The sequence below is a fragment of the Benincasa hispida genome, chromosome 10 (assembly GCF_009727055.1).
Source record: "Benincasa hispida cultivar B227 chromosome 10, ASM972705v1, whole genome shotgun sequence".
In the NCBI taxonomy this organism is placed as follows: domain Eukaryota; kingdom Viridiplantae; phylum Streptophyta; class Magnoliopsida; order Cucurbitales; family Cucurbitaceae; genus Benincasa; species Benincasa hispida.
The window spans coordinates 15,391,472-15,463,560 of NC_052358.1; the positions used below are offsets into that span (position 1 = coordinate 15,391,472).

A 72,089-nucleotide genomic window follows, 5' to 3' on the forward strand; every position below is an offset into this window, starting at 1 on the left:
GGATGATTTAATTTGGTATTAGCATCATGTCTTATCCAAATTACTTTGATTAACCAAATCAATAATTGATGATAAAAAAGTTAGAACTTTGGCAAGAGACAAAGAATATTAGAATTTGGGACATAAATATGCTTTCTTATGCCAAAAAAAAAAATGATATTGTGATTGTTTCACAAGCAATATCTCATTGAGACATGTGACGCAGCCACGTGTCAAATGATGGTTGGAAAATCACGTGCCTGCATTTAATGTTAAAACCTTTGTAGAAATAATGATATAACTTAAATAAAAATAAATAAATAAATAAACTAAAACTTTGTTTCGTTTTTCGTTTTTTTTAAATTAAGTCTAATTTTTTTCCATTTTTTACCGTAATTTATATCTTTCTCAAATATTTTCTTAAATATTATTATTGAATTCTTAGTAAATTTTAAAAATAAAAACAAATTTTTAAAAGATTTTTTTTAGTTTTTAAATTTTAGCTTGGTTTTTTTAAACCACGTTTTATAAATAGATAACAAATAAAGAAATTTAGAGGTGAAAGTAGTGTCTATAAACTTAATTTTCAAAAGAAAAAACTCAAAAACTAAATTGTTTATCAAATGAGACAAGATTTATATCTCACTCCTTTATGTACATTTTAATAGTAGATTTTGTTGTATAATCCTTTGATTTTTTTTATTTAAATTAATTCTATAAATATTACTATATCTATTAATTATTGAGTAATATCTAGTATAATTTCCATGATTGATTGTACAAAGATGGATGTATCTCAAGATGACACTCATGTAACTTTTTTAATTATTTCTTTATTTTGTTGTCTATATTTTAATAGTATTTTCAAATATGTGTGTAAGTTTTGAAAAACTAAAATCTCGTTTAGTAACCATTTTGTTTTTTGTTTTATTTTTCAAAATTGAACCTATGGACACTACTTTCATATCCAAAATTCTTCTTTTTTTTATCTACTTTTCACCAATAACTTAAAAACCCAAGCCAAACTTTGATAACTAAAAAAAGTAGCTTTCAAAACTTGTTTTTGTTTTTGAAATTTGATTAAGAATTCAAGAACTGTACTTAATAAAAATGCAAATCATTGTAGAAAAAAAAATATAGATGAAATAGGTTTAATTTTCAAAACAAAAATAAAAAAACCAAATTATTACCAAACAAAACCTAAAAAATCAGTTTCAAATACTTATTTTTTTTTTTAAGAAAAGTTAAAATTCAAATGTTTACTTAGAAGAGATAAAAGTCATAATTAAGAAATATTTAAATAAAAATAAATGACGATTGAAAATTTAAATGGTTATTAAATGGAATAAAAAACATTATTGGTTGAACATAAGTGTTGTTCTATCTTTAACGTTTAATTTTGAATAAGATAGAATAATACGTGGATGTAACTCTAACTATACGTAACTCCCTGCACCTCATTTAATTAAAAAATAAAAGAAGTATTACGATAATAATTTGTGATTGATTATCTAAACAAGCTACATAAAGATAAGCTTAATTCGAGATGATATACATAGAACTTTTATAAACACACAAACCGCATGACATATGTGACCTAAGACTAGATATAGCATTATTGATTAACTTTTACCCCAAACAAGGAAACAGAAAAGTAGATATGTATGTACCAAACAAAAACTAAGGCTTCAAGTACCAAAGCACAATCAATAAACCTAAGATTGTAATTTGACCTAAATAATCCTGGCAGGGGTAATATTTTTATAATTATATACTTTTTCTTAAGATCACAGCTAGAATTATGTATGGAAATTAGTCAGTTTTAGGGTTATGTCAGCAGAGTTAGGGCAGTCAAAAAAGGCTATGAAATATAGGCTATCAGCTGTTACTCTATATTTACACAACAACAGTAAACAGCTGGGTCTTTTTTTTTTTTTTTTCTTTATTTTCAAAACTCCTACTATAAATTATTCAAAAAGTCCGATACAATCTAATCGATAACTTTTCACAATACAAAAAGAGAATTACTTTAAATTTTTTCACAATATAAAAAGATAACTTTTATTATAAAACAACTAACCACCCTCAAACTGACTATGGTCGGTTTGGTGAATGTTGAAACCAACCATCCAAGAGAATTACATTTTGGTTTTAACATTGTTGGACAATATCTCATTTTTGTTTTTGGATTAAATGCTCATTTTTGCTTTATGAGTTACAATATCGCATCAGATAACATGTGTTCTCTATCTTAAAACTATCTAGAGGTTAGAAGAGAAATTGATCTATTTTAAAGACATTTTGTAATGTCCTTGAATTTTTTCAATGTGGGTCTTCAACGGTGCTTATTATTCTTATTCATAATTTGATACGTAAATAATGATACATGATTCTAAAATTATACTTTTTGTGGGAATTATAGTACTAGAAATTTTCTGGTAGTTAGAGGGGGCTGTAGTAAAATTTGTCATGAAAATGCATGCAAATTAAATATAAAAGAAAAAACGGAGAGGGAGAGGGAGAATTAGAAGGAGAAAGGAATATATATTATATTAATTCTAAGAAGGTTGGGATGAGGAGGGGTCTCGAACTTGAAAGAAATGGCGATTTTTGACAACAATGTCGTACATATGCATGAGCTTGAATTTAGCAAAGTTTTTGGGGAGGGAAATCAAGTGAGCGGAGTCATGAGAGCGGTGGAATTGGATGAGCTCCGGTTCGGCTAAATTTCGGTACCGGCTCCACCCGAGTTCGCCCAGTCGCTGCTCCAGTTCAGCGTAGGACCGGATCACTTGGTTGGTTGGAAGATAGACCAGGACTCTTGGGCGAGCCCCTGGTGCCGTGGCGGTCCCTGGATGGGGCGGGTCCTTGCACTCGAACGACTCCCTGGTTGGGTTCGATATTAAACGAGCCACTCCATTTTTGTCGAACACCCAAACGCCGGACATCGTATGTGCGGGAGAGACCGGAGAGATGAAGAAATGATCAAAAGAAGGTGTTACATTTATAGAAAATTAATGTGGGACCCACTATTAAAGCTGAAACCCCGTACGAATGACGAGAGTTAATCTCTTGTCCAATCAAAATTTTATCTCATAATACTTTGATTTGATGCCTGCAGATTTAAATTTTTGCTAATTCTTATTTTATTTTATATGGATTTAAAATAATCATATTTATATTCGTACATCCTACTAAATTGTTCGCTTACATCAAGAGGATACTACTCAAAATGCACCCAAGTATTACCCTTAATTTTTCCGCTGCATTAGAATTTAGACCATACAAAACTTTTCGAGTTAGCCACACTGCCGTAGTTAGCTTTTGATAATTTCTCCTCGATAAAAATATTAGTACTCTAACCTTTTTATTTGTTTAGGCAATACGGTTACTTTTTAAAATATATATATAATATTATCTTTAAACTTTTATAAATATTTCCAAACTACATTTGGAGTAAAAATTGTTTAAAATTTAGTACAAGAATCGAAATCTAGAATGATGTAGTGGTAGTTGTAGTGATCTGTATTTTCATTCTACATCACCATTACATCTTTTTAGTTCTTTTTGAAATTCTAAATAGTATTTTATCTAAGGACAACTCCCCATTTGGTCTAAGGAGTTCGTGCTAAAAATCTGAATTATGATTCAAATCAAACGCCTCTTTAAATAATTTTTACTCTAAAAGTAATTTTGAAATGTTTATGATAGGTAAAGAATAATATTACAACTTTTAAAATAATATAATTTTTTTAATTAAAAATTAAAAAAATAAATAGAAGGACAAAGTTATGAGGTATTTTTTATAAATTAACCTAACAATATACATGTACTATCAACTTTTTGAAGACTTGGCCTCAAAACATTCAACATACTAGTAAGAAAAAAATGTTTATGCTAAAAAAAACACATATCGTTTTTAGTTTCCATATTTCAAAGAATTGGTACATTTGATTTATGAGTTTTCAAAATATTAATGTATATTTGGTCATTGAATTTTCAAAATATATATTTTTTATCTCCAAATTTTTAAAAATAAATTAAAAAAGTCTCTAAAATATTTATTTATAATTATTTTAAAAAAAATATGACATTATGAATTAAGGAAACAAGTTATAAAAATATAATTTTAGAAAGAAGAGATAATTATTTTAAACTATGTTGTAATTTAAAATAAAATATAATTACTATGGAGATCTTTTAAACCTATTTTAAAAAATTAAAGACTAAAAATGTAGATTTGAAAGTTTAAAATTTTAAAAATCATAAACCAAAGAGAAGGAAAGTGAGAGTGAAAAAAAAAAGTTTTATTATATAGAAAAAAAAATGTATGAATTATGATATTGAACTAACCATGTGGAGGTAAGTATAGTTGTGGGTGGGGTGGATTTAGAAATTAATTCTATTTATTTATTTTTGGTATAATAATAAATGGGAGAGGAACAATCTGCAAGTACTTAGGATACTATACCTAGTTGGTTTTTCCAGGCCCAGTTCTTGTACTTGCCTTTGAAATTCAAGTCCTTTTCTGTGAAAGAAAATAACTCTGGTTTTTATAATTTACACCCTCATTAATTACATGTCAGGACAAAACTATTCCTTATTTGCTTCTTTTTTGTTTTTTTGGAAATGTTTCGAATTTTTGTGGTGGCTATTATAAATTTGAATATGAAAATAATATCTATAAACTTAATTTTTAAAAATAAAATAATTATCTAAAAGGATTTTTTTTTAGTTTTCTGTTTTTTAAATTTTTGTCCTTTTTTTTTTTTTACTTTTCTTCAACTCAATTTTTTAAAATAATGTTTTTATTTTTTATTTTTAATTTACAAAACCTAACTTGATTATTAAAACATTAAGGGAATAATATAACATAAAAATTTGGAGGTAAAAGAAGAGTTTAAAAGCTCAATTTTCAAAATTCGAATAGAATCTGATAGAATCTAAATTTTTAATTTTCTGTCTAATAAGTACAGCAAATTAAAATTATTAATATTTTCTATACATGGCCGTCTTAGCTCAGCCGGTAGAGCGCATGGCTTTTAACCATGTGGTCGTGGGTTCGATTCCCACAGACGGCGGGGTTTACTTTGGGTTTTTGGGTTTTGGTTATCCAATTTCTGAGTTTGGAATCATGGGTTGATGAAGAATGATATTAGGCCCACACCATCAATATTGGGCTTGATTAGGCCCTATGAAAACGTTCTTAATCTTTTAATCTAAAATTATTAATAACTTTTTTGGGTAGACTATCTTCAATATAGGAACAATAATCGAACTCCTAATTTCGAGGATGATAGTAAAGATATTATACAAATTATCTATTACATTATAAATATGGATAGGTATTATGATACTAAAAGAGATTGAAGTCATCTCCTAGGAACACTAATCTTTGGATAATTTACTTAAAAGAGAGTGAACTTTTTTTTACCGGCACAACAATTACAAGGATGAGCAAATTGAATCTTTAACCTCAAGGAAAGAGGCATGTCAACTAATGTTGAGCTAAACTCACTTTAGCATTAGAGTGATAATTGTTGTATATAGTGAAGATAAAATAAAATTATTAATTTGGTCAAAACAAATTTTTTTTTTAAAAAAAAAAACTTGAACTACAAATTTGGTCTCAAGGCTTTCGTGTTTGTAAATTATAGACTACTAAACTTTAAAAAGTATCTAATAGATCCATGAATTTCAATTATGTTTCAAATAGGCTCCTAACATATTTAATATTCTTTTAATTAACAATATGCAACTTTCAATGTCATATCTAATAGATTCATGATTCTTAAGAAATACTATATAAGTCAAAAAAAACTCATTAGATGCAAAATCTAAAGTTTAAAGATTTGTTAATCCATGTTTGTGAATGATTTTAAAATTCTTAAAACCACTTTTGTCATGTTCAAAATAAATTCGAAACATGCTTTTAATCACTCGAAATTAATTTGATTTTTATCTTTCACTTTAAAATGTAATTTTCAATCCATAAAATGGGGTTCAAACCATTAAAAGCATAATTCAAAGTGATTTTAAAATGACAAAAGTAAATTTTAACTATTTTAGAATCACTTCTAAACATGCTTTTAGATAACTTTTTAAAGTTGAGGAACCCGTTTGACACAAATAAAAAAAGTAAATATTTCAATTAAATATTATAAAATACGTTTAAGATTAATCAAGATGTACATAAGTTGAATATGACGAATATTTATAGGCTCTTGTTTTGCATTACTCTTTTTAGTTTTATTGTAGGGGGAGTTGGGGTTAGTGGGTATCCAATGTCCAATTTGAAAGTGGTGTGAAAAGGAAATTGAAATAAAAGAGGAAGTTGAAAATACATTATAAAGGGACTCAAAATCAACCCCACCCATGTGCCAACCTTAGGCAACTGTAATTGCAACAACACCAAATTCTTCTTTTATTGGCCCTTCTCATAATTTACAACTTCATAAAGAATAACAAAAATAATAAATTTGTCTTCTTTTGTTCTTCTTTCACACCATGATTTGCCAAACTCTGTTGCTTTCCATTTCCTATTTTACTTCTTTATATTTATTTTTCTGGACCAACCTTTTCACTACTGATTTCTTTTTAAATATTAAATTAATTTTTAAGAAATATCTTTATTATTTCTTTGCCTGTAATTTGTTAACAATGTTTAACTTCACTTTTATACTTGTTTTTGGTTTATTGAGTCATCTCTTCTCTTTTCTATTCTTTTCTTTCTTTTTTTCCTTTTTACAAATCCACCACCAACCTTTTCTTTTTATTTTTTTTTAATGAATTCCAAACCTTTGACATTGAAGTAAAATTATAATTTAACAAAAGGTAGAAACTCACTAGTTAAAAAATTCATTGAATTATTTATTGAAGTATTTAAATTTTTATCATAACACATAAAATTTGGTCCTTAAATTTTGAATTTAGTTTTTATTTAGTTCTTAAATTTTAAAATCCTACAATTTTGAAATTAATTTCTATTTGATCCTTGAATTTTAAAATATTACATTTTTATCTTTGAATTTTTCACTTTTTAACCTTTATTATTTAATTAAATACTCACTTGCAATTTTTGGTTCACTTATTTTTATTACTCTGTTAAAATTGATTAGTAATTTACGTCATAAAAATTTGTCAATGAAAAGTTAAATGTCAAATACAAAAGTGAACCTAATAAAAAAAAACAAAAACAAAAATAAATAAACTAAAGTACTCACTAATAAAAATAGAGGATAAGAAAGTAATTACTGAAACTTAATGATCATATGAAAATGAAACTCAAAATAGTAAATGAAAATTAAACTCAAAACCATAAAAACAAACATATAACATTTTAATACATATGAAAACTAAACTGTCCAAAAATTGAGTTGAATTAGATTGAAAGATTTTTTAAACTCAACTCAATTGTTTGATTTGTTAATTTCTTCAATCCAAATAATTATTATTAAAAGATGAACCCAATCATGAAACCTTCTGGTTGGACGGGTTCAAGTTAATCGAGATATTTATTTAAATTTATTTTCTAAAAAACGTAGGTAAATTGATCCAAACAATAATATAATTCATTTAAAATGTAAAACAATTAATACAAGAAAAACGGAATACACAAATTACACTCATAATAATTTTAGTAGTAGAAATTAATACAAATAAATCTGTGACACTCAAATGGTCTATAAAACAAAGACTGCGGGCTTACAATCTTCATTCAGCCGCTTCAGCCTTTACACTTTTCACTTAACCATAACCCAACCCCAGTCAAAATACTTTTCCAATAATACCCCCAATCCTTGCTTTAAATTACGCTCAGATCAGATTAGTCTCATAAGAAAAAAGAAAAACCAACACTTCCACAAAGGTTAAAACTGTAAATTCCAAGAAAAAAAGCACAGTAAAAATGTTAACTTGCGGTTAAACACGGAAGTTCTTGCCAGTGAAAGTTTGGCCGAACTGCCAATGGGCTGGGACTATGTTCCATGACGTTGAGGTTCGTCGGTCACTGCCGGTAACTCTAAAAGAAAGAGCCTGGCCCACTAAAACCGCATTGGATTGCCAATTTTGCCCCCAGTTTCTAGTTAAGCTCATCCATCCGGTTCTTGTTCCTTTAACGCTAACCCTCACGATATCCCCTGCACCTGCCACGTTGGTGATTAGAACCAAATTGAAGTAACGGAAGCCGTTTATTGTGAACCTGATTCCTCCTTGCTTCCGGCATGGCACTCTGCATAAATATCCTCAACGTTAGAGGCTAAAACGGGAAAACAGGCAATACTACATATAAATATTAAGTTGCGAGAACCTCGTCATTGTTTGGATATAATTAGTTAAATTATTTGGAGTTGAAAAATATTTGGAGGCACCAGTCTACATATTTAATCCATCAATATTTGTCATATAGCAAATTTTTATTTTACTTATAAAAAATATTTTGTACTATTGGTGTGGACAAAAAATCATACTTGAATCCAATTAGGCTATACACATATTCACGAATCATTTAGATTATAAAATAAATAATATCGTGAAAATGTATTTTTTCAAAAAATAAATTAAGGCATGTCAAATTGTAATTAAATACTTGACTGTATATGCATCTAATTATTTTTCATTATATAAAACATAATGTACAAATCCAATTTTCCAGAGTTTAAGGCTTCGTTACTCATATAATTAGGAGAGGGGCAAAACGGGAATTTAAAGAGATTTAAATCTACTTAATTAATTAAGTTCAAATACTATTAGGACGGTTCACTTTGGTCTTCATACTTTTAAAAAAATCATTTTGTTCTCTATTCAATTTTTAATTTTAGTTCATTTTTATCCTTATATTTTCAAAATATTCATCTTAGTCTTTATACTTTTGAGTTTGGTTTATTTGTCTTTATACTGTTAAAAAATGATTATTTTGATACCATCATTTTCATTTTAATCTCATTTTGAAGGAATCAAAATGAACCAAAATTAAAAATACAATAACTAAAAAAATTAAAATAAATAAAAATTGAAAATATAAAAACTAAAATAAATATTTTAAAAATAGATAAAAGAAAAAAAACATAAACTAAAAGTATAAAGACAAAAAATTGTATTTAAACCGAATTAAATATTAATTCGCATTACTAAAGGACTCACCGGCGGTAAGACACGGGGACGATTCCGGCGCGGTACTCAGCGATTTTAAGGAACATAGGCATGGCAAGGTCAAAGTGAGTCCGTGGAGGGTTACACCAGCCGCCATTGTCGTTAGGAAGGGCGTAGTTAGGCGGGCAGAAATTAGTAGCAGTAATCAAGATCGAGGGACTACCGGAATGACACCATCTTGGGTCATTAGCACACTTAATTTCAAAGCAAGCGCCGCAGCTCTGACCCTTATTGAACAGCGCGGTACTCAGCGCCGCCGTGTTCACACCATAGCCTTGGCTGTACAGATTCCCGTACCCACAAGCTCCACCTGCAAAATTGGGGGTTCAGCACACACATTGAATGTAACAATTAGAGTTTGAAGAAGTTGAAGTTAATTACAACATACCCATGGTGCCGGAAGCGTCGGCGCCTCCGTAGAAAGTGGCGTGGGCGCTCTGCCAAGGGCCGCCGGAGTAAACTCCGGGGATTCTAGCATCGACAAGTAGGGAAAATGAGAGAAGAGAGGCAATGCAGAGAGAAATTATGGTGGCCATTTTGTTTTTTTAATGAAAAAGATTAGAGGAGAAACGCGTTTATGGGAAGAGGGAGAGAAATGGGGATGATGGGTGAAGGATTGGGATGGTGGAGTACTTATGCAGGAGAAAGAGGGGGAAGAGTGCTCCGGTGGAGTTGTAATTTAACAAATAAAATATTTTAAATTATACCATTTCTTTTCTTTGTTTTCTGTTTTTTAAATTTATGTTTATTTTTGTTTTCCTAAGAAAATGTTTAAATACTTAATTTGATTTCAAATTAAGAAATAGAACAAGAGCGCAGTTTAACTGACATAGTTCATACTATCAACCTTTAGAATTTTAAATAGTGTTGACTATAGTTAATTGGAAATGTAGAATAGTACTTAATGTAGTAAGAAGTGGTTACCATAGTCTTAAGATAATATTTGTCTCAAACACACCCTTAAAGACATATTTGGTTTAAGGAATAAGAATGGGGGAGTGAAATTACATTCACATATTGAACCTCACCACTAAAACAACATTAATTATATGCCTTATTAATTTGGTCACATGACTAAACAACACTTAAACGGTTTATGAAATATAGTAAAATGTCGTTATCTATTGCTGATAGACGATAACATTTTATTATATCTCTCAATAAATTGACTCATTTTTTTTATATTTGAAAACAATCCTTAAAAATGTCATGATAGATGTGAAATCGTTACAAATAGCCGAATTTGTCAAGTTTACCTGATGTAAAAAAAAAAAGTCAAAGACCTAGAAAATTAGAAAATTGAAAGTTAGAGATCTTTTAGATAATTATTTAAGTTGATAGACCTATTAAATATAAAATTTGAAACTCTACCAACACAAAACTTAACTAAACCTGTAATTTAATCTAAAAAATTGATTTTTATTTTTTATTTTTTCAAAATAGAGAATAAAAGGCTAAAAATGTGGAAATTTTATAAGTAAATATTCTCGTCGGAAATAGAGTACGAGCTCGTACAAGAAAGTGGAGGACGAAAAGAAAAATAATATAATTTAATAGGAATAAAGTAACATGATAATAATAATAATAATGGTGTGTATGCTTATAAGCTTTGCGTCAATCCGAAGATGAGGCGTGATAAGCGGCTGTGATTGGATTTTAATTTAAATCTCAAAAAATATGAATGAGAAATTGTATTTTAAAAAGAAAAAGGGAGGAGATAAAGGTTTTTTTTTTTTTTTTCAAATTGGTGGTGGGGCCCAAGGGGATTCGGATTTTGTAACTGTATTGGTTAATGAGGCAACCAACTAGAAACCACTGAGAATCTGACGTGGATGGAAGTGGGCCACGGGGAGCTCCGCAATCGACGCTGCATTTAATTTGGGTGGGAAGTGGTTCGAAGTTTGACCGGGTGGTTTGGAGTGGACTAGACTAAGGTAGGGCACTGCACCGTCTCGAGCCACGAGCCATTTGCGGCCAAATCAAAGCTTTGGGTGGTCTCCAACACAACATCTCTTGCCAGCTTTTTACCTTTTTTTTGTTACTGTTTACTGTTGTTTACCATTCATTTCTTTATGCTGCTGATTCCTGCACTGAATTATTCCTTTCTTCTTTTTCACACGTCCAAATAAAAGGTTAAGGCCGTAATTTTCTTTTAAATATTAATGATTATAATAATAACTATACTTTCTTTCCATTTATTACCATAGTTTTTTTTTTTTGTTGTTGTTATAATTGTTATGGAGAATTATAGATAAAAGTAAAACCAAAAGAGTTAATTTAGAAAATATATTAAGACAGGCAGTAAACGGATCTCAGAGAGATCCTACAAATTGGAAAAAAAGACAATTGGCCCTCGTGACCATTTGGCCCGCATCGATCTCGTTTAGGGTTTGAAGTTTAAGGCCAATTCTTCGAGAGTGGTTAATCCAGATTGACCTTCTATTATGGAACATCTTTAGTGACCCAAGTCCAATCTATGAGTGTCCGATTTTCAAATAGTTAAAGGAAGTAAATTCCTAACCCTAAAAGAATAAGGAAGACTCTTAAACTCCATTATATAGAGTATGACGGTCTTGCAAAAGGTAAACTCAACTCCATAAAAACTACAGTTGTGTTGAGATATAACTTGAGCATTGGAGTGTCTGCGACAAGCACCCATAATATTATTTTTTTTGTTGGCACGTCGATATTTCCACGTTTCCATTGGTTCGATTTCAACATGAATGATTAATTGATATTTCCATTATATCCTAGAAAAATCCATGAAACATAATAATTAAGCAACAAAATATCCCTATTGTAAATAAAATATAAATAATAGACATATTAACTTGTTTAAAAAATCATAAAATCGTTATTTGCTAATTGAAATTTATTTTTTGAATTTTTTATTTTTATAATTTTATCAAAAATATCCATTGAAATCGAAATTGTATCGATATTTCCATAAAAAATCCGTACAATTAAGATTTCAATATTTTCATTGACAGTTAAACATTGCAAGTACCACACTAGTGTGTTTTTTTTTAAAAAAAAAATGATTTTACAGTAACCTCTTCTCTAAGTTATAAATTTACCATTGGCGGTATGTGACAATCAAGTGAGTTCACTTGGTTGGATTTTCCATCAACAATAATAATAATTAAAAAAAAAATCTATATTTTAAGTTGTTAAATATTTGCATAGGTTTGGAAATTTTGTATAAAGTAAATAACAAACTAAGAAATTTAGAGGTAAAATTAGGATTTTTTTAAAAAAATAATGTTTTTTTAATAAATGATGACAAAAATAGAGTTGGGGGAGAAGTAATTTCAAAAATAGGTGTTTTGGGAAAGTATTAACAGATTTAGAGTAGTGAAATCGTGTACCCGGTACACGATTTCCATGTGGCATACTCGTGTACTCGGTACACGAGTACCATTTAAACCAGTCAGCTGACTAGTTGACCGGTCAATGTACACGAGTTCGCTTATAATTTTTTTTTTTTTTTAAGTTCATTGTTAAAACTTAATTCCTTCATTGTTGCTTATATTTTTTTTTAATTGTCAAACTTAATTCTTTCATTATTAAACTTAATTATATATTTAATCTACAATGAAAACATCTTGCACTCATATTAAAAAAAATACCATGATATTAAATAATATTTAAAATTAGTTATTTTGAGATTTGTAATTTGAAAATGATACAATATGATATTTAAAAACGACCGCCCCTGACCCTTACTCCTCATGGGGGGGTGTCTTCGTGTCCTTCTAAATTAGGTTCACCCCGTTGTTGCTGTCGTCTACGACGTCTTCGATCGGTGTCAGCAACATTGGGTTGTCTTGTTTATTGAATAATATTTTCTGCGTTCATCAATGTTTGCTGACACATTGAACCCAATTCTGGAAGGTTGTTCTACACTGAATATTGTTGAACATCGCTGATAAAATTATTCTGTAGGATAAAAAAAATATTAAACAATATTCATATTATATATATGGAAAATATCTGATTTGAAATATCTTATCATGCAGTAATAATAAGCGTTGTCTGGTGAGATAAATCGCCTTGTGATCGAATTGTACCAGGGAAAGTAGTCGTCTGATACAGCTGGTCCATCTGTTAATTCTCCATGTGCACAACGATCACGTCGTCCATGCCAGTAGGATAAATATTCCGCATGGATTCGACGCCAGCCTTGGTCGTGCTTACCTCTTAAATCGATCTGGTATAGTTCTGGGAGTGTATAGGGCAACGAAGGTATCGTTTGTCGCATCCCGAACTGTCTCAGCACACGATCTAGATGATGTCACTCTACTATATGGAAACATATAAGAGGGCTAACGGTCAACCAGATGTCTTCACCATCACGACAATATTCAGGTAAGGATGACCAAATCTGTGAGTATGGCGTCCAAATAACCTGACAAAAAAAAATAATAATAAGTATACATATAAATTTTTTTTTTAAAATATTCATTTATATACATATTAACTACCTGATTGGACGTCAGCATGTCGAATGTTTTCCTGTACACGAGTAACATATTTGCTGACTGTTCATAGGCAGTTAATACACCACTCCATCTAAAATTATAAAAAATACAATTAATTTATATTCTTACATAGAATGGTACGAAATAAATATATAAATAAATAATACCTGGCACTAAATGGCCGATGATTTGGGGCCTGTAGTTGAACTTGTGGTGCTACGATTGGAAATCGATTATAAGCCCACACTTGTAATAGTATCAGTGGCCGCCGCTTGTGCATTGGAAGCCCGACAAAGTTCTTTGTACAACCATGCAAGACATGCACCACCCCACGAGTACTACAAGCATGCTCGAAATCAGACAATAATGGGAGGAACATGAGATGCACCAATGTATTTGACTTGTCGGCAAATAAAAATCCTCCAATAAGTTGCAGGATGTATGCTCGTGTGTACCTACACTAGAAGAAATTCAGGCTTTAATGTCGGTTTTAACCGACATTAAAGATATTATTATTAAAGCCCTTTAATATCGGTTGCCTTTAATGTCGGTTTTAACCGACATTAAAGATAGTGTTATTAAAGCCCTTTAATGTCGGTTTTAAACCGACATTAAAGGGCTTCAATAACACCAATAACACAGCCTTCAGTATCGGTTGCAACTGACATTGAAGGTCTTTAGTGATTAAAGCCTGTCGGTTGCAACCGACATTAAAGCCTGTTTTTTTTTTTATTATTCTTAACCGACATTAAAGCCCGAATCTATCCGTTTTATCAATTATTGTTTGTTTTTTAAAGTTCCCTTGCCAAATCCATTTTTTCGGTAAAAAAGTATAACATGACACATCATCATCGAACGCTATGGCTATGACATATTATTCATGTATGAATTGTAAATCTATTACATTTAATCCACAAATTCTGCTAGAGAATTATAATTTAAAAGAAGTACAATAATTCAGGCCTTGAAAACACAAATGACAAATAATACAAAGATTATGATTTTACAAAGGCAACAGAATCTTCCGTGTAAGTTTCATTAACCAAGACTTTATCTGCTATGAGTTTCTTGTAACTAGAGCTCAAGCCACCCTACATCAGAATTCATTAAGAAAATGATAGTTATCTGTGTCTCTCAAGGACCTTCAGGACCTTCTCAGTTCCACATCAGAACCTTGTAAAAGAAATTACAACGTGATTATAATCAAAAGAGATGAGTTAAGAAAGAAGCTTTATAAGACTACTACCTTGAGCACCCCACAAAAGGTTGAAAGAGGGCAATAAATTGTGGTGGCTCTTTGCCTTTAAATATACGACCCTGCCAAAAGAAAAAAGCATATGATAAGGAAATTCCCAAAGATAGAAACTATTTATCACGTATACTTTATGTTTATGGTACCTAAACAGGCCTCCCTTTCAGCGAGTTGGACATTGTATTCGCCAACCGTGTAGTCATCTTTTGATCTTCCTGAGGTTTGAAATAATAGAAAATGGTGTAACAGTAATAAACACATATGTTTATGTAAAAATGCACTTAAATATGTCATGATATGAAAATGTAAGGAATGAGAAAACATCCCTACACTTGTTTACAAGCAATTATTCTTTTACAGGAATCAAGAGTACTTTCATTAGATCAAGAACAAGAGCACAAGAAATAATCTTCTTTCCTCTCACCAGAGTGGTAGGTGTAAAGAATGATATAGCAGTCTCCACTATAAATAGTGTTTCAGGATGGGTTTCATAGTAAGAATTCCAGCAAACAATGCATAAAGATCTTCCCCAGCACCCAATTTCTTACTGTTTTCCTTTATTCCTTCAGCATCATAAAATATTAAAGCCTAACTTTAAGGGAGAGAAATAACATCAGATGGAAAGTGAAGACAGAGACATGCTAGCAACAAGAATACATTGAGACGACACTTCAATGAATTAAGAAGGAAATACCTTCCAAAGGGCAGCATAGTTAAATCTTATGTTGAAGTCAAGATCTTTATACAGCCCATGGTCCAAAAGTACCAACTGTGGCTTCCTCTTGCCTGTGTGCTGACAGAACAAGAATTCACAAATCAACATTAACATTTTTTTTTTATCTCATAAAGAACAGGAAAGGCTAAAGATTGATATCTCAAGAAGTTATCTATAGGTTTTTTTAACAAATAAATCTATCATTTAGTAAGAGCTCACCAAAGATGTTTCTTCTATTAGAAGGTATGAGACAGACAAGCAAGTTTGCAACATGAGGGTCACAGTGCACAAATCCATGCTTATATATCATCTCAACAAATGCATGACTAACCTGTATAATAAGTTCGAGGTAATTTTATCAGCAAGTTACGTAAAACTCCTATCATTGATTCATAATATGGTCAAGCAAGCAATTTAAAAAGATTTTACAATAACATCCCAATGAATAGTCTGAATTCCTAAACTTGTAAAACATCTTCTGGCTAGTTAGATACAACTGTAAATAAATAAATAAAAGTTTACAAACCACGTGAACATATAGGACTATCAAGTGGGTAAAGAAAGGAACACTCAATGAACGAAGACAAAATATAAATAATGCTCATAAATAAACCTAATTTTCTTGAATAAACGAAATGTGTGGTCTTACTAATTTTGCAACTTTTGATGGTTGAACCCTAAGCTTCTAAATGGCCTTAACATCATTTATTTGAGCACCATCCATAAACTCCATGGTCAATAACTTTAAGGTACTTAAGTTCCAATATACCTTTGGAGCATACATATAGTTCGCAATATGGGGAGACAACTTCCAAAAATTATCCAAACATTTCTCACTGTTCCTGGCCTCGTTTAAGAAATCAAGTTCCTGAGGATGAGATAAAATTGTGTCAATAATGGTACTAACATAGATGGAAAGTAAAAGAATAGGACAAAAAATATGGAGACAATTCCAAATTCATAGGTTATACACTTATACCTATTATTCGTGGAAGATTATTAAATAAAATTTTCAATCTAGTTTCATACATCAAAGTCCAAACTAAAATATGAAGGAGTCACCAGGCATATGATTAATTGTCTAGTGAAGAGAATTTAATTCTAGTATTACAAAATTTTACCTAAGGAAAACTCACTGATGTTGTGCCAGTGCAAAACAGTGACTGAAATACCAATTTTAGGACAGAACCCCTCATTTTCTAACCAAAGTAATTTGTGTTTGTTCGAAACAATTCTAATATTCTCATAGAATCTCTGATATTCTGATATAAAATAGGAGATCACCATGAACAGAAAGCTTACAAGTGTGGAATAGAAAGGGGGGAAAATTCAATTAAGTTCCTAACCTTAAAAATAACCTTAATAACATGAGCATTGAGAAGAGGAAAATCGGATTCAATGTTGTGAAAAATAGAAAAGACATATAATTTCATATTATTTTAAGCCCAGCGAATTTGACTATCAGAGATCAGTTTATGAAATAACTTGGGAAAACACGTTGAATAAGATCTCAAGGGTTCTCAAGAATACATCTTCAGAAGGAAATCAAAGAGCTCACCTGAAATGTTCTATTAATGGAAGCTCCCCTAGATTGAACATAATCAAATCAGAGAGCTCACCTGAAATTGGACACACAACCCACGCGACCAACTTCAGACAACCAACGATAGCCCACCTGAAATCGGACAACGCCAAGTTCACCTGAAACCTAAAGGCAATAGTGAAGACAACCCCACCTTCAATAACGGAACGAACGGTTGGGCTTCGACAGAATGGATGGTGGATCTCCTAGAAGAAGATGACTAGATCTACTATGGCTACGCGTGAAGAACACCAGATCTGCTATGGCTACGCGTGAAGAATGCCAAATCTACTATGGCTATCGATTGTGTTACGATTGTGAGGGCTACGACAGATTGAAGAGGAAATCGGCGAAAGGGAGGGTTTTTCAGGAGAAGAGAGGAAAATGAAAAAAATTTGGAGGGGGGGGGGTCGACAAATTGGAAGTTTAATGTTTTTTTTTTTTTTTTTTTAAAGCGGATCTTTAATGTCGGTTTTAAACCGACATTATACATCTAGTTTCACTTTTTCTAACCAACATTACAGGCCAAAATTCTTGTAGTGCTACGTACACTGATGTCGTCAGCATCGGAAGTTAATTCGGGAAACTGGAACGCCAACCAAGGGATACTCAATCTTGATCCCTTCAGATCCTCTGGTAGAACGCCTAAGAGATCTTCACAGACGTTCTTTCAGTCATACTGTAGTGAGCCTGTCAGTGGTTGCCCGTCCACTCTTAACTCAAATTGTACGGCGACATCCTGCAGCGTAATAGTGCATTCTCCACAGGGTAGGTGAAATGTGTGGGTCTCTGGTCTCCAACGCTCAACTAGAGCAATAATCAGGTGTCAATTAAACTGGATGAAACCAATATGTGCAACCCCAAGAAAATCTGCCTCCTGAACATATAGAATGATGCGATGATCAAATGGGATAGTACTTTGTGCAGTCGCCTCCCTCCTCCGACAACTCAACACTATAGTGGACGAATTATCCCATACTGCCTGTGAACGATGCGCTGATACAATTGGATAGGATTAGAAGGACCAGGCTTCATTACCTAAAAAGTTCAAATTATATTACATAATAGAATCGATAACATAAAATATACATAAAATAAGTTTATTAAATAAATTCATTATAAATACATAAAGAATATAAATATATGAAATATACAATTAAATTCATTATAAATACATAAAGAATACAAATACATGAAATATACAATTACATGAAAATTATAAATACATAAAGAATACAAGTAAAAAAATAAAAATAAAAATCCTAATGACCCGAAGACGATGAAGCACCCAGTGTATGGTGTGGACAAGTGCGTCTGTTATGTCCTTCTCTTTTACAAATTGTACATCGCACTTTTTGGCTTGCTTCTCTCCAATCCATTTCATTATGAATTAGCGTACTTTTTGGCCGACCTTGTTCTCTGAGTAAGTCCGCATTTGGACGAATTTCTGTAAATGATAATTCTGGCCAATAATCTGGGTGTTGAATTGGATGGAAGTGGCCTTCGTAACAATGCTTGAAATTGGACAATTTGTAGCATTCATCAATAAGTGGTCGGTATGTCATACGCATGAATTACAAACTGCAATTACATGAGAGCATGGAATCTTGAATGATTGCCACTTATTATAAGAACATGTCCTTTCTTTCAAGCATAAAACTTGGGTATGTTGTCCTTTGTAGGGAAAAATCATACTTATGCCAGTTTGTACTTCGAAAGTTTGACTTTTCCTGTCAATAGATGTCACCGTATGAGCCGATGCTCGTTTTTCCCACCTTTTTAGTTTCTTTAAGGCATATTCTGTATATATATCCCCACAATCGAGTGCTTCACTGATTTCTTGTCTCCGACATTCAAAATACAATATTGTGCGATAGAATGTTAGCCCAACCAAAGAAGTAATGGGTAACATTCTAACACCTTTAAAAACGCCGTTCATGCATTCAGCTGCATTGCTGGTCGTCCACCCATAGCGGTACCCACCTTCATGTGACTGTGTCCATTTTTCTAAGTCAATGTCTGAAAAAAATTCAAGACATTCAGGGTGCAATTATTTCAATTCTTTCATGTACCGAATGAACTTACGCCTTTGGTGTTGATTTCTGGCCTTAAACACCAAATTTTTTAGTTGCTTCGATTTGTATTTTGTATTGAAATTACTGGCAACATGGCGAAGATAATATCGGTGGTACGCTCTGGGTTCACTCCAACCAATTTCTTCATTATTAATTGCAGCAATGATGCCTTTATGTCTGTCAGAAATCAAGCAAATACGCTCTCTTTGGGTAACATATTCACGCAATGCCCACAAAAACCATGACCAACGGGACGAATTCTCACCTTCTACGATAGTAAAAGCAAGGGCAAATATATGTCCGTTTGCATCAATAGATAAGGCTGTCAATAATTTCCCCTTATACTTTCCGTATAGATGAGTTCCATCAATCTGGATTAATGGCCTACAATGGTTGAACCCTTCTTTGCAGGACCAAAAGACCAAAAAACTTGTCCAAAAATAGTCGTATCTGGCATATTAGAGGAAAGGAAAAACCAGTCTGTTCGTGTTCCTGGTTTGTAATGAACAACAGCACTCAACCAATACGAAAGCTCCGAATATGATTTCTCCCAGTCGCCAAACACAGCAATTAACGCTTTTCACTTGGCTTGCCACACCTGTCTATAATTGACATTATAGCCATATTGTCTTTTAATGGCTTCTTGAAGTAGGGCCACAGGTACTCCAGGATCAGCTCTAACCAAATTATGAATTTAGATACTCATGAAATTTGAATCGAGCTGTGAATGATCCTGTGTCAACTCTGAAAACAAACATGAGTGTTCTCCTTGAAGTTTTGTGATTTCGAACATCCCATGACCTGTCTCTTATACACATCTAGATGTGTATAAGAGACAGGCTCTAACCAAATTTTGAATTTCGATACTCATGAAATTTGAATCCAGCTGTGAATGATCCTGTGTCAACTCTGAAAACAAACATGAGTGTTCTCCTTGAAGTTTTGTGATTTCGAACATCCCATGACTTTTGCACCAACATGCCCGTAGCCTCCAAGCACACTCGTCACTCCAGGATTTACATTTAACATACCAAAGGTCCTGATTTGATTCCACTACGATAATTTCGTAGTGTTCCGTCACACAATATTTTTTTACAGCAAACTGTAAATCTTTTTTGGTATTAAATAACATTCCCTTATGTATTAAACTACAGTTATCTACTCCTACATTCCTTTCTTCCAAAGTAGACCCTAGTTCAAACGTTGAATTTGTCATTTCCGAATCTATTTGGTTGAACATTTCCGACGGTACCAACTCAAGATCTTGTTCACCACTACTGTCGTTTCTAAATAATTAATCCACTTCAACGTCGATGTCATTATCTCCATCATTTTCAGGTTCAAGAATTACTAAATCTTCAGGACGCATCGGCGTATTTATTATGTTTTTTTCAACTGTTATAGTTGACAAAAAAAATATGTTAATATGTCAACCCAACAAACTCTAATTTCCAAGTTTTCTAAGCTTTCTAAGTTTTCTAAGTTTAAATCAATCATATATAAACTAAATCATACATAAGCTATACATATAAGATTTCTATATAATACACTATACAACATAAACTATATAATACACTATACATAAACTATACATAAATTATACATACATAAACTATAAGTATTTATACATACATAAATTATAAGTATTTATACATACATAAACTATACTATTTATACATATATAAACTATAACTATACATAAACTATACATACATAAACTATACAAAAATATAGGAATATACCAAGCAAAATTCAGCCAAAAAACATGCAAAAACATACATATAAATACAGATCAGCCCAACTAGAGAAAGAAATATACCAAGCAAAATTCAGCCAAAAAACATGCAAAAACATACATATAAATACAGATCAGCCCAACCAGAGAAAGAAATATACCAAGCAAAATTCGGTAGCAAAAAATGTAGGAAAATCGAGCAACACGACCGCTAGATTCGGTGAAGATCAAATGCAGGACTGAAAGTCGAGCAAAATCGAAATTTTGGAAGATTTCGGTGAAATAGAGGCTTCGGTGAGGAAAATCAACGATGGTTTCGGTGAGGAAAAATGACGGTAGAGAATAAGAATAGGCGTTTCGGTGAGGAAGAAGAAGGGTTCGAGCGGAGCTTTTAAGGCATGGAAGTCGTGTACCTGGTACACGACTTAGGGTAATCGTGTACTCGGTACACGATTCCCTCAGTCAAACCTGCATGACTGCCACATCAGACTGGGTGTGCCAGGTGGCTAGGGAATCGTGTACCCGGTACACGATTTAAACTCCTATTTTTGGGAATACTTTACCCCAACCCTATTTTTATCATTATTTTTAAAAAAAATCTAAAATTAGTGTTTACTATTTATAGGCTAAATTTTCAACAAATAAAAAATGAAAACAAAAAAAAAATCAAAGAGTTACTAAATGGGGTCTAATTTGTTAGGAATGCGACAAAGTCTATCTTTAATAGCATGAGACCTTTTGGGTGAAACCAAAAGCAAAACTATGAAGGTTTATACCAAAAGTGGAAAACTATCACATCATTCTGAAGATATTTGGAAGGTCATTGTCTCTAACATAAATTCCAAAGTTTATAATCATTTTTTTTTTTAAATTATGTGTTTATTTCATCTCAAAACTTTTAAATTTATGTATATATAGTTTATAGAAAAGTTAGAATTTAATTTTTATGGCTTTAAAAGTTAGAATTTAGTTAATTTAGTTTAATCAAATCTCATAATGGTCTATAAAATTTGGTAAAAACCCTCATAAATAATTCATAGTTTACGAATTAAATTCAAATATAAACCATTGAGTCTAAATCCTAACTTTCTCCAAACTGTAGAGATTAAAATTGTAATTAATTTAATCAAACCTTAAGAAACATTTCTTAGATTGTGGATTTTTCAATCTTGTTATTGTTGTGATTGTTTTAATACATTGTTGTGTAAGTATCACATGATTGTAGACTACGACAACGTCATTAGTTTGAGAGAGAGAAAAAAAAAAGTAAAGTGTGGGAAATAATTTGTACGAATGACCCCTATTCAGGGGTCCACTCGAAATTTGGCATCACTTTTTAAAAAACGCTCGAAATTTGACATTCTGCTTACGTCAGTCGCATGAGAAAGTATCGTTTTAACCCCAAAACGTACGCATGGCTAGGCGCAAATCGGATTTCTCGCTCTTTCCTCTAGTTCTTTCACCTCGCTTCTCCCGCTTATTCATCTCATTGCCCAATTCACATTGCAATCCTTTATTCCCCCCTCCCCTTTTGAATTATTTCTCTAGCTTCTTTCTCTTACTTCTGCCTCTTGTTTCTTCATCTTTCGTTTCTTCGTCTAGCTTTTTCTTCATCAATTTTGTAGTTTTTTTCCTTTGAGTTTTTCCTTCATTTGAATTCTCACTCTCGTTTCTTTCTCTCATTTCCTGGTCTCACTCTTGCTTCTTTTTCTGTTCTTATTTGCACTCAAACTTATATCTTTGATTTGAGAAGAAGAAGACGACGTAGAGATAAATAGAAAAAATCGTAAAAAAAAAGGGGCAACTGAAGAAAATAGGGTGGGAAAGAAATCTCGCTGAAAAAAAAAAGTGACATAAACATAAATTTTCGGAAGAAAAAATGGGGGGAGGGGGGAAGAGAGAAAGGCAGAAAAAACTACAAAAGAGAGAAGGAAGAAGGGTTAAAATAGTAAATTCAGAATGTGATGACATCTGCTGAAGGCAAAAAAATTGAACAAATTGAAAAGCGAAGTCAAATTTCAAGATGATCCCTATCGTACCAAATGTCCTACAATTGTAGTATGATTTTTCATTTATTGTTTTTTTTTTTCATAAAAGAAATCGATTGAAATGGTGTGAAACTCATAAAATAAAATAAGATATCATTTCGTGACATGTCAAATACTTAACGTTTATCTTCTAAGTGTGCAAAAGAGTATGCATTTTGTCATACCTAATACTAAGAACGGACATGAGAATCTCAGTGTATAATGAGATGTCGTCGACTTTTTCTCTCATGATGAGATGTTACTTGAACTTTATTTGTGTATCTAATAAATTTACCAATTTTTAATTTCAGTGTTTAATAGGTAATTGATTTACCTATCTTGTTTTTTCCCCCTAAATTCTACCAATTTATTGAATTGTCCAAATAAACACAAATAAATTTAATCTAACATCTAATAAATTGGTTGCTTTAAAAAAAAAAAAATCAATATGCAAGATACTTATTAAACACAAAGCTAGATGCTTATACGTTTATTAGATACTTTTTACATGCCCACTAAAATTTTAAGTCTAAACATATTATTTGATCTTTTCAATACATATTCCTAAGGTGGAGCTCTAAATTGAGCTTTGAGTTATGTTGCGTCAATGAGACATATGGTTTAAGTAAAGATAAACTCCTTTAGACTAATAATGATACAATGAAAAAAACATTAATTTTTATATAGGGTGGTCTCATGACTCATTAGTAGATAATAAATAAGAGTCCTTTGATATATCTTTGACATTAGTGGATGGAAACTGATATAGCTTATATGCTATTGACTTTTATATCATAAGTTCGAACTCGACTTGTTCTGAATTTTAAAAAATTATAAAATTAAAAACGTATTTACACTTAAAAGTTAAATGCTTAGTTATGTATTCATTTTCACACCTAATTTTAAGAACAATTAACCTAAATATAAGTATTCTTTATTGTAAAGTTTTTTTTAATCATAGATGACTTGAATATCCTATAGAAAGTGTGTGATACATATAGTTTAATTTGCATATTTGAGAGAAAGTCACGAATATTTCCCTAAGTTAATTATTTTGTAGTCTTTCAAGATAAAAACAGTTGAAGAACTATAAATAAAATAGAAATTGGAGTAAATAACTAGAAATATCACGTAAATGATTTTTGTATAATTTTAAATATTGATTAAAACAAATTAAAAGAGGCTAATTTTATTGCAGCATGCTTTTAATTTAGAATCATATAAGTTAACTTTTTAGAGGGGAAAAATCCAAGGTGGGAATGGTCAAGAACCTTTATTAGTTTTAGATCTCATATAAATTATAAAGGATTCACATTGATTTTCAATGGCCATAGCCAATCAATATAAGATCTTGTATATATATTAATGATCAATGTGAAACCTTTGAATTTATTAATTTTGTAAAGGCATTTCCTTTTCTTATTTCTTTATTATCAATTTCACAATTTAATATGATCTGTAAAAAAAAATATTGAAAAGTACACAATAATATGCGGTTTTAATCTTAAACTTACACATTTGAAAATTTGTATTTGAATTTAAATAAACTTACATTCTTTGACAGAAATAAATAAGGTTATAATATTTTTTTTAAAGAAGGTTAAATTAATGTTTTAGTTCAATACTTTAAAACTTGTTCAACTTTAGTAAGCGTACTTGTAAATAGAGATATCAATTTTCTCACGGGACGGAGATTTCCGATCAGGCAGGGAATGGGGGAGGGAGCGGGGGAAAAAAATTCCCTTGACCCCGTCCCGATTAGCTTTTACATATTTATTTAGTATAGTTATCTGTTATGTTATTATTATTATTGTATAAATATTACATTTAAATTTCAAATTTGATTATTTATTGGAAAATACAATGAATATATTTAAATTGAATGTTTAAATTTAGATTATATATGTGAATAATTTGATTTATATTTATTTCTTTCTACTAAAAAATAATTAGTTTTTTTAGGTCAAAATTTGAGTAATCTTTAAATTCAATTTGTCATATAAAACTAATCATAATAAACAATTTAGTTATAAAATTAATTATTCAATTAAAATTTGCTGATTTAAATTAATTGACATTTTACAAAAAAAAAAAAAAAGTAACAGAAAAAAAATTTCCCGCGAGAATCTCCGAAATTTCATGGAATGGAAAATGAAATGGGGAGCGGAAACGGGGATGGGGAATGACATTTATGACCCCGCCCCGTGGACATCTTACTTGTAAATATCAAAATTTGGGATTTTCAATAAATTTGGGATAATATTCCCATATAGTCTATTTTCTTCATGAAAATTATTATTCTTTCATATTATTTTAATAAAAAATAACTTTGAACAAATATCAAAATAGAAAATTTTTTAGTACAATATCTGAACTCCCTCCATTTAATGTGTGTCAACATCAACGTATTTTTTAAAGTAAAATGAAAATTAATATTTATGAAAATAAATTAATAGGGTAAAAAAAAAAAAGAAAAAGAAAAGTATGCTACTCAGAAATTTTCCCACCAAAATATTTTAAGAATCCACAGTTTCGGAAATTTGACCGTCAGTCAACGAAATTCGTAATAAAGCGCGTGAAATACACGACACGGTAGCGCAGTTGTGGGATTGCCAAGAATTAAAAGCGAGTCCTGGGTTGCCTTCACGTGGTAGACGGGTTAATTGTTTTTCGCACCGGCGGGAAACTAGACTAAAAATCCCATCTTATTTCCGTACCTGCTGACGTAAGTGAATTCGTCAATAGCCACGTCAGCGCCTGAATTACACTATTTTTTGCGACTGAGAAAAAGTCCAAATTATAAATTTAGTCTTTAATAATATATATATATATATATTATAAATATTTAATTGTGACAATTTTTATCATAAAAAGTTTCATTTTTTATTAAATTGGATCAAAGGTAATTAAAGTTTTATTTAGTAATCATTTAGATCCCATTTGATAATTATTTTGGTCTCATTTGGTAATTATTTTGGGTCCGTTTGATAATTATTTGATTTTTTTTGTTTTTATTTTTTAAAATTAAGCATATAGAAATTAGTTTCACTTCCAAATTTCTTCGGTTGTTATCTATTTTTTACTAATGATTTAAAAAACCAAATTAAAATTTGAAAACTAAAAAAATAGTTTTTAAAAAGTAACTCTTGTTTTTAATTTGGTTAAGAAAATTCAACGATTGTAATTGAGAAATATGCAAATCATTATAAGAAACATGAAAGAAATAGGGAGCAAACTATTATGAGAAAAAAAATGAGGAAATAAAATTTATTTTTCAAAAATAAAAAACAAAAAACAAAATGATAACTGAACGAGATCTTTATTTATTTTTATATTTTTTTAAAATTAAATCTATGGATACTACTTCTACTTCCAAATTTCTTCATTTGTTATCTACTTTTTACCAATGATTTAAAAAACCATGTCAAATTTTTATAGTTAAAAAAAGTGGCTTTCAAAAAGTTATTTTTGTTTTAAGAATTTGAGTAAGAATTCAACCATCGTACTCAAGAAGATGCAAATAATTGTAAGAAATGTTGATGATATAGACTAAATTTTCAAAAGTAAAAACAAAAAATAAAATGGTTGCCCAATCGGGCCTTAGTTTTTTATTTTTACACACTACTTCCACCTTCAAATTTCTTCATTTCTTATATACTTTTTATTAATAGTTTAAAAAATCAATGCAAGTTTTAAAAACTAAAAAATATACTTCTAAAAACTTGTTTAAAAAAAAATGTGTGGGCTAATTCATCATGTAACTTTTATAAGTAGTAACATAGAATTCTCTCTCTCTCTTTTTTTTTTTTTTACTAAAATTAAATTCTATACAAAATTAACCGAACCTAACTAATGGCCTTGATATATGAGTATGATTAAGATACTAGTTTGAAATCTTATCGATCTTTTATCATATATGTTTTTTTAAAATATATATATCTTTTGAGTGAGATTTTATGAGAAGAGAAAATGTTATTGTTTTTTAAAGTTCAAGATTAAAATTCTACAACTAATTTTATTTTCGAAATGCAACCAGTTCATTCACAAAGCACAACAACACTTTTGCAAATGATGATCCAATTCTTAGACTATTAACATTTGTCTCTAAATTCTCAATATAATGTTCGAAAATTTCCAACTTACAATTTTGTGTAAAATAGGTCATTGACTTATTCAACAATTTTTTAAAAAATTATACTTCTATAGCAAGAAAACAAATTATTTTATACAATAATTCCATAGATGAATCTCCAACATCAAGAAATGGATGACAATAGGCCAATTATTGATAGAGTGGAATTCACTTTGGCCTATTGTAAATTGTATGTAAAATTGAAAACTTTAAAATCTACCCTATACAAAATTTGATGTTATGTCTAATAAAACAATTAATTTCAAAAATATTTAATATGATCAATACTCACTAGTCATAAAACGAAGATCGTTTGGATCTTTAAGTTTGTTATAATAATTAATGATTATTATGAACTGTAGGTCATAAAAATTTGTATTCAGGATATAGACTATCTTGATATGGTTATAATAGTCAGTATTTAAGATGCAAATGGTTTTAGTTTTAGTTATAAATAGTAAACATGATAGATAATGATGACTTTCAAATAGTTTTCCTGTAGTTGAGCTTGAGTTAGTAATTGGGGAATTTCAACTATTATAATACGAGATCAAAACATTGAGTGAGCTATAATAGTCAACTCCACCCAAGATAAGTTAGAGGTGCAAACGTCCCCTTAGATATTTAAAAAAAAGTATATATAGTCTAAATAAATATGTCTAATTACACAATTATCTAAGACTCTGTTTGGTAACCATTTGGTTTTTTTATTTTTGCTTTTGAAAATTATTATTTCATCCACATTTCTTACCGTGATTTGCATATTTCTTAAGTACAATGGTTGAATTCTTAGCCAAATGCTTAAAACAAAAACAACTTTTTGAAAGCTATTTTTTTAGTTCTCAAAATTTGGCTTGGTTTTTTAAATCATCGGTGAAATAACAAAGGAAGCAATTTGGAGGTGGAAGTAATATTCATAAGCTTAATTTTCAAAAACAAAAACATAAAACAAAATTGTCATCAAACGAGACCTAAATTTTTCTCCTTTTTACATGAATAACTTAGTAGGTTGTTATTTTACACAAAAATCAGCCCCAATTACCTTTACAACCCTTCTTACCATTAAGTTATATTTATATATAGACCAAAAAAAGCATGTAAGAGGAGTTTCTTGCGGTTGTTATGAATTTCTCAAAATGATTTTTTTTTTCAAAACTTAAACAAGCAAGAAATTTTTTCGAAATATTAAAAAAATTTACCCATAAATGAAAGCGAAAATCAACAAGAAGCTTCAAAGGAGAAAAAAATATATATATTTGATATATACATCACACTATATATTTGGATTTTCTAGAAAACAAACAATTATATATTTGATATGCACATGAACAAGATAATTTGTAAAATATATGGTCTTATATATCGAACAATATATGCGATGTGTATTTACATTTTCCAGTGTATTCGGAAAAACACCAAAAAAACCAAATCATAGTATATGTGATGTATATTTATATTTTTCAGTATATACCAACATATTCAACATAAACTTTGAGATCTCAATGGAAAGATGATCGATTTTCTACTAGAAATATAGAAGAAAGTTGTAGACATCTCATAAAATGAATAAAACATTAATTTGAAACATCTTGAAGTAAATAAATAAGAAACAAACATAATAAATAACAGAACAAAGTCAAAATTTCAAAATCATTGTAATAAGAAAATAGTTAAATTAAAAAAAAAATTATTGATGAAAGATAATGTGATTAATGATAAAAACTAAAATCCTTATATAATTAATAGTAAATCATGTTTTTTTATTTTAAATATTACTACATTAAAATATGAGAGAAAATCTATGAAAATGTTAAAAATATTTTAAAATTTTGCTGAAATCTAGTTATGAAATATTACACGACATTTTAAAATAATTGTGAGATATTAGTTATAATTCTATATACAATCTTAAAAAAAAAAAAAAAAAAAATAGTAACATATATATAGAACTTGCATAATGAATTACCTTAGAAGAGTAATTTTCAACATACATCCAGCATGGAAATAAGCCATATTCAATGGACCTTCCCTATTGCATTGGAATACTTAACTTACAAAAACCAAACAAATGAGTTTAGAAATTTTAGAGGTTTATAATTGAAATCTCTTATATCTAATTATACTAAAAATATATATAAATAAAAAAAAAGCCAGAAAAATGTTAAATTTAGAGGGTTCGAGTTATTTTGACATAGTAAAAATTACTTTTATCATTTTTAAAATTATTTTAAAATGTACTTTTAATAATTAAAAACAAATTTGGATCAAACGATAAGTTGTTTTTAAAAATATAAAATTAAACATTAAATTAATTTCAAGTGATTAAATACGTGCTTCAAGTAATTTTAAACATAAGAAAAGATATTTTAATAATTTTAAAACACTTTGAACCATTCACAAAAAAAAATGTCTGAAATGACTTTTCAAATGTTTTAAAAACACTTGAAAGACTATGTTAAGTGTAATTTACATGTATATGTTATTTAGATTAGCTTGACTATGAACATTGAGACCAAATGTTCATTAGTCTTTGGTCCAACATTTGGCTATCAATTTACCACATCACTACCACATCATATTCATATATCAAGGTCATTAGTTAGGTTCGGTTAACTTTTTCATACTATAATAGTATGGACAATTTTTCATACTATTTCCATTTATTATGTGTCACGTCATCTCCATCTTTAAAAATAAAGTGTGTCCTATTGACAGTAATAAGAGGTTTACAAATATTTATGAAAATAAATTTATAAAATAAATAAGGAGAATGCGATACTATACTAATATAAGAAAAATTATGGATAGTTTCGAACCCACGTGGAAGGTGTGGGGTCGGTGGATGAATGGCTGCGGGGCTAATACGACAGGTGGGTGATGATTAGCACTAATTAGAAGCTCCCATTCACGCTGTAACCATGTGATCGCCAATCATAACACTTTCATCTAAAATTTCTATAATTTTCTCTAAGTCAAAACCCATCAATAATATTCTTTACATTATTTTTTCTTAAATAAAAATTCCCCATGAAATTAACAGAAAAATAATGGCGGTGGAATAATCATCATCACGTTCGTTCTCAGCATAAAAATATCTAATTTCGATCAACAAATTAATTACCAAAAATAAAACAAAACATTTCTTATACTTTAATACGAAGTAAAAAAAAAAATCAATAAATTAATAAATTCATGTCTATTTTTAGTAAATTAATTACCACGAAAGTTGAGTGGGGGCAGGGGTTTCATAGCAAATAAATTTTCACTTTTTTCCCCCTTTATGGATTAATCGGGTTTGAATTTGACAAAACTAGTTCGGTGTATTTTGTTGACTTTTTATACAAATTTAATTCTTTTTTTTTTTTAATAAGAAATAATATTTGGTTAAATATTTATTAAATAGAGTTACGTAAATTATTAATTTTTGTCATATGGACAGCAGCCATATGCCCACATGGTGGTTGAAGAAGATTACTTTGGTCATAAAGAAAAAAAAGGATGAACAACGATGGAAGTTCAAAAGGGTGTGGCGCCAATTATGGCTTGATTTTCATTATCAAAACAAAATAATAATATAAACATTATATTACGAGTTTTTTTTTTTCTTTGATAATACGAGGTGTGAATCAAATTTCTGACCTCAGATATTATAGATTGATCGTATAAATTTTATGTCATTTGAACTATAATCTTCACATGTTGGTACTACAATTTATATGTTATAGTATGAATTTTGAAATTTGTACTTATTTAGTTCATGAACTTTCAAATTGATTTCTGACTCCTAACATCCTGTTTGATAACCATTTGATTTTTTAAGTTTATAACACTATTTTCACTAAGTTTATTTGTTTTGTCATTCACTTTCCACTGATGTTTACAAAAAACGAACCTAAATTTTGAAAACTAAAAAATATTTTCTTTTTAGAATTTAACTAAGAATTTAAGTATTTTCATTTAAGAAAATGTTAGAACCATAATCTAGATTTTTAGATAAAATAATTAAAATTTCAAAAACTAAAAACTAAAAACAAAATCGTCACAAAACGGGTCCTCTACTTTCAACTTTGTATTTCTTTGAAAATTCGAAACTTTCAAAAATTAATTGAATTATTCCATTTAAATTTAAATTTTTATCAAAATTTTAATTTTGTATCTAATAGACCAATGGGTAAATATAAAAGTTTAAGCCCCCTATTTGGTTTTTGGTTTTTAAAAATTAAGCTTATATCATCTGCATTTCTTACAATGATTTGCATCTTTCTTAAGTACAATGGTTGAATTCTTAGCCAAATTTCAAAAACAAAAACAATTTTTTGAAAGCTATTTTTTTAGTCCTCAAATTTTGGCTTGATTTTTTAAACCATTGATAAAAAGTAGATAACAAAATTAAAAACTTGGAGGTGGAACTAGTGTCCATAGACTTAATTTTAAAATACAAAAATAAAAAACAACATGATTATCAAATAGGGCTTTAGTAACTAAATTTGTAATTTTGATAGTTTATAAATGAAATAGACACAAATTTTAAAGTTTATAGACTAAATTTGTCATTTAATCTAAAATAAAATTATGACTTGTTTTTGTGGGGGAAATGAATTGAGGTATCTTTTTTGTTAAGTAATAGCTTAGGCACAATCATCGTACGTTTAATCCACTATTTGATTAATCATGTTGTAACTAATTATATAAGCAACTATAATGTTATGCAAATCATTTGTACGGTAAGACTATTGGACATGCATTAGCGGATCAACCACACTAACTCATTAAAATAATAAATATTCATACTCTTTTAAATAATATTGTATATTGTTATTTTATTAAATACATGCATTCTCTAATCCCTGGATTTAGGGATCTCTTAGTGTAGAGGATTTTCTTTTAAAGTCGATTTAATATTGGAAAATTTGAAACCTATTGTGTGAACAAGACAATCATAAAGTAAGATGATAGTCAAAAGTTATATGTTGGCAAGCCTAACTAGTTTCTACAATTAGGTGTGAGGGGAATTTTACAATCAATTATATGAAATATGTCCAAATTATAATAGTTGATCCGAGCTTAGTTTAATGGATAAATGTACATAATTATCATTTCAAAGGTTGATGGTTTGATTATTTACTAATGATTGAACTACAAAAAAATCCAAATTATAATTGGTTTATTTCGAATTCCTTCTTGTCGAAATCGATTCTTTGAAAAAATTGAAATATGTTGTGTGGGTTTAATCCCTTGTATACTTGATAGAGGTCATAAGAAGAATGTTTTTTCCCTTCATTTTGCTACTTTTCACGAGTAAATGAGTTTGTAATCATGTCATTTTGACCTCCTAATGTCTCAAATCAAGCAAAACGATCCAACGTATGTTCTTAATTAATATTAAGCAAGTCTAAAGTGATTCATACCAATTTTATGAGCATGTAGTTTGCTTTAGTGTTTTTTTTATAGTATTTGATGCGACCACATCGCATGTCCTAAACTCAGAACAACAGGATTTTTGCAAATAATTTGTGTTTCCCAACCATTCTTTGTCCCCAAAACCAGTTTAAGGTTTCATTGAACATGAATTTTAGTCATTACCCAACCATATGGAACCTATATAAAGTGTCGGAATCATGAGAGAGAATCCGATCTTTGAAGAAAACCTACCAAAATCACCTATAATCTATTCAAGAACGAAAGTTGCTCTAAAGGTAGGATTCTTTAAGTCAACCCTGCTCGTGAGAATGTGTGGTAGAGTGGGATTCACCTTGAGAAAGGATTGAATTCATATTAGAGGGCATCTTAGTTTTTTTAGTTGATTCAAAGGTCTCGTTTATTGTTCTTCTGTTCTTCCATATTTATTCTTTTTGTACCTTGTTATTTTTCTTTTCATTTTATTGTTATTCCATATTTTTTCTTATTGTACTCGAGAAATTTTATTTGATGAAGTTTATCGATTCTTTTCTACTTATGAGTTAATTTTCTTAAGGATTTCAGTCATGTAGATACCCTAAAGAATAACATGGGTTAAGCTAATGCAACCACATCAAATTGCATCGCTCTCACTTTCTATTTCCTTTGTTGAAACTTATGCTATCTTATTAATTTGAATTGATAATTTAAATTAGTATGTTAGTTGAATCTTAATGTTGAGAATGTTAAGATATAAATAGATCTCATAAAAGAATATGGGATTAAGAACCTACCCATAAGATGTCATATAATCGTAAATATAAGGCACACTGTAGAACCAATGGATTGCATGAAACTATCTAAAATCAAATTAGCTATAGTCCTATGGAAATATAGGAGTAATTATTTAGGCTTCTAAGGGTACTTTGTAAGACAAGACTGAATAGGAGTTGTTCTCAGTTCATAGTTAGTTGTTGTCGATATGATGCAGGCACATAACTTAAGGCAATTTATCTATGGGTTGAAACTTGATTTGAATTCCTTGTTCCCTATATTTGCTTAACTTTATTATTTGCATACAACCTCAAAATCCTTCATTTTATTGATTACCACTTGTTTTATATATATAAAAAAAAACTCTTTATTAGAAAAATTGAATAGCATAAATAGTCTTTTGGAATACGACAGTTAGAATACTTTCCATATTATTACATATTGACAGCATATATGTGCACTTGACTCTTAATATTTTTAACTAGTTCATACACAATTTCGATTGACAATACTCTTTTAAGATAATTAAAAAAACATTCAACCAAAATTACCATTTATTGATCATCAAACAGTTTTTAAAAGTTACTAAACAAAAACTACAAACTAATAATGGATAGAAAGTTCAATATTTGTAAAAGGAAAAAAAAATCAGGGATAATGACTTCAAAATAAACTTCTCAAGATAGTGACTTTACACTTACCCTTTTACAACCATCTACTCTTGTATGTTTTATTGACATTTGTAGTTTAATCATACAATAATCGAATATATAAGTTTAAACCTCATAGTGGCGTTCAAATATTAAGACAATTCAATTTTAACCCAAATTTTTAAAAGGCTCATTTTAGTTCTTTGAAATTATATATATATATATCCAATTCCAATCCTTACATTAAATTTGATATAACAAGTGAACAACACAACTTCAAATATGTGTGTAAAATGTGTTGAGATGAACATGTAATAGGGAAAATTTTATAATATTATTGTAGTATCTGCATACTTTGACACGTCATTAAATGACATTAATTTATTTTGTAGACCTCACATTATTCTTAAATATTATTGTCATAACAAATGCTAAATTGAGGTATGGACCATTCTCCACATTATAATAGTATTGGAATTTTTCCAAAGTAAATAGTGTCACACGAGTTAATATATTGAAAGATCCGAGACCAAAATAGGGAAAAAAAAGTTGACGACTAAAAATGAAGATTAAACCTAGAATTCATTCATGAGTTAAAGTCCAACAAATACACATTAGGGGGAGATGCACTTGAAGACCACATGATGCATTTTGATGAGGAAAGTGTATGATGGTGCTTAGTGGTCTCCTCGAGAGTGGCTGAAATTGTTGTTGGGGGATTGAAGAGAGACCAAAAGACATTCATAGAGCAGCTTTTGTGCCAATTTTGGGCAAAGGAAAGAGGCAACTTGGTCAGCTTAGTGGGAATTATAGGAAACAAAGCAAGAAATGAGAAAAGGGGTATTGTTCATAATGGGATACATCTTGTCTTGTTTCTCATGCTTTTTCTTTTTCTTTTATGTTTGGTGCAATCAAAGCTTTTATGCAGATTTATAGACAGAAATCAATGGCAGAGTAGAATGTCTAGCCTTGAGAGTCATACAAAAGTTGAATTGTAAAATGCTGGTGTAGTGTAATGAGTAGAATGTGCTTTATAATACATTAATGTTCGTGTTGGGAATGCGTGCCACGAAGGTCTCTTATTGAGTAGAAAAGGAGATGGCTGTGGACATATAGGGGTCAGTCAATCTATCAATTGGTATGAACTATTTTGGATGAAATTAGAATCAAATTAGATATACTCATATCACCTTGGTATGCTTAATTTATCTTTGACAATTGGTATTAAAGTCATGTCAAATTTAGTTGTAGGTATAAGAGTGAACAAATTGATGATTAGTTGGTAAGGGAAAATTGTCCAAAATAGCACGTAAGTTATGCATGCTTTTTAAAAACTCGTAAAAATAGTTTTTCTCAGTCCACCGAGAATTAGTTAAAAAGTCAACTTTTTCGAACTTATCGATTAATTTGAGCCTTCTCAGTACATCTCGCCTGATATATTTGCTAATTTTTTTTCATGTAATCTTCCCAAATCTTATATTATTTTCAAATTTTCTCTAAATTTGGTTATATTTACTAAATATTATATCAAATTATTACATAGTTTTTTAAATATTTAGCATATCTTATATTTTCACAATTATATGAATTTCCAAAATTATAGATTTTCAAAATTGATTTAACATTTTTAAATTTTAGAAAAGATCAAATTTTTTGAAAAAGTGGGTAAGATTTAAGATATATATATATATATATATATATATATATATATATAATCTCAATGTTAATCCTATCCGAGATTCCACCGAGTATGCTCAAATATATGAATTTAAGTGTTAATCATGTCCGAGATTTCACAGAGAGCTCAAATATATAGATCTAATGATTAGAAGAGCCTATCTCATCGTGTTTTTTCAATCATAGATTTTAATTAACACTCGGTGCTTTTGTAAGAGGTACAGTAAACTTTTAAAATTTCACACGACACACAGGAGAGTGCATTGAAAAGAAAATTAAACCAATATTATAACGGGAAAATCGCTTGATTGAGAGTGATTCAAATGTTCTTAAAGATTACATGGTTTCACATCTAAGTTGGGAAACCTGGCTTTGTTTCATCTTGTTCTGCAATTTTTCCTAACATACATAAACTGCTGTCAATATTATCTTAAAATCTTTCAGTTGAATTAAAGCAAAGAAAACTATAGGCCTAGAGAAGATTCTAATAAAGAAAACTATGGAATACAAAAGGATGGGACTAACCTTTTTCCTACTGTAGACATAAAAGTGGAACTATCATCAATAACATTATTCTACAAGGCCAAATCAACCGACAAAAGTTAGTTACAAAAAACTTATTAAAGATTCGAATCTCCCACCTCCTTAGTCGAAGTATGCACCGTGTTGCATCCTTGCAGTTAGCAACCTCTTTCCCTCTTTCTAAAAAGCAGAGAAAAGCTACATTAGGAGAGAGGGGTAAGAAAATGAAGCTTCTTTTTCATTCCCTATGGTTTAGTGATTTATAATGTTAAGTTCCAATCAAGTGATATTAAAACAATCATTCACGGAGCTTATTTCAGCTGAAAAATCATTGAATCGCACCGAAAAGTAATGTTCGATACTGCAGCTCGTATCAATTTACCACATTCACATCTCCAAGGCATAAACTGCTTGCTGGTTTCTCTTAGGATGGTGCAGGAAAAAAGAAACCATTACTTAAGAACAAGTAGGTTTCACCCTAGATCATCAAATGTAAACAATATTGTTGGTGCCCAACTAGCCATTAATTGATGACAATACAAGGTGTTAATTTAACAAGGATTACATCCATAGCCCATCTCTGTGTGGCCTTTGGAGAATGTCAACAGCGAATTTGAGATAAAAAATCAGCTATCAGTACCATATATCAGATGCTAAAGTTTTCCTGCTCAGCTAAATCAATTTGTTCATTATGATGAATGTTTAAAGAATTTGTGCCACCAATTAGAAGCTATTGTAAATGAGCAGGGCATCAAGCAAGTATAACTAAGTTCATTGTTGGAACTTCACCAAGTAATTTCATGGATGCAAAATCATTCTTCGCTGTTCAAAAGTGTGCCAAGCTGTATACGAGAATCCAAGCAAGCTGAAAAACCAAGAAGAGAAGTCAGCTGTCTGAACCAGTAGATTGATCTTGATAGAAAAACAAGGCCTTCCTGAAGAAGTTTTCGGTTAATGCTGCATTGTATTTCTTAATAAACCAAAAGTAAAGCAAAAAGATGCCAAAGTACCAGAAAGAGAGTTATAGAAGCAAAAAGGCCCTCTTGGAGGAGAGCTCCATGACCTCCAAATTCTTCTTCATCGACTTTTAATATCATTGCATAGTATCCATATACAACGCTAGTTGATATCGCCAGGAAACTGAAAACGGAAACCAGCACATACATACAAAATTAAAAAGGATTATTGGATGCGCAGCATAATCCAGAGCTAACACCAGTTTCTCAATGAATACTCCTGGAATTCAAAATTAATTATCAAGGGAAAGAGATAAGGGGGAACAGGAAGAAAAGACAATTGATGTGTAGCATAATCTAGAATCAACACCACTACCTTGTGAAAGAATATTCCCACTGTTAGAAATTATCATAGTAACAACAGAATTGCAGTAAATGACTCGTCTAAAGCAAAACTTTTCAGATTTGTTGTAATTTGAAAAAGAAATTACAAATATAATCTTTTATATCCTTACATTAGTCATTTACTTCAACTACGATTTCTTTCTAATTAAAATAAGATCCAAATGTTTTTGCATCACTCGTATATATACAAAAAAAGAAATTTTTTAAAGATAAAAATGGTAAATAATAGAATTTAGGCTAATTAGTAAATAAATTGATTTTATCAAAACTAGATCAGATGTGTTTAAAACCCCGATACTAAATCAACATCACTGCTTGTCCAAAAAGTACTCCTATAAGTTATAACCATAACAACAATTATTCTTAAACACTATTAACATTGCATTCCATGGATTCGTAAGGGAGAACAACATTTAGCGGAAGGAAAAATAGAATCAGTGAAATAAAATCACACGAATGAGGAACATAATTGTATTTAGAAATAACGAACACTTCATCTGTAACGTCAAATCAGCTTATAGATAAGTTACATAAAGAGCACTGCATATATGCTTTCATAGTAATCGAGTATTCAAAAAGTTGTAATGGCAACTCACATTAGAAACCAAATGCCTCCAACCAAAGGTATGGATCCCCACAGCAGTCCAAGTACAACGGCCACTGCTTGTCGAATCCAGTGCAAAACATCTCCTAGTTGATCCTATTGACAAATTTGATAAAACAGAAACTGAGAACGATATTCAAGGATTGAAATAGAAACACCTATTGGAAAGATGGTCAAGTCACAGTAACAGTTTTCTGTTACTTTCTAAATCATGAATTAATTAATATGGCGTTTCACTAATTACAATCTCTACTTCAATTGCAACATTTCAACACTTAAATCCTAATTCCTCTTAAATACCACAGAGAATATTAGCAGCAACAGTAAAGATGTACGAGACAATTATAAACAATTTCCATTTGGATCTCCAAGACGTAAAATATCAAGTACCTTGTCCCATGAGGCCTCTGGATCGAACAATTTAGCGAGCTTGAATGGGGCCAAATGACCATTTTGGTGATCTTGATGCTGATGGAGATTGAACTTAACCGGTTTTGATTCTTTCATACCGGATAATTCAATCAATCACCCTAAACCCAAAGAATCTACAGTAAGCTTAGATCTAGATTCCGGAAAAAAGTGCAGATAAAATGCTCCAGTTGAGAATAGAATCACTGTATTCAGGAGCTCCTAGGGTTTTCAGGGAAGAAGATAAGAGAGAAATGGTTGGATCAACGAAGAAGAAACTTCAATTTGCAGGATTCATTTGCGGTCAAATCAGTGCAAAGCAAGAATGTATCGTCTCTCTCGGCTGGTTTCTTCAGTTTCGGCTTTGGACTTCGGAGCACGTGTGGAAGATGCCGGCCGCACGTTGGGCACTTGAATCTGGGTCGGCCCATTAAATAGGTTTGTGTCAAAATAGCCCAAAGCTCAATGCAGGCTGGCCCATTACTTAAAATTCCGTTTATACTGGGCGAGCATAGCCCAAAAGCTATCCCAATAATTCCTAGAGATTTTTACGGGGAAATATTTTGTATACCATATATTTCAAAAAAAAAAAAAAAAAAAATGAAAATCTCTATTATGAATGATGTTGTATACTGAGACTAAACATTTTGTGATTCGGTCTTATACATACTCCTTTGTATAAAATATCCCCGCTTGTATGTCTAATAAACGAATGATCCAAATCAGACATCACTTACCACATTTGTATCATAGTGGATTATGTTTAAGTGATAACTAAATGGTATGTAGTATATGTATAAGACCGGGTACATTATCCTTGTGACCCTACGAGTATGACCCGCTTTGTAGGCGTTACAACAATAATTTAGTTTATTGGTTAATGCAACTAAAATATCACATATTTTATAGACAAAGTGAATAATATATTATTAATCACATAAAAGTTTGTTCATATAAGGTTTACAAACTATAGGACCATACGAGATTTAGGGCATCAACCCCAATAAACTATACATGACATTTAATATAAATCAAATTTATATTAAATCCATTTATATGAATATCATCCATATAAATGATATTTGGATCATATCAAAATATTTTATTCCTCACAATATAAATCATATTTATATTTAATTACACGAATCTCATTCATATAATTGATATTTGAATTATATTCAAATTTCTCTCATAATGTATCAAATACATTATAATTAATTATATAATATATAATCAATTCCTTCAATTAATCTGAACACTTCGAATTAATCCTAAAATTAAATCCCCGTTGAGCTACGGTGGGGACCTTATGGACCGGTAGATTGAAGCTCCAACGGTACTCGAATAATTAATTAAACTCTTTGATTACTGCCGGTCACTCCACTAAAGACCGACAACTGCACTCTTCGCACTACAGATACATTTCTGTGTCAATTGGATATAACCAATCAACAGTGCAATGTCCCTTCACAAATTGCTCGTGAGTACAGCTAGGCCAAAATATCGTTTTGTCCCTATAGTTACATCTAACTCCTTAAGTACTACTGATTCCTCTAATGAACAATAAGTCCCACTATGACCAAGTCCTTTCGGGCCAAAAGAGGGTGTGGTCACTATGTTCAAGACCCAGAATCAACCTTTAAGGGAGCAATTTATCTACTTGTCCCTACATCGGGGAATGGATGAATTCTGTCTTGTGTAGCTGAGTTCCCAACTCCCCAGTCAGATAAATCCCCAAAATGGTAGGCTTATTGAGTTGGCAATCTGGCTACTCTCACCCATACAAATCAAAGGACCGCCTTCATGAGTAGGAGTTCATAACTTACTCAGGATTTAGGTCATATCACCTTGAAGGAATCGGACATGAGGATTTCCATGAGCAGCGGAAGGATCTTTCCAAATTTCATTCATATATGAACATTAACAATTATAGTAACAAACGAAAACAATACGGTTATGCATATATCGAAATTACAACATGTTTCTTAGAAGATCAAGGGAAGGAATTAACATATCTTGGAAGACTTATCTTCAAGATCCCTCGATCACGAATGCTCATTCACAGTAAGTCGACAACCACGGATGCTCGAACACTACGAACTCCACACATAGCGAACTCAAACACCGCAATCACCAAGGTCACGAACACTCTGAACACCACAAACGACCTCCACAGAACCTCGACTGTGTCGAGTTAAGTATGATACCACCAAAAAGGTTATCTTGGTATTCTTGGTGTGAGAATCCAGAGTGTGGCCTCTGTGTGGACTTAGTTAAAGGCATAAATTGGAGGAAGAGCAATCATGTAAACGATTGAGCAAGTGGGAGATGAAACAACCTATCATATAAGTCGATGCCTAATCGTTTATCAAAATCTATGCGATCGTCTAGCTAAAGCTATGCGATTGTTTAGCTAATCGTCCAACTGAGTATCTATCGTGTAGGAACACTCCACGATCGTCTAGTCTTTCCAAGCTGTCGTTTAGTAAATCTAATTTACTTTACAACCTTTCGTGAGAACTTTCCGAGATTGGAAATCTCAAATCAACATTCACTAAATTTAGGAAACTATTTTTCGTTTTAATCTCACGGTTACCATGAAACTACCGATAACCTCTTACTCAATTGGTTATTAGAGAAAAAGAGATAATTATCCAATAATTAATATTATTATAAATATAAGATACTAACTTATCATACTATATTTATAACCTATAGTTTTAATATTTCATCTCATGAAACATACAAACCATAACTCTTTTTCTATTCCATGGTATTTAATATAATCTCTTTACATTAATCCTCCACTTGATATATCTCATACATTACACGATCATATCATATATAATTGAATTACCTCTTGTCAATTTGAACAATTCAAATCAACACCAAGAACTAATTTTCAACTCGAATCCATTGAACTACCAAGGGGACCTTATGGACCTGTAGCTTGAAGCTTCAACGGTACATGAATAACTGACTAAACTCTTTAGTCACGGGATCCACCATCCGTTAACTGCCAGACACTCCACTAAATATCGACAGCTGAATTCTCCTTATTACATATATATTATGTGTCCATCTTAACCAATCAACAGTGCGACAACCGTTCACAGATCGCTCGTAAGTACAACTCGATCAATAACCGTTATGCCCCTGTAGTTACATTTAACTCCTTAAGTACCATTGATCCCTCTAATGAACATAAGTCATAGTCCTACTATGACTGAGTCCTCTCTTCCAAAGAGAACCTATGACCACTATATTCAAGCCCCGGAATTAGCCTTTAAGGGAACAATCTATCTACTTACCTCTGCTTCGGAGAATGAGTGAATTCCATCTTGTGTAACCGAGTTCTTAGCTCCCAAATCAGACCAATTCCCAGAAAGGTAGACATGTTGAGTTGGCAATTTGGCCACTCTCAACCATACTAATCAAAGGACCACCCTCAAAGATCGGAATTCCCAAAACACTCAGGATTGAGGTCATGTCACCTATGGTTGTTTAGGTGAGATGTAAGTCTCCAGTATTAATGGTGTTATATACAGAGACGAATCATCTCGTGGTTCGATCTTATACAAACTCTTTGTATAGGACACCTCCGCTCGCACGTCTCCTCATGAATAGTCAGGATCTGCCATCTTTAGTGGTTTACAACACTTGCAAACCTCTACAAAGCGGCCGTATCCGTAGTATCACCAAGATCAAGAATTCCTCCTTAATCCTTATATTACATACATATTTAGGTTATCACTTAAGGCATGATCCACTTGTATATCGCATATACATGTTTAAGTTTACATAAGATAACCATGGGACTTTGTTTATTGGATATGAGTCAATGCTAGAATGAAATAAAAATTATTTTATTCATAAACAATGTGTATAATTACAAATGACGAGACTCAAGGAGAATTAAGATACCAATCCCAACAATCTCCCACTTGTCCTAATGACTCGGGAGACTAATGTACAATATAATAAAAAATACATGTACAATATACAATAAACTAGGGTATACCCTAGTATCATCTCCTACTTACCCTAGACAAGATGTTGCATGTCCTACAGACCCAGACTCTCCAAGTGACCTTCGAACACTTTGGCCATAAGAGCCTTTGAAAAGGGATCAGCAACGTTGTGCTCTGACGCGATCTTCGTGACTATCACATCACCGTGATGCACAATCTCCCTGATCAATTTTGGATTAATTTTTTTTTTATTTTAATTAGGATTTTACGAAATATTTTATACATATTATCATCTAATAAACTGTATATTTCATTTAAATTTGATCATTTTTTGTATTTTTAATTACCTTTTATTCATTATCATCTTATTATATTATTATATCATTATTTTGTCCTTTTGACAAATAAATAAGTATTTACTTTTGCAATCTTGCTGTTTTTGCTATCCCTCTTCAATGAGTTTGACTTCTTTCATAGGTTTTTGTGATGGATGAAGTTATAAATACAGTGTAATTGTTGAAGCTTATGAAAATGGAATAATGAATACAGTGTAATTGTAAATAAACAACCTCCCTTCTTGATTTTTCTCCCTAAATTATATTTAAATTTATATTTTATTTAACTACTTATCGATTTTTTTTAATCAGAATATACAAAAACTTACTGCTTTTCTATCCAATTTATATTTGAATTTATTTTTTATTATCAAAATTGATTTTATTTTTTATTATCAAATTTTATTTTATCCAACTAACTTTTGATTTGTTTATATGTTTGTTACAAATTCAATTGTATCCAAATAGTAGGATATATATATATATATTATATATTTTATACATATTGTTTATAAAATTAATTTGATCTTTTTTTTTTCCTTTATATTTTCGATGTTTTTCAATTTTTCATATATAAACATGTAAAAATGGCTTGTTTGAACCTAAAAAGAACATATAAATGGGAATTAAATTTTAAATGTTTGAAACATGTGGGTGTGTATATATATATTTTTCAGTTTATTAATAATAATAATTAATTATTATTATTATTATTATTATTAGTATTCTTATTCTTCTTCTTATTATTATTTATCAAAAGAAGATAACAAAAAAACCCTAAATCTTATCTTCTTCATTTAGCCACCCCCAAAATCTCATTTTCTCCTTTGCAATCCCATGTCTTCGATCGTTGGTTCATCAACTCTTTCTTGAATTCCATGGTCTTGGCTATGAAGGATTTCTTATACAAGAGTACCTATGAGTGGAAGCGGATCTTTCCAATTCATTATGACATAATTTCTACACATACATTATAACAAACAAATATGCATTGAAAACAAAAATTACCGGCATGCCTCAAAAGATAAAATACAAGAGAGTGAGAGACTTACCAGTTGAAGACTTAATCTCGATCTCACCATGAACGAACTTCTCTCGCTCTTTCTCGTCCAACAAGCAATCACTGAGCAACACCACGATCGTCTATACGAACAACAACGCACGAACAACAGACAATGGGGACGACACCACCACTCGAAGCCCTTAGTATTCTCGGAATGAGAATCCAAAGAGTGGACTTCGATGGAATTGGTAGAGGGGAGGAGGAAAAGCTATCGTGTACTACGATCAAGCAAGTGGGAGAATGAAGAGACTATTGCATAGTCGAGTGCTTGATAGTCTAGGTTGGGGTACACGATCGTGTAGTAATTGCTAAGCAATCGTCTATAAAAAGGTAAGTGATCGTTTAGTTACGTAAGGCTCTAAGCGATTGTCTAGTAGAGGTAAGCGATCGTTTAAGAAACCACGGGCGATTGTTTAAGAAACGCGAGTGTGCGATCGTTTAGTAGGCGGGCGATATCATATAGGCTCTCAACACTAAGCGATACAAGGCTTTCACACCGTGAGCAATTTAGCATATCTTTTGCAAAATGAAAACTATTTTCATTTTATTCTTCAGTTACTAGAACTGAATTGAACTTCCCACTATCGCATGAATTTGGAGAAAACTTCGGCCAATTATCTCATAACAGCCCAATTATTAAATTAATAAATATAATCATATTATATTCTTAACCTATAGTTTGATATCATATATCAACTATAGTGTTTTATTTTTTACTTGATATAAATCATATTTATATCCAATTTCCTCCAAAATAATGTATCTCATACATTTAGTCAATCATATCATATATAATTAACGAGTTCAATTATCCCTCTTATCAATTTGAACATTTCAAACTGATCCAAAAACTAATTCTCAACTTATATCCAAGCTACCAAGGGGACCTTATGGACCTATGACTCGAAGCTCCAACTGTATGTGAATAGCTGACCAAACTCTTTAGCCACGAGATCCACCATCTGTTAACTACCAGACATTTTACTAAAGACCAACAGCTGAATTCTTCTTACCACAAATATATTTCTGTGTCCATCGAATATAACCAATCATGAGTACGATAATCCTTCATAGATGCTCGTAAGTACACCTGGGCCAATTTACCGTTTTGCCTCTATAGTTACATCTCACTCCTTAAGTACCACTGATCCTTCTAATGAATAATACAACATAATCCAACTATGCGTGAACACCTCTCGAGCCATGAGAAGGTGTGTGGCGCTATATCGTTCAAGTCCTAGAATCAGCCTTTAAGAGAGCTATCTATCTACTTACCCTTGCTTCCGGGAGGGAATGAATTCCATCTTGTGCAGCTGAGTTTCCAGCTCCCAAATCAGACGAATCCTCAAAGTGGTAGGTTTGAGTCGGCAAACTGGCCACTCGCACCCATGTAAATCAAAAGACCGCCCTCAATGGCAGGAGTTCCCAACTCAGTCAGGATTGAGGTCATGTTACTTATGGTCATCCTAGTGAAATGAAGACTTTATCATGAACGGTGTCATATAGTGAAACGTTAACACTTCATGGTCAGGTTTTATACAAACTCTTTGTATAGGACGCCCCTGCTCGCATGTCCCCTACACGAACGATCAGGATCAGACCATCTGTGACAAGTCACAACACTTGTAACTATTCCACAAAGCGGGCTGCATTTGTAGCATTACTAGGATAAGGTTTCCCTCCTATATCCATATACTACAGACCATTTTGGTTATCACTTAAGACATGATCCATTTGTATGTCATCACATACATGCTTAAGTTACATAAAGACAGCCAGAGATTTTAGTTTATTGGTTTGTGGTAAAGCAAATAATACATCCATATGAGCAAAAACAAGAAGTGAAGTAAATATCATATATTATACATCACAAGGTTCGTACAAACTATTTACAAACTATAGGACACGAGACTTTAGGGCATCAATCCCAACAGGCTAGCTTTTAACGACCACTCTCACCAGCTTGCCAACCTTTTTTGCTTGCACACATGTTTTATGCTTTAGTTTCTACTTTGAACATCATTTTCAATAATGACGTTTTGGGATTGATAATGTTTAAAGTTGGCTTTCAAGATCCAATAAGTAAATGATCACATGGAATGAAGATGATAAAACTCCCTACAACTGGTTTGGTGTCAAACACAATCATACTTCCAATGGTCACATCGTCATGAAGTTGAATTCCTTCACATATTCACTTGCCAACAACAACCTTACTGGTAAAATCAACTTTGTTCTTTCTCACATTGAAGGAAGTCTATTGTTGTATATATTCATCGACTGCTCGTCATCTTCCCTTGCATAAAGACCATATTGGGTGATTTTTCTGGAATGTTTAGATACTATATATTTGTGGCTCTAGAATGTCTAGGTAGAGTGTATTTGTGGTATTCGTATTGTCTTTGAAGCAGTGTATCTTTGCATTTTCATTTGTACTTAATTTTGTTGTTTTAAGGTAGTTTTGTCATTTACTAATTAGTATTTTCGTTTTGCTATTTTTATAATTTTGAAATTTTTTTGTCATTTTTTCATATGAAACTTTAAAATTTGTTGTTTCTCTTGTCAGCCCTAAAAGTAGCAGACGTTTAACTCAAGTTAAAATTTATCTATCTATCTATCTATCTATCTATATATATATATATATATACATGTATATAGAAAAATTGTACACTTAAGCAATATATGTTATTTTGGAATAGTGGTAAAGTATTCAACTTTTTCCACAGCATCTAAGTCCAAGTCCAACTCCAAAGGGTTAAGTTCAAGAATAATGTATTTTTTTTTTTTAAAGTAATGACAAAAATAGGGTACATAAAAATAAATTATAAAAGTAAAGTGGAAAAAAAAGTATTGACAAAAATAGGACAGCAAAATCGTGTATCCGGTAGATTTTTGTTAAACCTCTATGTCAATGAAGACCAAACTCATGGACGGGGTCCACGATTTCTATATTTTTGTTATTTTTTAAATTATTTTTCGATTTAGATTGACCAGGTCCATAGTTCTAAATCTAACCACTATTTTTCTCAAATTATTTTTTTGTCCTTATTTGGAAAAACAAAAAAACTTCATTTTATTTTTCACCACTTCAATCTCCATATCTGAAGAACCCAAGAAAACTTAATCATCGCCACCGTCCGATCCTCCTCCGCCACCGCCCTAAGAACTCTCCAAAGATGTAGCTAAGGAGAAAACCGTCTTTCCACCACCACCCAAACCCTCTTTTTTTTCCTCTTTGTTTTCTTTATTTTATTTTTATAATATTTTTTAGCTCAGAATTTTCTTTACGGTTTGTTTGGTTGGTGGGAAAAAGAAGGAAAAAAAAAGGAAAAAAGGAAAAAATTATATATATATATATATTTGAAGCTCTACCTTCGATTCTGATGAAATTTGATTTAATTTTGATTTTGTTGTATACATTTAAAAATTTAAATTTCACAGTAAAAGATTATCCGAAAATACAAAAAAAAAAAAACTAAAAAAATAAGAGAATAAGACAAAAGTTGGGGGAAATGAGAGAAAAAAAAGCTAGCCTTAAATTCGTGGATTCGTGGTTACGAAATAGTGGGACTCGTCCACGATTTAGCCTTAAATCGTGGAATCGTGGACGGGGTACACTATTTATCTGCTGATTTGAAATTCGTGGACCCTGTCCCCGATTTCACAACCATATTTTTGTCAATAGTTTCAAACCAATCATATTTTTTACAATAAATATTAAAATAAAATTATTTTAAAAAAAATTCCCTACTCTGAACTTTTTTTTTTTGAAAATTCCAATCTTAAACTTTTTTTTTTGGGTACAATTAAGAGTAGGAAATCTCGAACATCACACTTAGTAGTTATGCATCCATATGTTAATTGAGTTTGGCTCGTTTTGACATTTCAATCTTAAATATTAATAATCATAGCAAACTTCATAATTATTAATGTATTCATTTGCTAATTCATCTATGCTCGTTTTGGTATTTCAATCTTAAATATTAATAGTTCTATCACTTTGCTGTAAAAATATTATAATTAATGTATCGTTTTATTTCTGAATATATATGTGTATATATATTTGAAATTTTTATTTAATTTTATATTAGTTCATTTGTAATTTACTTAGCAAGATAGTTAAATTATTATTTACAAAAAATATTTCTCTTCATAGCAAAGTGATAGAATTATTAATATTTAAGATTGAAATGCAAAATGAACATAACTCAATTAGCATATGAATGCGTTAATAACTATGAACTTTGCTATAACTATTGATATTTAAGATTGAATTGTCAATATGAACATAACTCAATTAGCATATGAATGCGTTAATAACTATGAACTTCACTATAATTATTAATATTTAAGATGGAAATGCTAAAACAAGTATAACTCAATTAGCATACCGACGTGTTAATAACTACGAAGTATGTGGTTCGATTTTCCCTATATCAATTATACTAAACAAAATTTAATATCGAAATTTAGAAAAAAATGAAAAGAAAAACATTTAGATTTGGACATGAACTTAGGTGTGATGGAAAAATGTCAATGCTATACCACTATTCCAAAATGGATATATATATATATATAAACTACACATTTTTCTTAACTTGTCTCAAAAGTACCACTTTTTTCCAAATTATTTTTAAAGCTATCCTATTGTCTTAATAAACCAATTCTTTCCAACTTAATGACTAAAAATGTAATTTTACCCATAAATATCTTGAGACCACCAAGTTACTTATAAGAGTTGTTGTTTACATTGATGTTGCCTTTGCCTGAGGGTCTATGAAGTAAACGATGATGTTCTGAGTTCAACTTTGAGTGATTTCAGTCCACATAATCGTCATCTTATCGGGAACTTAATAACATTAAGTAACGTGAATCCACAAAATCAATTGGTAGTGCCACGTTGTTTCACGGTCAACTCTATCTCTTTTAAGAATATTCCCATCGCTGTTATCACATCACTCATTTTTCTTGTTTCACACTTGATGTTTTTCTCTTGTGAGTTGCGATGGGATAATATATACGACAAAAATGTGTTGTCATATGAGAGGTTCGTGTTTATTTGATTTCTAAAATTTTCAAATTATAGAAGACTTTGAGCTTTTGCTTTTTTGAGATTCACTAATCTATTACACACAAAACTGAAAATTTTGGAATTTTATTAGATATAAAATTTAAATTTACATCTAAATATATCAATTGTTTTTAAAGTTTGAAATAGTTACAGATTTGCTAACACGTATTTTGAAGTTAAAAAGAGGATGTTTGTGCAAAGAAGTTGGAATTGTTATCCCAATTTCTTGTTTGGTTGAAAGAATCGAACACATCAGTTTCATATTTTATTAAGTGCATTTTTTTGGAGTGATTTTGAAATTGTTAAAATCACTTTTCTCATTTCCAAAATTACTTTGAAATATATTTTTAATCACTCAAAATTAATTTAATATTTAAATTTAAACTTTTAAATGCAAATTTTATATCATCAAAATTAATTTTAAATGATCAACAATAGTTTTAGAGTAATTTAAAAAATTTAAAATAATTTTAACCATTTCATAATCATTCTCATACATATTTTAACTTTTTTCCATTGTGAGCTCCTGACTAAACAACCTCCATAATCAATAACTTAATTTCTTGTCCCAGAACGTTTATTAAGGAATAGGGGTGTGCATAGTTGGTTCTTTGGATAAAACTGAAGATCGAAGTGAGATGTTTGGTTTATAAGAGGGAAGAGCTGCTTTGGTTTAGGTCAGCACGGTTCAGTTTTTAACTAAAATTTCATTTTTTTTATTAAAAAAACAAAACAAGACAAAACCTTGAAGATGTTATGATTTTGAGATGGAAAAGCTGTGTGCAATTGTGCATCCATTGAAGTTCAAGTTGAAGACTGGCCCGGAGACTTGAAAAGAAGCTAAAGATGAAAATTTGAAGAGAAGTTGAAGATGAAACTTGGTCGTGGAGAGTCGAGACTACGAGAAACGAAGAGAGGAGAAGAAAGGCGACGTCAAAGATGAAGGTCGCCAGAAGTGGCAGCAAGAAGAGAAGAGAGGCGAAGAATATGTGATATCGATTGAGAGAGGAGAATTAGAAGTTAGAAAAGGCAGTGGCGTGGAGATGCCGATTGGGACTGGGGAAATCGTGGAGTCTAAAGGTGGAGGAAACGGTGGCATGCGTGAAGAATGAAGTGTTCGATTATCTTTACCAATAAATCGAAGATTCTAAAATGTTGAGAAAATTCAGAAATAAAATAAATACTAACTTTAAATTTCATATACTAAACTTATAATTTAATCTTATTTGATTTTTGCACAAACTAAATGACATCGATGTTAACTAATAACTCAATCTCAACCTTCATTTGAATTCTTATTTTTCTTTCAAGAATAAAAAATGAATTCTTATTTTTTGGAACAAATTTAATAGGGAGACACACTAGATGTCCCCTTCATTTGAAGGGATACGTAGGATTTTGACTAGCGACATTGAGATTTACACGTGGCGTGATCTCTAAGCGTTTAGTATTCGTGGGACGGTCTGGTTTGAAAAACGGGCTACCGGTTGGTTCGGTAGAGGGTCACTCAGATGTGGGGTTTAAGCGAGGTTGGAAGTTTTTCAAGAGGGTTTTGGAGATCGCCATCAGTATTTTCATAGAGGGTAGAAATGAAAATTAGACTACAAAGTGGTAAGAAAACGCATCGATTCCCACCCTCCCTACAGTCTGCAGTTTTGTGGGTTTCTTTTTTTCTTTCCAAATTTTGAATTACTGGGGAAAAGATCTAAACTTTGATATTCGTATGTCATTACTTCCTCAAGATAGATGTAGGTGAGCAAGCAATTTTCGATTCATTTTCTTTGTAAATGAAGCTTTTACTCAATAATTTGGATTGCTGATGATAATCTAGTCTGATCCCTGTATCATATTGTTAGTGATGATCATTACTTTTATGGGGTCATGGATCTCTTTGAAGATTTTGTTAGCAGTTCTGATCTTGATCACTTGTAATTTTTGGGGTTTGTTTGTGTTTTGGAATTCTGAGGCTTTTTATTTTCCAATTCAGCCACTGCAAAAGCCTTTCACTTATCCTTTTTAATTTAATAAATACTGAGGACTTAGAACTACAGTAAATTGTTTTTGGAATGGTATGAGTATCTGATCGTGTGATTTACTGTTTTGAGGTTGATGTATGTGTACAAAATTTATTTATTGTTGTCATCTTCAGGGAGGATTAAGAGTGTATGTTACATTTAATTCCTTGCAGCTGATCATGTTTTGTAGAATGGTTTTACCTTTACAATTGTTCTCCCACCAATTTTCCCTCTGAGCCTTTTATATTAATCAATTACATTTATATGTATGTGTGTTTGGACCTTGTTAATTGGCCTAGAACCAGATTGATTTGGTTTGTGGAGCTTGCAAAGATTTGGATTAAGTTTTGATGTTTCTGTCACTGAGCTTTGGCTCTTCCCAGTAGTCTAGAATATGGTTTCGATGGGTATCAGGTGCTACCAGATCAGCTTGGTTGCATATCTTTCACTGTTTCATTGCATCCGTGTCTTATGTCAGGTCTCTGTTTCTTGGACTCTAAATATTTTTTATGGCTGCTGTCTCTACTCTTACTATTTTTTAAAAATGGTTCTTGTCTGTACTCTTTTTAATTTTTTTTTTTATGGTTCTTGTCTCTTCTCTGGGGATAGAGCAAGGGTACTACTAGAAGTAGAGTTGATGACAAACAGATGCATGCATTTGACTTACTGGCCTCTGTAGCTGGAAATTTTTCGTTCAAGAGGGACCCACCAACATCTTTTGATTAGGTAATGATCTAAAATTATGTATGGAAAAGTTGTTTGAAAGCGTCACATTGGCAGGAAATGTTCTTTTTCTTATTTTTGCTTTACTGGTCAAGATCAAGATTGTAGTTCGAAGGAACATTTTTCTTTGCATGAAGAATGTCCTTTAGGATTTGCTTCCGATGTTGTGATTTCTTGTGCTACAATGAACACCTCAAATTCTAAGGTGTTGCTGAAAATTTGAAAAAACAGAAAGCCATTGAAATGGAAAATCCTGTTCACGAAGTTGGCTTTGATAGTCACATCAAGTCATGTGGTCGCAGTTTAGATGGTGGATATGAGACTATGGTTGAAGATAAGTCTGAGAAGGTGATGAGTGGTGTTGATATTGCGGCGAGCAGGTCTCTAGATCCGGTAGTATGTGGCTGGAATCCACAAATGTGGATTGGTTCAGAAAAGGGTTTCAAGGTTCCCCCATGCAAGGACCACGGTCCTCAGCATCCTTGCCCCACAAGCCAAGAGGTAGTTGTAAGAGATGATGACAACAACTCCTTTGGGTGCATTTACCCAACTACCTCAAGAAATTCCTTCAGGACATCTCCTTGTAATAAAGGCCACAGAATAAGAAAAATATTGGCTTCAAAGAACAGGAAGGTTGCTGCAAATTATGGAGCTAAGAAGAAACCTAAAGCAGGTAATGTGCCTGTACCATTGGATAATTCAGTTAATACCTGGTCATGTTGGCTTGTTTTTAACAACTATTCATTATGTCCTATTTCATATGTAGGTGGGTATAAAAGGAAATTTAATTTCAATAAGAGAAACCCCTACAAGAACCAAAGATCTCAAATGAATATCCCTTTCAAAAAGAGGAAACTCTTTGATGGTTGTTTGTCTGATTGCAATGGCAGACGAATGGTTGATAGAATTTCTGATTCAAATGCAAGTGCAAGGGAATCTTCTGGTTAGTATCTGGAGATAATGGAGCATTTCAAATATGAATTCCTGCTTTTATTACTTAGATTTCTTTTACTCCTTATGGCTTACTCATAACAATTTCAAAATGATCTTGCAGCCCATGGGAAATCATCTTTGGTTGCAGGAAATCAGGGGGATTCTCGTGGTATATAATCTCTAGGATACACAATACTTTGACGTGATCAGTGTCTAAACATTTAAACGAGAATCTTATGAAGATGTTTTTCTTTGTTCTTAGTGAAACTGAGGATAAAATCTTTCAGGGTACCTGAACTTTTCATTGAGATTCCTGAAACCGCAACCGTCAGTTCACTGAAGGTATGGTTGGGAAACTACACTTCCTGCTTCAGCATGTGTTCTTGGAGATGATAAATACATCATTTGTACAAGTCCTATATTATAATTTATAGTCTTGCTCATGGAGGAAATATATTTTCCCTTGGTATTGAACGCTCTAGCATAAAGGAATACTTCTTACAATATTTCTCTCTAGTTTACCTCATTCTGATAAATGACTTGCTAGAACTTCACTACTTTTTACAAGGTGTTGAACATTCTATGAGGAAAAAGTATATATCAATTTTCGGGAAACACTTCTTCTACCATGCACGTTCACCCTGATGTATCAATTTTGCTGTTGTCCTGTGTTCTATGATGAGATGATTTAAAAGACTTTGGGCTGTCATTGAATTATTAGTGTCTGCCTAATGTTTCTTTTTGTCCCCTTTCCATTCCTGACCCAGGACTGCTTCAAGTTGACTGAATAAATGATTACTAGTTTCTCTTTTTCTGGTATTTGGTCTTCATCTTTCTTCTTACTATGCCATTGTTCTGCAGAGGACGGTAATGGAGGCAGTGGGCACTATTATTGGTCATGGTATACATGTTGGCGTAATCTTACGGGGGAAGAAGGTCAGGGATGATAATAAAACCTTAATTCAGACTGGAATTTCTTGTGATAACCAGGATGGGTGCCTGGGATTTACACTAGAGCCTCACTCTTCACAAACCTGTTCATCTTTCTGCCATGGACAGCCTCCCTCTTCGCTTCCTTGTAGTAGTACTCTTGAGACTATAAATGGGTATTCCATTTTCTTCATAAAATTTAATGAAGAGTCAACATTAATGACCATGTGAACCATTCATGCTAATGGTCTTAATATGCACATGCTCATCCTTTACTCTTTCCTCCATATATTACCTATCATGCCTCTAGTGCACACTTCGTTCTTGTCATCCTATAGTGCGGTGTGTGCATAGGCAGAACTTTTTTCATTTAACTTCGCATACTGTTAAGGATACAGTGTTTTCAGTAATCAGTTATATTGTCAAAAAACATGTCGGTAAGAGGTTTGAATTTCCGCCTCCACATATTGTTGAACTCGAGAAGAAACACTTTCATGATATTTGGCTTAGCTCTGAAAGTAATATTTTAATTCATTCTCTTTTACTAGATGCCCTCCCAAACCAACTGTGAATTATTCAGGCAATAATTCTACATTATTGCTTGAGACTCATGCAGCCAAGGCGAGTAATTCAACAGAGAGTGTTCGTGAGCCGGTGCCCTTTCTTGCTGATACCCGAGTTGAGGAAAGATCATCAGATTCTAAATCACTAGTGACTGTACCAGCCATGGCTGTGGACGCCCCAACTGTGGTTCCGATTTGTCAAAAATCTCATCAATTTGAGGTTGGCCATCGTAGAATGCGTAGACCCTTTTCTGTTGATGAAGTGGAAGCCCTTGTTCATGCAGTTGAAACACTTGGTCCTGGAAGGTACGTTGTTAATACCTCAACTATGAGTTAAAAAAAAAAAAAAAGACAACTCTAAGTTTCCTTATAATCACAGAAGCAAAAATTGGACCAAATTGTGCAACTTTTGCAAGTACACGTAGATTAAAAGTAAAAAGGATCCTCATATGCTTCATTTACCTGTAGGTGGCGTGATGTTAAACTACGAGCATTTGACAATGTGAAGCATCGTACTTATGTTGATTTGAAGGTATCGTACCTGATCTATCTATACTTATATTAACATCCCTTAAACCCCCTTTTGTAAATTCACTCATCCTGATAATAAAATCTTAGAAATGGGTTCTCGAAGGCTTATAACGACTTTTTCACCAAAATAAGCACACCAACAGTGATGTGCATGTATTTCTTTTCTTGACATTGGAGGTTCAGATATACATATCGTACAATTCTTTTTTACAGATTTTATTTTCCAGAAGACAACAAGTTTTTGTAACATTTGTAGGACAAGTGGAAAACATTAGTGCACACAGCAAAAATATCCCCTCACCAAAGGAGAGGAGAACAAGTTCCTCAACAACTTCTGGACAGAGTCCTCACAGCCCTTGCTTATTGGTCTCAACAACACCAACAAATCAAACATCATCCCCCAAAAACTTGCCTTCTTCAACAAAACCTTCCTACTACTAAATCCATGTAAATCTTCCTTACCCTTTTTTCTAAGAAAGCAATTCTGTACAAAAAGAAAAAAAATGTAATTACTAGGAAAAAAAAGTTGTAAATTTGCTTTGTTCTGGCTTAAAACTAGGCTCGTTTGTACACTTTATTGCATGCAGTGGCTGGCTCGTCGTGTAAATTACTATGATCCAATAAGAGTGTGTCAATAGAAATTGATCTATTCCTCAGTATTTTGTTGTTTTCTTATTTTAGATTTCCAATTGGATTTTAATTTGGAGCAGGTGTAGATATAGTAAAATGTATTACAGTAAAATTTAGTTTATAGATTTTGTTATATTTACAATTTTTTAAAAATGTTACTATATACTTAATTAGTTTTAAAAGTGCCACACATTACAATTATCCTTTTAATTTTGATCTTTTGAACGTTTACTGTGCATTGGAACTTTTGATTTTCATCCTAATAAATTTTTGACACATCACTTTCAATGTTGACTTAACAAATAACAATTGATATTTGGCCCAACAGATTGTCTACAATTTATAATCTTGAATTTTAAGAATTTTATCAATTTAAACTCTAAATTAATAATTGCATTAATTTAAATCTTGAATTTCTTTATTTAAACTAATTTTCTATTATGTTTTATTTGGATACATTTATGAAAGTTTAGAGTTTAAGTTGATACACTTATTAAAACTTGATATTTAAATTGATGTAATTACGAAAGTTCATATTTAAATTAATACGTTTATTAATTTGAAATTTAAATTAATACAACTTCTGGGGAATTGAAGGAAATGGATGTGATAATTTAATGATATTATTTCATGGGTTTGTGTGGGCCATTGTTTTAAGGCATTCAGCTTTGGCACTTGTGAGTTGTGACGGCCACAGCGGTTGTCACTTTCACCAAAAGCATTTGCTTTTTAATCCCTACTTAATGGAAGGGCGGTGGAAATTGATAGCGACTACACTATCCTAATGAAAGATTAACATCTTTTTCTTGGTTAATTAAATTGTTAATTATTATTACTATTATTTCTTTTCTCTCTCTCTCTCTCTCTCTCTTTAATTTCATTTTCATGTATTATTCATTGACTACATCCAAAACAGAAAAAAAACGTTCAATTGTTTTGAATATATATATATTAGTAGATAACACGTCAATCGATATGATAAGTAATAAAGAAAGGTGGTATAAAAATTTCCCATACTACTTTAGTATTTAATTTTTTTCCTAGTAGACTACCTTTTAATTGATATTATGAATATGCTTTTGTCAACTTGAGCATACTATCAAGAATACATTTATTTTGAAAAAGAAAAAGAAAAGTCAATATATGTAGTATGTTTTTTGAAAAATATTTGTATTATTATTATTATTATTATTATGATAATTGCAGTGTAACGATGGATAGTATTTTTAGGATCAATTAAGTATAGAGCAACATATTTTTAAAGAATGTAAATATAGCAAAAATTACCGGTCAATAAATTCTTATAAATGATAGACTCTATTGTTAATATATTCATGCCAATGATATAGCCTATTACTAATAGATTTTCAAAAGTTGAATATAAATTTTACTATATCTATAAATTCTTTTGCATCGTGTTATATCCGTTAATATTTTAGATCTATTTACTATATTTGTCACTACCATTTATTTTTTTAATTTAAAGTTTAAATTATGAAAGTGAAATAGACAAGCTTCCAAATGCATGAGATGACAGAATATTGTACATTCTAACCTAATGTTAGAAAAATATTCATAAAAATCAAAGAAAAAAAAATCATGATAATTACAAATCTTGTCTAGATTTTGATTTTCCTACCCCACATCCCTATGAAGATTACATTTGTGTTCTCATAGAATCTTAGAACACGACAACATTTTTTTTCCCCATCTCGAAGCTCCAATTAAATTTAATTTGAAACCAAAATTGGTGAAAAAGACACAAGGTAATTAAAAAAAAAAAAAAGAATGAAAATGAAGATAAAATTGCTAGATTTAAAAAAGGCCAAAATTATATGTATAGGAAGTTCACATTCCTACTAGATTTGTGAATTTGATCAATTTTGTTTCTACTAATACGTCATTGACTTATTTGATATATTTACAACTTCATGAGTCTACTAAGTATAAAATTGAAAATTTAGAGTTGACATAAAATTCAATTTCGTATTTAATAGATCCATTAATTTTTAAAATTTTTAAATAGCTCCTAATAAACACAAAAATTGAAAGTTCAATGACAAATAAGATATCTTTAAAGTTTAAAGATTTGTTGGACAAAAATTGAAAACTCAAAGATGTGTTAAATGTAAAATAATGTCAAAGTTTGGAAACTAAACTTATAATTTGACCACTTAAAAAAGTATATATTTGAGGTTAAATTACCTATGCTAAGACCACTTAAAAAATATTAAATTATGAAAAAAAATGGTCTTGGACATTACCATTTATTTAAAAAATACCCTTATACTTTCAAATGTTTTAATAATACCTCTAAATTTTTATAAATGTTTCAAAACTATGATTGGAGTAGAAATTCTTAAATAAAAACCGAGACATGAAATGGTTGGCGATAATCTTGAACAAAAATTTGAATTGCCACATCATTTAAGGTCATTAATACACTGTTTCAAGTCTCGATTTTTGTCTGTTTTTTTTTTATAAAAACAAAACTACTTTAAAATTAGTATGAAACGTTAATAAAACTTTAGAGAACGTTTGAGGGGCTAAGTTGGTTATTGTAGTATGTGTCTCCTGAACCCATATGTGTTTCTGTACTGGATCTTAGTGTAACGAGTTTTTCTAGAAATATACGTACTGTTGGAATACATAAATATGCAGTGGAAGAAAACATGATCATTAAGCATTCTAATTCCTTAATTTTGACATCAAAATAAGTATGTTCACAGAGAATTAAGAGGGTTTTAACACATAGTTTTAAAGATCCTCTTCAAACACGAATTTGAGTTGCAATCTTTTCCAATTCTTGTTGTGGACCACCACTAGAGTTTCCCTACTATTCTCTAGGAGTCTTAGATTGAGTTGCGGAACTCAAAACAAGTTTGAAATTAGGGAATTGGAGGAGAGGTTTTCTGATTTTCCAGCTTGTTGAAGAACAACTTTTTCAACCTTAAAAAACTCAGCAATTTAGCAATTGCATCAGCTTTTTCACTCAATCAAGAGTGGTTTTATTACATGATTCTCATGCAAAACTGATCATTTGAAGTGATTCCAGCTACTCCTTGAATTTGGTGGTGGAATTGTGTGTAAGAAAGTGACTAACCTTCTTGCTTAAACGTGGGAAAATCCCACATTGGGATTTTTCCCCATTTTCAATTTCTCTTTTGGTTTTGTAATTGATTTTCAATAACAAAACCTTTTTCAATTTTAATTCTTTGATTAAAATTGGAACTTTATTAATTTTACAAAAATTAATTCAATAATCAATTTTTCTAATAAAATTAATAATTAATTATTTCTATTAATTTAATATCAAATATTAAATTAATTTGTCACAAAATCCATCACCATGAATCTCTATTCATGAAATTAATATTTAAACCATATTTATATATTAATCGATTATCCAATTACGTTTAATTCTAAAATTAAACGTGTAATTATATCACATATAATTACTAATTCTCTTAATTCGAATTTGAACGTTTCAAATTAACTTATCACGCTATTCTAAGGCTAATCCGTTTGTGAGCTAGTAGGGGAACCTAATGGACCTACAAATCATGGGTTTCAACGATCCTAGATTAATTGACTAAACTCTTTACACCGAATTAACCCCCATTCGTTAACTATCGGGTCACTCCACTACTCAGTAATTGCACTTCCCTCACTGCAGATATATTGTGTCCACTCGATATAACCATAATTAGTAAATTAACCCTTCACAAGTTATTCGTAATAAGGTCAAAAGGTTGTTTTACCCCCAAAATTACCTCTTGTTCCTTAAGTCCCACTGATCCTCTAATGAATGATTTGTGATTCGATCAACAAACCGAGTCCCTCTTAGGCCAATGAGAAGATGAGGCCCTTTGTTCAAGACCCGGAGTCAGCACTTAAGGGAACAACCTCTCTACTATCCTTAAAAGCGGGTAGGAGTGAATTTTGTCTTGCATCCTATGTCCCCTACTATCTACCCAGTCTTACCCCTGAAATGAGAGGCTTATTGAGCCGGCGCTATTGACTCAACCCTTACTCATGCAAATCTAAGAATAATCCTTAATAAATAGGAGTTCATAGATAGCTCAAGATTAAGGTCAAGTTACCTACGTCACCGTTTTGAAATAGCTAGTCTAAACAGTAAACAACGTTAAAAAGTAAGAATGATTTATTTCTTGGTTCGATCTAATGCAAACTCATTGCACAGAATGACCCCACTCCTCATGTCACCACATGAACAAATCAAGATCACTTCGTTTATAGCACTTTACAACTCTTTGTAACAACTACAGAGTGGGTCACACCCAATAGTGTTACCAGAATAAGGCATCCAACCTTATTCGTATACTATAGATCATTTTGACTATTTACTCGAACCTGGTCCGCTCTTATGTCTCCACATAAAGTTCAAGTACTCATATAATAGTCATGGATCTTTTAGTTTATTTGATTTATTTCTAAAACGAAATAAGCAATTCATATATTCAATAACAACTTTATCGATTTACAGAGTGAGTTTATTATCTACAAATCATCAGTTTTAGGATATAAAACCCAACACATACCCATATTTTTCTGCCGTGTCGTGCATTTCGTGTCATTACCCTTTGTTCTGCTTCAATTTGTCTAGAAGTGATCCAAGCGGGTTCAAGTACCTGAATAGTGTATCTACCAAAGCAAATACAATTGCCTCAATAAGATATTTCTTTCATTCTTCCTCTATGGTGTTTAGAAATCTGGTTCTTTTGGGGTTATAGTTGATGGTTATTTCTCAATTCTATCTTTGCTATAAAATCGGAAATGAAATTTTCCTCTCATTTAGCTCCTCGTGAATGAAACAATTAAAAAAAATTTACATGTATTTACTGAATAATAGATTGAATAATGGGATTCTTTGAGATCTTATTTAATCAATCTAATACAAATTTTGCTCTCCATTTTTAAGTTTGTAGCCTTCATAGTAGTTTTGTCAATGTTACCCACCAAATAAAAGGCTTGTTTGAGAAGACCATCTAATTCTCCAGAAAGTATTAATTTAAACCCTCTAATCGTTTATGCTAGGCCAACGTATTTCTTGGGGAAACTAGTAAATACTTATGCTATGAAAGAAGGTTGTGATAAGAAACTCTCAATTTTTGTGCTCGTGCTACGATTAAGCGATCCTCTTCGAATAATTCATCCAACCCAAGGATAGTTATAATGTCTTGCAATTCTTTGTAACGCTGTAAGGTTTGTTTAACTCTTTGCGTAGTTTCATAATGTCCTTTACCAACGATTCGAGGTTGTAGCATAGTTGAGGATGAATCTAAAAAATCTACTATTGGATAGATACCTTTGGCAGCTAATCCTCTTGATAGTATGGTAGTAACATCTAAATGTGTAAATCTGGTGGCAGTAGCAGGATCATTCAAATCGTCCGTGATTCAGGTGAGATCCAATGTAGATCAAACTTTCTATTCATCCGCGGGATCCGAGCGGTTCGGGAGGAGGAACCACCTTGGCTCCTCTCTTCTCGAGAATCCATACATCTCTTATTAGTATATGAACAACTATCTCTCGAGCACAGGTTTAGGTTTGGCCTCAATGGAAAAATAAAACAGAGTACCTAACAACATATCTTCACAGACCAAGAACTATGAGATTGCCCCTTTCATTCTAGGATGACAGAGGGATCGTATCATTGAAGCCTTTTTTTCATATTATTCTCGAGGTCTAGAGAAAGTTGCAATCAACAGGATTTTCTTAATCCTCATTTCGTAAAAGCGAAATTTATTTTTCCTTTCTTCCACGGGGACTGGGAGATTTAGAAAAGGATCTTAGAGTGTTTAGGGTTGGGCTAGGAGGGTTTCTTAACGGTTTTTTTCCCCTTCTCATCAGAGTCATTTCACAAAGACAACATGGTGAGGAGGAAGGGGGGAACAAGCACACCTGGAGAGTGTAGTACAATGGAGAGTTATATGCTGCATTCGGGAAGGATGAATCGCTCACAAAAAGGAATCTATTAATTCTCTCCCAATTGGTTGGGTCATAGCTGCGATGATTTACTTCACGGACGAGGTCTCTAGTTTAAGTCCAGGATGGCCCAACTATGTTAAAGAAAAGAATAAAAGAATAGAAGAAGCATCTGACTCCTTCATGTAGGCCCCACTTGGCTCGAGGGGATATAGCTAGGTTGGTAGAGCTCCGCTCTTGCAATTGGGTCATTGCGATTACGGGTTGGTGTTGGAATATAAAGAATAGCATGCACGGCGGAAGTAAGGATCGATAACGTTCTAATTACATCAAACTAAGAATAAGTATGCATAAAGGGTTAGAATACAACCTTTGTAGAATCCACCACAATCTTTCTCTCCGTGCTCGATCAACATCACTAACGATAAATCCTCTCTATTCTCCGGTTGAAAAACACAATTTTGGGACCGTTCTGTTAGTGAACTAAGGGGAATTTCACTCTAATAAAGTGGAGAGTAGAGAGATTTTGGTGGAAGAGTAAAGTCAAAAGTCAAAGAATCATTAGTTTTACACATTTCAGAAAACTATTTAAAGACCAATTATATGCAAAATCCTATCTTGCATGTCTTTCATCTTAAACTCCACTAGCATGTATTCTTGGTGTCAAGCTTTAGAAGTGTCACTTCAAAGTCCACTAAGTTATCCACTAACTAATTTAAAAAATAAATAAGTCAATTTTTTATGAAAAAACATTTTCATAATTTAGAAAATATTTAAAAAATAAATTTAATATCACATATTAAATTTTTTTTGACACCTAACTTTGATTAATCACATTAATCAAGTGTAAAAAAACACTTTCATGCTAATGTTCAAGAATACTCTAAAAAATAATCAATCAATAAATAAATTAATTGTAAATTATATCTCATAGAAAATACAATTTTTCCTAAAGCCCGAATTTGAATATTCAAATTCTTCCTTCACTTAGTTCTTCAATTTTGTCTATAGTGAGCTAGTAAGGAGACCCGATGAACCTACACATCATGGGCTCCAACGATCCGAGACTAATCGATCAAATTTTTTAACCTAGTTAATCAACATCCGTTAACAAACAGGACTGTCCACTATAGCTTGTAGTTGCACTCCCCTCACTGTAGATATATTATGTGCCCATTTGATATAACCATGATAAGTAAATCAACCCTTCACTGGTTGTTCGTAATAACGGTTGGATCATAAGCTGTTTTATCCTTGAGATTACATCTTGCTCCTTAAGTCCCGTTGATCCTCCAATGAATAATTGGTTTGTGATCCAATCACTAAACCGAGTCCCTCTCGAGTCAATGAGAGGATGGGGTCCTTTATTCAAGATCCGAAGTCAGAACTTACGGGAACAACCTCTCTACTATCCCTAAAAGCGAGTAAGAGTGAATTCTGTCTTGCACCCTATGTCTCCAGCTATTTACTTAGTCTTACCCCTAAAATGGGAGGCTTATTGAGCGGGCGCTGTTGAGCCAACCCTCACCCATGCAATCTAAGGATAATACCGATAAACATGAGTTCATAGTTAGCTTAGAATTAAGGTCAAGTAACCTAGGTCATCACTTTGAAATAGTCAATCTTAAACAGTAAACAACATTATAAAGTAAGAGTGACTTATTTGTTGGTTCGATCTTATATAAACTCATTGCATAGGACGCCCCCATTCCTCATGTCAATACATGAACGAATCAAGATCACTTCGTTTGCAACACTTTACAACAAAATGTAACAACAACAGAGTAGGCCACATCCAATAGTGTTACCAGAATAAGGTACTCAGGCTTATTCGTATACTATAGACCATTTTGGCTATGTACTGAATTTGATCCACTCTTATGTCTCCACATAAAGTCATGTATTCATATGATAGCCATAGATCTTTAGTTTATTGGATTTAGTTTTTACAAGTCCAACTCACATATTCAACAATAGTTGTATTGAATAAACGTCAATAACATCTTTATTGATAATAGAATATGTTTAACATTACAAACTGCGAGTTTTAGAACATACAACCCAACAAACTCCTACCTGGACTAAGTCTCCAGTCGATTTTACATATATATTCAAATATATATATGCAATGTTGAGTAATGGGAGAACAAATACAATAAACTAGGGCATCGAATACCCATTACTTCTCTCACTTGCCCTAGTTCTATCTATTTCGCAATCATAGTCCCACTACGTGACCCTCGAACACTTTAGCTGAAATGGACTTTGTAAATGGATCAGCCAAGTTGTCAGAGGCAATCTATGTGACAATCACGTCTCCTCAGTGTACGATATCCCTAATGAGATGGTACTTGCTTTCGATGTGTTTTCCACGTTTATGGCTTCTAGGTTCCTTTGAGTTAGCAATTGCACCACTATTATCACAAAAAAAGGTGATAGACAGATGCATATTTGGAAAAACTTCCAAATCGGTCAAGAACTTTCTAGGCCATACCTCTTCTTTAGCTGCTTCACTAGCAGCTACATACTCAGCTTCCATGGTGGAGTCAACAATACAACTTTGCTTGATACTTATTTACATTATAACTCCTTCGTTCAGAGTGAATACTGACCTCGAAGTAGATTTCCTAGAATCTATATTGGTCTGTAAGTCAGAATAAGTGTATTCAGTAAGGATTAGATCTTTAGTACCATACATGAGCATATAGTCCCTCATTCTCCGAAGATACTTGAGGATGTTTTTAACGGCAGTCCAATGATCATATCCAGGATTGCATTGATATCTGCTGACGATTCCAACTGCATAGCATATGTCGAGACGAGTACACAACATGGCATACATTAAACTCCCTACTACTGATGCATATGGAATTCGTTTCATAACCTCAACCTCTTGAGGTGTCTTAAGACATTGTTCCTTAGACAGATGAATTCCATGCTTGAAAGGCAACATACCTTTCCTGGAATCTTGCATTTTATATCGAGACAACATCTTGTCTATATAAGATGCCTGAGACAAGGCTATCATTCTATTCTTGTGGTTCCGAACGATTCAGATCCCAATAACATACTGTGCTTCTCCAAAATCCTTCATTTGGAATTGTATGGCTAGCCATGGCTTAATGTCAGTTAGAAATTCTACTTTAATCCCACTGAGTAGAATATTATCAACATATAGAACTAGAAAAGCTACAGTATTGTTGACAATTTTCTTGTAAACACAAGATTCATCAACATTCTGTTCAAAGCCATAAGATTTGATGATGTTCCAGGATCAAGATGCCTGTTTTAGCCCATAAATGGATCTATTAAGCTTGCAAACCTTCTACTCTTGACTCTGTGAAATAAGCCCCTTTGGTTGAGACATATAGATACTCTTTTCAAGATAGCCATTCAAAAAAGTTGTCTTGACATCCATTTTCCAGATTTCATAATAAGAAAAAGTGGTAATGGACAAGACTATCCTAATAGACTTGATCATGGCAACTGGAGAGAAAGTTTCTTCATAGTCCACCCCTTCTCTTTGGGAAAACCCTTTTACCACGAGTCTAGCTATGTAGATTTGTACCTCACCAGCTTGGTCTCGTTTTCTCTTGTAGATCCATTTGCAACTAATGAGTTTTACCCCTTCTGGTTGATCTACAAGATTTAAGACTAAATTGAAGTACATTGACTTCATTTCGAGGTCCATGGCTTTTATCCACATCACCCATTGCTTGTTTAAAAGTCAATGGATCCTCTAAGCCATCATCAGATATGACGATCTGAGTTTCAATTAAACCCATGTACCGATTAGCTTGTTGCACAACCCTCCCACTACGTCGAGGCGTTCTCAACTCTTGAGAAGGATGTGAAGTACCAGTTCGATCAGCAACTTTTGTTGAAGGACCTGCTCAATCAACAACTCTTGTTTATCTATCTATAGTTTCTCTGGTTATCTCACTTAATACTAGCTTATTGCGAGATTGATGATTTGTGATGTGGTCTTCCTTTAGAAATGTTGCATTTGTCGACACAAATACTTTATCTTCCTGAGGATCATAAAAATAACCACCTTTTGTCTCTTTGGGATAGCCTACAAATAGGCATACATTTGAACGATGTTTCAACTTCTTGGGGTTCTGTACTAACACATGTACTGGACAACCCTAAATCTTAAAGTGACTAAACTACCTTTACGTCCTCTCCATAACTCATAAGATGTTTCTGAAATATTTTTTTTTAGGGAACCATGTTCAATATATACACCGCGGTCCCTACTGCGTGACTCCAAAAAGAACTTGGTAACTGAGCATAACTCATCATGGAACGAACCATGTTCAACAGTGTTCTATTTCTCCTTTCTACAACACCATTTTGTTGAGGTGTGCCAGGTGCTGTGAGTTGTGACTGAATTCCGTATTCTATCAAATAGTCCTGGAATTTTAAGTCCATGTACTCACCACCTCGATCTAATCAAAATGTTTTAATCTTTTTACCTAATTGGTTCTCAACCTCTGCCTTATATTCCTTGAACTTTTCAAGTGTATCAGACTTATGATGCATTATGTAAATGTAGCCATACCTTGAATAATTATCGATGAAGCTGATGAAATATTCATACGCTCCTCTCGCTTTACATTCATTGGATCACAAAAGTCTAAATGTACCAGCTCTAAGAACTTTTCCAATAAAAGATCTTTTGGTCATCTTACCCTAAAGTACCTCAGTTGGTTTTAACATGTATAAGTTATTATCTAGATTTGTAGAACATACTATATTACCTTTTGAGATAATGAACATTTCATTATATTAAAAAAAAAAACTTTGTAATTTTGTTCTAGCAAACATGAGATATAAATTAAATTCCTTTTCATAGAAGGAATGTAATAAACATTTTCAAGTAAAATGTGTCTATCTCCAATAAATAACTTTACATCTCTCACTGCTTTAACTGAAACAACCTCCCCGGTCCTTACATAAAGGTTGCTTCGTCTTTTGTAAGTTGTCTCCAGGAACTAGTTTCCTGGACAAAAGTACAGATATAATTAGTTTCTCCTGAATCTATTATCCATGTTAACTTATCATTTTCCACTAAGCATGTCTCAATGACAAGTAAATCATATTTACTTTTTTGTGCTTTCTGGTCAGTAGCTGAATTGGGAGATAGAGAACATTTCTCTATTAAAACATAGTCTAAATCATCAACTGCTAGTATATTCAATTTTCAAGTTGATTTACCATTAAAAGTGTCGGAAGCAGGTAAACCCAATCAGATTAACAAATTCTAATTAGTGAATTGCTTTTAAACCCAATCATATTTTATCAAACTAATAATGTACCTAAAAAATCATTATTTTATTTGTAACGATACTATAGTGAATCAGAATAAGGGCTATCGAGGGCTAGTCAAATACTCCTTCACTAAAGCAAGACATTCTTGACTAAATTCTATCTCCAGAATAACTCATATTCTGATAGTCATTTAGCTATTGTTTTCGGTTAAGAACTTACTAACACTTAGTAATTCTGTAAGTGTAACCCTCCATTTACAACCCTTCGAGGTGAGAGCCGTGGTGAAGGAACTCGTATTGAATCGATCCTTGAGCGAAAGCGGATCGTCCAAATTCCATTAATTATTGAAAACATAATTTATAGTTTACATACAGTAGATATGCATTTAAAGTTAAACTACAGCATGCTTTTACAAGAAATAAAGGGTTCAAGATACATTACTCTTGAAGAACTTTTCTTTGTGTAACTCCCTCGAACAGTCCTGAACATAACAACCTCTCGAAGACCTTCTTCAAGATTTTCTCGTACCAAACAAGGAGGACACTACTACAATGAGCATTTGGTATTCTCGGGGTGAGAATCTAGGACTGGTGGGATCTAACTATTTTAGTTAGGAGGGATAGTTTGGATGTGGAGGTAGAAGATTGAGAGAACACACAGAACTTTTCTGCAACTCTCAATCGTTAGCAATTCCAATGTTAGTCATTGCCTTGAGGAAGAAGAGAAAACCAATTTTCTTTATTTCCTCTTGCCACAAAAACAATAACCACCCACTAAGGTGGTTGGAGAGAAAAAGAAAAGTTATTATTCAAAATAATAAAATAATATAAATAAATATGATAACTAACTTATCATATTATATTTATATTAAACTATATGTTATATCAAATATAACATATAACCTATAGTTTTAATATTGTATCAATTACAATATAAAATATAGTTTCTTTCTCTATTTTATGACATTTAATATAAATCATATTTATATTAAATTAACAACTGTGAATCACATTCATAGAAAAATATATTTGAATCTTATTCAAATATTTATTTCCTCCCATTAAACTATAATGTATCAAATACATTATGACAATTATACCATATATAATTAAAACAATTTAATTATATCATATATAATTAAATCACTCTTATTAATTTGAACAATTCGAATAAAAACCCAAAAACTGATTCTCAATTAATTCTTTTGAGCTACCAAGGGGACCTTATAGACCTGTAGCTTGAAGCTCCAACCGTACATGAATAATTAATTAAACTTTAATTACATTATCCACCATCCGTTAACTGGCGAACACTCCATTAAAGACCGACAGTTGACTTTTCGCACTACAAATATATTTTTGTGTCCATTGGATATAACCAATCAAACAGTACGATGACCTTCACAAATTGCTCTAAGTACAGCTGCTGGCCAAATTATCGTTTTGTCCCTGTAATACATCTAACTCCCTAAGTATCACTGATTACTCTATGAACAATAAATCATACAGTCTACTATGACTAAACTTCTCTCAGGCCAGGAGAGGGTGTGGTGTCACATTGTTCAAGACCCGGAATCCGCCCTTAAAGGGGCATTATCTACTTACACCTGCTTCGAGGAAGGAGTGAAATCCATCTTGTAAGCTGTGTTTCCAATCCCCAATCAGACGAATCCCCAAAATGGTAGGCTTGTTGAGTTGGTGATCTGGCCATTCTCACCCATACAAATCAAAGGGCCGCTTCATAGGCATGAGTTCACAACTCCCTCAAGATTCAAGTCATGTTACCTATGGTTATTCTGGTGAAATATAAGTCTCTATTATGAACGGTGTTATATAATGAGACTAAACATTTCGTGGTATGGTCTTATATAAACTCCTTTGTATAGAATATCCTTGCTCGCATGTCTAATACTTGAATGATCAGGATGAGATTATTTGTAGCACTTTACAACAATTGTAACACCTACAAAGCGGGTCATACTCGTAATGTCACCAGAATAAAGTACCCGGCCTTATCCATCTACTACAGACTATTTAGGTTATCACTTAAACATGATCCACCTGTATGTCTCTACATACATGTTTAAGTTACAATGATAACCTTGGATGTTAATTTATTGGTTTGTGGTTAATGTAACTAAAATATCACATATTTTATAGACAAAGTGAACAAAATATCATATATTATTAATCACATAAGAGTTTGTTCATACAATATTTACAAACTATAGGACCCTATGAGATTTAGGTCATCAACCCTAACAATCTCCCACTTGACCTAAAGCTAGTGGGGTGTATAATATAAACAAAAATATAAAGTACACAAACAATAAACTAGGGTATAACACATCCAGTATAATATCCTCCACTTGCCCTAGTCTAGCCATGGTCTGTCCCATAAACCCATACTCTGCAGGTGACCTTCAAACACTATAACCGTGAGAGATTTCGTAAACGAATAAGCAACGTTATGCTCTGAAGCTATCTTCGTGACAATCATGTCCCCTCGATGCACAATCTCTCGGATGAGATGATACTTCCGCTCTATGTGCTTGTCACGTTTATGACTCCTAGGCTCTAGAAAATTAGTCACAACACCATTATTATCACAATAAAGTGTGATGGGCTTTGACATGTATGGAACAACTTCCAGATCAGTCAATAATTTTCTGAGCCAAACGACCTCCTTAGCAGCTTCACAAGCCGCTACATACTCAGCGTCCATGGTGGAGTCCGCGATGCACCCCTGTTTGGTGCTTCGTCATACTACTGCCCCTTTGTTAAGAGTGAACACTGATCCTGACGTGGATTTCCTAGAATCCCTATCAGTCATAAAATCATAGTCCATGTATTCTATAAGGATCAAATTCTTAGAACCATACACAAGCATGCAGTCCCTTGTTCTCCATAGATACTTGAGGATGTTCTTAACGGATGTCTAGTGATCTAATCCTGAATTAGATTGATATCTATTGACTATCCCCACTGCATAGTAGATCTTGGGTCTAGTACATAACATCGCATACATCAAACTACCCACGACAGATGCATAGGGAATCCGTCTCATATCCTCGGCCTCTTGTGGTGTCATAAGACACTGTTCCTTAGACAATATAACTCCATGCCTAAAAGGTAATAGGTCTCTCTTGGAGTTCTAAATCGAATACTTGACAAGCATCTTGTCAATATACGATGCCTGAAATAGTGCTAGCATTTTGTTCTTTCAATCTCGAAAGATCTGAGTACCCAGAAAAAACTGAGCCTCTCCTAAATATTTCATTTGGAAATTGGTCGCTAGCCAGTTCTTAACTGTAGTCAATAAACCAACATCATTCCCAATGAGTAGGATATCATATACATACAATACTAGAAAAACTATTGAATTGTTGATGATTTTCTTGTATACACAAGGCTTATCAACATTTTGATCAAAGCCATAAGATTTAATTGTAGTATCAAACCTTATATTCCAAGATTGAGATGCCTGTTTCAATCCATAAATGGACTGATTAAGCTTGCAAACCTTTTGCTCTTGACCTTGGATTATGAATCCCTCAGGTTGCACTATATAAATGGTCTCCTCAAGATTTCCATTTAGAAAAGCAGCCTTGACATCCATTTGCCATATCTCTTAGTCATAATATGAGGCAATGGATCGGAGGATCCGGATAGACTTCAGCATGTCAACTGGCGAGAAAGTCTCCTCATAGTCGACTCCCCCTACCTAGGTATAACCCTTTACCACTAGTCTAGCCAAGGTTTGCACCTTCCCATTAACACCCCGTTTGCTCTTGTAGATCCATTTACAAATTATAGGTTTAACCCCCATCAGGTTGATCTACAAGATCCAAATTGAATTGAAGTACATAAACTCTATTTCAAGATCCATGGCTTTGATCCATTCATCTCTGTCAACATCCTCCATTGCCTTCTTGTAAGACAATAGATCCTTAACTTTGCCATCAGCTACCATAGCTAGGATTTCAGTTAAACCCATATAACGAATAAGTGGGTTCGCAACCCTCCCACTACGTCAAAGTTCTCTCAACACTTGAGGTGGATTTAACCTACTAGATGAACCTACTTTAACAACTCTTGTTGAGGTACTAGGTTCTCCAACAACTTTTATTGAAGATTTAGTAGTTTCTTTGGAAATCTCATTCAATACGATTTTATTTCTGGGTTTGTGCTCCCTTATGTGGTTTTCCTCAAGAAAAGTAGCATTTGTTAATACAAATACTTTGTTTTCTTTAGGATCATAAAAATAACCACCTCTCGTTCCCTTGGGGTAACCTACAAATAGTCACAACTTTTAACGTGGTTCCAATTTCTTAGGATTAGCCTCAAGCATATGTGCTGAGCAACCCCAGATTCTGAAATGAGGTAAACTAGTTGTACAACCACTTCATAACTCCAAAGGTGTTTTGGCAACACTCTTGGAGGGAACGCAGTTCAGGATATAAGCTGTAGTCTCCACTGCATAACCCCAAAACAAGGCAGGTAAAGAAGCGTAACTCATCATAGACCGAACTATGCCCAACAGGGTTTGATCTCTCCTTTCTGATACACCATTTTGCTGAGGTGTACCAGGTTCTGAGAGTTGGGAGACAATCCCATGTTCTATCATATAGTTCTGGAATGTCAAATCCATAAACTCTCCACATCGATCAGATCGAAACATTTTAATCGTTCTATTTAATGCATTTTCAACTTCAGCCTTGAATTCTTTGAACTTTTCAAAAGACTCAGACTTATGTTGCATTAAATAAACGTACCCATATCTTGAATAATCATTAGTAAAAGTGATGAAATATTCATAATCTCCCCTAACTCTTACATTCATCGGACCACAAAGGTCTGAATGCACTAGCTCTAGAGGTTCTTTGGCCCTATGACCTTTTCCAGTAAAAGGCCTTTTAGTCATTTTGCCTTCAAGGCATGACTCATACACAGGTAAAGAATTTTCTTCTAACTCGCTTAGAAGTCCATTTTTCACCAATCTCCCAATCCTATTGAGATTAATGTGTCCTAGTTTTAGGTGCCAAAGTTGGGCATTTTCCTTAGGAGAAATTCTAGATCTTTTATGTTGAATTACGAAAATTTTAAACATCTCTATATTATGGAGGACATTTTTTGCTAACGACCTTAGCACATACAAATTGTTTTCCAGTTTAGCAGAACATATATCAACACCATAGTAATAAACACGTTATTCTAAGAAAAGTTTAACTGATAATTATGTTCCAAAAGACAATTTACATAAACTAAGTTCATTTTTAAATCAAGAGTAATATATACATCATTCAGAATGAGAAATTTGTTCTGTAAAGTTAACCGGAGACCTCCCATTGTCACAACTGAGACGACGTGTCCGGTTCCAACTCGCATTGTCATCTCACCAACATCAAGTTGCTGCCAGGAACTAATTCCCTAAAATGATGAACAAACATGGTTAGTGGCCCTAGAGTCAATAATCCAGGCAGAATCATCATTCTCCACTAAACAAGTTTCCAAAACAAGCAAATCACATTTACCTTGCTTGACCTTTTTTTTTCTGCTAAATATCTAAGCCAGTTCCTCT

The 72,089-nt window shown here is 32.0% G+C and overlaps 3 protein-coding genes and 1 non-coding gene across 14 annotated transcripts; 2 read left to right on the forward strand and 2 right to left on the reverse strand.

Annotated features, from left to right (window-relative positions):
- The first annotated feature begins 4,987 nt into the window (after positions 1-4,987).
- Positions 4,988-5,060, forward strand: TRNAK-UUU. The gene has a single exon. It is a non-coding gene; the product is annotated as a tRNA-Lys (tRNA).
- Positions 5,061-7,590: 2,530 nt separating this feature from the next.
- On the reverse strand, positions 7,591-9,775 carry LOC120087678 (expansin-A4-like). The gene is made up of 3 exons (XM_039044533.1): positions 9,518-9,775; positions 9,121-9,439; positions 7,591-8,209 (listed from the first exon to the last, which is right to left on the reverse strand). The coding sequence occupies exons 1-3, from the start codon at positions 9,663-9,665 to the stop codon at positions 7,900-7,902; spliced, it is 777 nt and encodes a 258-aa protein (XP_038900461.1). The 5' UTR covers positions 9,666-9,775; the 3' UTR covers positions 7,591-7,899.
- Positions 9,776-35,904: 26,129 nt separating this feature from the next.
- Positions 35,905-38,878, reverse strand: LOC120087788 (respirasome Complex Assembly Factor 1-like). 2 transcript variants are annotated; one of them, XR_005484682.1, is made up of 6 exons: positions 38,504-38,878; positions 38,106-38,209; positions 37,159-37,288; positions 36,938-37,013; positions 36,152-36,328; positions 35,905-36,025 (listed from the first exon to the last, which is right to left on the reverse strand). XR_005484682.1 is itself a non-coding variant. In XM_039044688.1 (5 exons), the coding sequence occupies exons 1-4, from the start codon at positions 38,618-38,620 to the stop codon at positions 36,975-36,977; spliced, it is 390 nt and encodes a 129-aa protein (XP_038900616.1). In that variant the 5' UTR covers positions 38,621-38,878; the 3' UTR covers positions 35,905-36,328; positions 36,938-36,974. The 2 variants fall into 2 exon arrangements, 1 of the variants encoding a protein (XP_038900616.1); XM_039044688.1 differs by having other exon boundaries at positions 35,905-36,328.
- An 11,566-nt stretch (positions 38,879-50,444) lies between these two features.
- LOC120088386 (telomere repeat-binding protein 5-like) lies at positions 50,445-55,315 on the forward strand. Of its 10 annotated transcripts, none has more exons than XM_039045639.1 (11): positions 50,468-50,572; positions 51,276-51,454; positions 51,586-51,702; positions 51,931-52,372; positions 52,466-52,642; positions 52,754-52,801; positions 52,895-52,974; positions 53,494-53,738; positions 54,111-54,431; positions 54,594-54,657; positions 54,870-55,315. In XM_039045639.1, the coding sequence occupies exons 4-11, from the start codon at positions 51,943-51,945 to the stop codon at positions 55,095-55,097; spliced, it is 1,593 nt and encodes a 530-aa protein (XP_038901567.1). In that variant the 5' UTR covers positions 50,468-50,572; positions 51,276-51,454; positions 51,586-51,702; positions 51,931-51,942; the 3' UTR covers positions 55,098-55,315. The 10 variants fall into 10 exon arrangements, with proteins under 10 accessions (XP_038901569.1, XP_038901564.1, XP_038901573.1 ...); XM_039045637.1 differs by having other exon boundaries at positions 50,529-50,713; XM_039045638.1 differs by having other exon boundaries at positions 50,529-50,713; positions 51,282-51,454.
- The last annotated feature ends 16,774 nt before the right edge of the window (positions 55,316-72,089 follow it).

What these genes read in the sequence shown, in the direction of transcription:
- LOC120088386 (XM_039045641.1), top strand. Translation starts at nt 51,943, where the DNA reads ATGGAAAATCCTGTTCACGAAGTTGGCTTTGATAGTCACATCAAGTCA. An exon ending in TAAGAAGAAACCTAAAGCAG is followed by an intron (nt 52,373 to 52,465) that starts GTAATGTGCCTG and finishes TTTCATATGTAG; the next exon opens with GTGGGTATAAAAGGAAATTT. An exon ending in GAAACACTTGGTCCTGGAAG is followed by an intron (nt 54,432 to 54,593) that starts GTACGTTGTTAA and finishes ATTTACCTGTAG; the next exon opens with GTGGCGTGATGTTAAACTAC.
- LOC120087678 (XM_039044533.1), bottom strand. Translation starts at nt 9,665, where the DNA reads ATGGCCACCATAATTTCTCTCTGCATTGCCTCTCTTCTCTCATTTTCC. An exon ending in CGACGCTTCCGGCACCATGG is followed by an intron (nt 9,440 to 9,517) that starts GTATGTTGTAAT and finishes CCAATTTTGCAG; the next exon opens with GTGGAGCTTGTGGGTACGGG. An exon ending in GTCCCCGTGTCTTACCGCCG is followed by an intron (nt 8,210 to 9,120) that starts GTGAGTCCTTTA and finishes ATATTTATGCAG; the next exon opens with AGTGCCATGCCGGAAGCAAG.
- LOC120087788 (XM_039044688.1), bottom strand. Translation starts at nt 38,620, where the DNA reads ATGAAAGAATCAAAACCGGTTAAGTTCAATCTCCATCAGCATCAAGAT. An exon ending in CAGAGGCCTCATGGGACAAG is followed by an intron (nt 38,210 to 38,503) that starts GTACTTGATATT and finishes ATTTGTCAATAG; the next exon opens with GATCAACTAGGAGATGTTTT. An exon ending in CTTCTATAACTCTCTTTCTG is followed by an intron (nt 37,014 to 37,158) that starts GTACTTTGGCAT and finishes TTGGTTTTTCAG; the next exon opens with CTTGCTTGGATTCTCGTATA.